Raw genomic sequence first — 72,089 nt, forward strand, 5'->3', positions numbered from 1 at the left:
ATCTCAGCTTCTTACTGAGGCTGACCAGGGAGCTCCTCCACTCATGGGATTTTACTCTCTTTTTCAACAGTTTCTTCCTTCTGTTGTAGAGTTTGTTTATGGCAGGGGACAACCAGATTGGCTTCCTTTTTTTGAAGGATAACGTCTTGGTTCTGTTAGGGATAGCACCATCCATGCACTCATGTAAGTGCTTGTAGAGTCTATTTGTGTAGGATTCAGCAGTCGTAACTGTATTGTCCATCTGCATGGGTGTCATGAAGTTCACCACTTCTCTCTTAAGAAGCATGAAGTTGGCATTGGAGAAATTTTTTACAGTGGTTTCCTTAATGGGGGGGCAGGATGTGGATATCTAGGATGATTAGCTTATGGTCGGATCTGACCAATGACCGGTTGACTTCAGGTGTGGAACACTGGTCACTCATGTTGGTAATGACTAGGTCTAGGATATTGTTGTCCCTGGTGGGGGTGTGGATAAGTTGATCTAGGGCATTGGAATTTATGAATTCCAGAAAGCATTGAGTGATGGAGTTGGTACAAGTAGTTTTCCAAGTTAATGGTAGGGTAGTTGAAATCATCCATTATTAGGGTTTTTGGTTGAACCCTAATATTTTCCAGTATATCAAGAAAAGAGGAGTGGGAATCCTGGGGCATGGTGGGGGATCTGTAAAAAACTACAATTTGGATTGCAGTTTTGGTCAGAGATAGTTGCACTTGGATAATCTCAGATACATTACGCTGAGCAACTAGCCTGGAGGTGTGGATATCCTTAATGAATATGGACACACCTCCGCCTTTAGTGTTCTGGTCCAGGTTAGATGGCAAAAGGTGTGGTATGAATTATAGCCTGGTAATGCATGGGTGCTCTCTGGAGCCTTGAACCAGTCTCAGTCACTGCATAGAAAATACATTTGTCTGTTTCTCCTAATTATTCAGTAGACTTTGTAAAACAGTGTGTATGTAGTCCACTATCCTGTTTTCATTATTAACTTTTCATTTTTTGGTTTCATCTCATCTCTCCTTAATCATTCTTGTATTAAACCTTGGTCAGTATGAGGTTGTTCTAGAATATCTCTATACTTGTCACTATATTATGAGGTTGTTCTAGAAGATCTCTATACTTGTCACTATATTAGTGGATATTCCTGTGTTCTTTCCTTCTCATCAGATCCTTTTCCTTAAATTCCACCTTTTGTTTTTTCGGCACTCTCAGTTGCTGTCTGATTTCTGTCTACATCTGGTTTGAGTAACATTCCCACTTTATTTTGAAATGTTGCTGCTAAACGAAGTAAATATATCACATTAAATCTCTTCTCCACATGCTTTAGAGCTTTCAGTATGTTTGAATCTGATGAGGTCAGCATACATGAATGGAGTCCTATGACTGCCAGTCTATACATCTATCAATTCTGAAGAGGTACATAAATAACTCCTTCAGAGCAAGAGATATATAATTGTGGTATACAAAAATGTTTTTAATATATAATTTAATAGGCATGAAACATTTTTCTTGTTTTTGTGTCCAACTGATTCAATACTTCTTGGACCAGTTAATCACACCAAAGCTGTAAGTTAGAACAGGAAGATCAAATTGACTTTATTCCAAGATGTCAAAGCAGATTTCAATATTAGCTTTACTCTTCTGAGGTATTCCTTAATAAACTTTATTCTCATTTGTTCAAATTTTATTTAAACACTCCTTCCTGTTCAAGTTCCTTTAATATTGCATTCCTTTCCTAGGTTGATATGTTCTTAGTGATGCAGCTTTCCTTTTCTAAATGTTGCCTGCGCACATGTATCAAGACCAAATATCATTCTTATATCATTTAAAAAACTTAACTATTTGTAGTTGTGATTTCAGATCCTTATCTGATAAACTATACAATGTTTAATCATCCACAAAAAGTATATATGATTTCTTTAAATAAGGTTGGTTTATGGGAGTTAAACTATAGTCATAGCCTAACGTATTAAGCAAACAGCTTAATGGGTTAAGGGCAAGACAAACCAGTAGAGACAACAGAGACTCACCCTGGAATAGCTCCCTTTGTATTGTTATCCCTGGGATATCAAATTGCCCTTTGTCATACCTTAGGTGCAGAGTTATTTGCCACTATTTTATAGTCTGTGATATAATCGATCAATGTAGAGCATATATTATACATCTGAAAGCATTCTAATAGTCATGAATGCGGCATGCTGTCAAATACTTTTTTTGTAATCTATCTATGCCATACTTGGACTCTTTTTACAGCTCGATGCTGTCGTTTTGTTTAGCATTAAATGATCTTCTGCTCTGCATGATTTTCTTTTATTACGTTTTGATTCTATTGTCATGACTGAATTTTTCTCTAAATGACTGTAAATTCTGCATCAGTTCCAATATGTAGCTCTCATAGTTTCAGAAGGCAAGTTACTGATCTATAATTCTTAGGATGACTTGCAAGTTCACTCTTAAGAAGTGTCTGTTTGAGATGTGCATATAAATAATTCTTACTCATGGCTAAATCTTTGTGTAAAGATGCTAATACCTTTGGGCAGAAGTTAGGTACTGTTTCCCAGTTCTGGATTTTCCATTTATGAGATTCTCCTAATTTTGTATCAATTTCTCTGGCTGTTACTTCATCCAATATCATATCCTCTGCATTAGAGCTCTTTCCTGTTTCTTTTAATTCCTCTATCCATTTGGCATCTTCGTTTTGATGAACAGGGTCTTAATAAGTATTTCTCCAAAATGTATCTTTTGTTTCTCCTTTTTCTTTGGTGGTGGTTCTATTCCTTTTACTTTGTTTCTCAATTCTCTTATAAAACTTTTTTGGGTCATCAGTGAATGTACTTTTCCTTTATATTTATCTGCATACCTTCTACGTTTTTCGGCTTGTGCTGAAACATTTAGTTGATTATAGGAAACAGTGTATGACAAGTCCTGGTCTGTTTTGATACTATGTGTTGCTTTTACCACATCTGTCTTTTTAAGTATTCTAGTAATTCGTTCTCTTTTCGGTATTCTTATAACATTGATACTTCTTGTCTTAATTGTTTTACAGTTCATAAATACATTAAGTAGATAGTCCATGGGGTATTTGTATGTAATATATGAAGGGATAAACACATATATACATATTCTTTCATACATTTTGCATCAAAATCGTAATATGATTGAGTATTGTATTATTCAATTATTTCATGAATTATGAATTTGTCATAAATATTAATGTATTTTAAGTATTTTATTTTTTATTATCACTGTGGTTGTTATTGATACATGTATAGTATAAGTTAGGATTTATACAATAGGAATTTATATTTATTTAATTGCAGCTTTATTATGATTGATATAACTGTTAATTAGTTCATTTAATAAGGTTGTTCAATTAATTAATTACTTTATTGAGTATTTAAGGGGGAGGTAATCTATGATTAGATCATTCTGAAGAAGTTCGTCTTGGCGGACGAAACCCGGGTAAACTGTTGGATTACTTTCTTGGCGTTTTGTTGGCTGTATTAATTGTCTGTTTCATGATTAAATTCCATTAATAATTCCATTATTGCTGTGGATTCAACTTGGTAAACATCTTTCAGCGTGGATTTTTGAAAACAGTGTGAACATTTTTATCTAACGAGGAAGTACGTGCTCTTGCTGCAGTATACTCGGTCTGTGGAACTTCCTAGTTGTAAGTTACAAGTTTTTACAGTTTTCTCCAGTCAGTGTTTCCAATGTGCCATTCGACCTGTTTCCTTCCGTTCCTTTGTTGCTCTACATTTTTGTAGTAACACTTTATCCATTCTTAGTTTACTGTAGCTGCATGTTAGAATACATGAATTTTTCTTAAGAGTCCTGATACTGTGTTCATCTGTTTTATGAGTCTTCTAACATTTTGGAAATTGTTTCTTTCTGTAATCTGTTTCTTTCATCTATCTTAATATGTCTATCCATTTCAATTAAGTCAAGTAGGTCTTCCCTTAGATCAGTTTCTTCTAGACTGAGCACATCTTATCTGCTCTCTATTTCCTGTAAGTCTTCTAAAGAAGGTTCCAAAACATTATCCTGTACATATCCTCTTCAGATACATCCTACTTCATCTGTTGCTCCTCCATTATGTGGACCCATTGGCCCACCATGCCGTAACATTACCTGCATCTGGTTTACCATTGCTTCCTGCTCCTTCCCTTACTGGACAAATTCAACTGACTGTTCTGTGGGTCTCCTACAGAAAGCTCCAGAACACTGCCCTGTGGCATATCCTCATCAGATGCATCCCACTCTACCTTGTGCACTTCCATCTGGGGGCCCATTGTACCATCATGTTGTAACATTACCCATGTTGGCATTTCCACGATAAACCCTTCAATTTGCCAATAGTCCCCCACCTCAATTTCTATTTAACTTAATCTTCTTTTATACATTCCCCTTTATAATGTTAGTTTTTATATTATGAAAGTTTCTATATTCAGGTGCCTTTGCTTGAATTTATCTTCAAATATCTTTGGAGCTGCATGTTTGTACTGATTAGTTTGGCTTTCACTTTTGTATATAGATAGATAGATAGATAGATAGATAGATAGATAGATAGATAGATAGATAGACAGATAGATATAGATAGATACATAGACAGATAGATAGATAGTTATTAGATAGATAGATAGATAGATAGATAGATAGATAGATAGATAGATAGATAGACAGATAGATAGATAGACAGATAGATATAGATAGATACATAGACAGATAGATAGATAGTTATTAGATAGATAGATAGATAGATAGATAGATAGATAGATAGATACATAGATAGATAGATAGATAGACTGCACCATATCAGAGCTCTTTTTCTTTCCCATGTCCATGTTTCTTTCATGTACCTTTCAAAAAATTCTGATTTTTTTTCTTTATATTTTCTACTTTCTCTGTTGCTTTCTTTTCCAGGTGACCCAGTGTTTCTTTGTTTACATAATATTTTTCATTGATTTGTTGTATTAAGGAATATAAATTTTTGTCTGCAGCTTCGGAAAGTTTTTAATGTGCAAGTATTTTCTTTCCTCTACCTTCTCTCTTACTCTTGCTAAATATCCTCTTTCTGGAAATTCCGGGCTTCTTGCATAATAGCAACAATACATAATTTCTTCTACCTGTTCAACAGTCTACTTTGTCATTTCTATGGCTCTTAGCCTGTCGGATTTTGTTGTTTTTGTGGACTACTTCATTATTCTATCACAGGAGATTCACCCTCCCCCTGTGCGCTTATTATAGGAATGTTTCCATGTCCTGAGAATTCTATGCGGCTGTTTTTCAGTCCTGGCACCATGTGTACACCAGAATTAGGCACTTTTTATTCTGAAACTTTTGTAGATATATAAAATAGAGTCTATATATCAAAATTATCGTTGTGAGATTTTGTAAAACAGAGTTTACCATGTGAAGGTACTCACCAAGACTTGAGGATGAATTAAATTCTAGCAATATAGCAATAGTACTCTCCTTCACTCGCTGATTTCATCTCTTCATTTGGATCCCATGTTTGTTGATTTCATCTCTTCATTCAGATTTGTGTAATAGATACAGACCAATATGGTAGTGCCATGTTTTACATTCATAGTCTGCATGACGTATGCGCTCATTTAAGACACACATTACAGATAAAGTAGTGCCATGTGTTACATGCTTAATCTACATGCATATATGTCCTGGTGTAATGTGTGGGACAGATACAGTACTACCACGCATTACATTATCAGTTGCATTTACACACAAGCTCTAATGTAATGTGTGTGACAGACAGAGTTGTGTCATATATTACATTTTTAGTACACATGTACATCTGTTCTACTGTAAAATTTAAGACTTCACATTACTAAGAATCTGACACGTTGCACTACTCTGTCAATGACACAATATCAGGACATGTGTACATGTAGAATAAGACTACCACACATGTCACTACTGTATCTATCATGCACAGTACACCAGAACACATGCATCCATTCAGACTATGAAACTAACACATGACACAAGTGTATCTGTCACACACATTATACCAGTATACTTGTACATGCACACTAGGAATTTAGCACATTGGGCACATGGTGGGTGCTGAGAAGAGCACTCTTGGCTGTCATCAAAGACTAAAACAATATTAATTTCATGAATTCTAACCATACCCTGACTTAGGAATGGGGTCCATTCCAGTCACAGTATTAGAAACCCAAAATATTTGGAGAAATGAAACTAGGAGAGGCAGTATGACAGATAAGTTAGAATAAAATACATATACAGTGTTATGTAGTTACTGGCTTAAGTGTATTAGCCGTGGTGGTGCAGTGGTTAGCGTTGTCGCCTCACAGCAAGAGGTTCTCCCGTTCGATTCTCGGCTGGAGTGCCTTCTGTGTAGAGTCTGCATGTCCTCCCCATGGTCGAGTGATGCTAAAGACATGCAGGTAGGTGCGAGTGTGAATGGGCGTGCCTTCTTTGAAGGTTGGGCATCGGGCTGGCAACTCAGCACTGTAAAAATCCACTGCCAATCATAAGCAGACCAGAGTTCTGTTGTGGTGACCCCTAACCAGGAAAAACCGAAAGACTTTGTTTGTTATACAGGATTAAGTATGGTATTCTAATAAATGGTAAAATTTTGAATTATTGCATAACAAAGTATTGTATTCAATCAATAAATGATTGCAATGTCACTGAAAAGTCTTGTATAGTTTGTTGGGAAAGCATGGATGAGAACAAGTTATCAAACTGCTGCAAAACACTCTTATTGGTTACTTACAATTCACATTCAGTTACTTTCATTTACAAAGTCTCACAAAGGAAAACAAGACTTTCTTACAGTCCACAGACCTGATACTCCAGTTTAGGTCAAGCTGTCCAATAATTCCTGGTATGTCTACAAGTGACCCTAGTGTTCTCTAAGTATCCACATTTAGGCTTCTTGCATTTCATGGCTTCTTCTGGTTAAGGTTTCTAGCCATGGTTCTCCAAGTCCCTCCACTCCAGTCACAAAACACTTTCCCTATGCGAGACAAATATCTCTGTTATTTTGGGTTGCAGACCTTGTTTTTATCAGCACTCACTTCACAGGTGATTTACATTAAACTCTCTGGTTGTAGATTTTACTATTATATTATGTGGTGTTCACACACCACCAGTTTGTACCATAATATAAGGTAAATGCACATCAAAACAGCTTGTTGCCTTGTAGACAAGGATAAGATTACCTCTAATGTATACCAGGATAGACAGAATAGATCACTATTCTTTAGTCTATTTTCATAAGAAGTGTTCTACATGCTTTGAAATAGCGAACATCCTTCGGACACCATAGATCAATATATGTACATATAACTTTAAGAAACTATCCAAGGGCTTGCACAAGTGTATAAATAATGAGCACGTGCATGCCTGACTGCCATTTTGTAGTTAGCTGTTGGGATGTAAGCATGTATGTATGTAAGGTCTGTCTGTTAACTAGTTCGTTCATATGTAATGATGCTGCTATCAATCCTGATGTGTTTGTATGTATTAAAGCATCTGAGTGAAACCCCAGGCCTTCTTATTTTATGCATTAGAGATGAATGAGTGACAGATACTTTCAAATCTGGTGATCTAAGATTTTTAATGAGGAACCAGAGACATTGTCCAAATTCTATTCTGAGTCTAAGTAAGTAAGGTAACATAAATGGTTTCATCACCTCCAAACTCACTAGTTTAATATGTTTTTGACATAGCCTATTAACATGTTGTAGTATTTTACAATTTACTCTACATGATATTCAAAATCAAGAGTAATCCGTGATGTCGAGTGCATCCCCACACCCTCCCAATCACCATAATGCCATCAGTGCCATTATAGCACTTTATGAATAATCACTGGTGCTAGTGGTCCATCCATCCCCCTCAAAGTTTGTGGCAGATGGTTAAACACAAAGCCTTTTTGGCTCTTTTCAACACAGCAACATGGTGGGGATGGCCATGTAAATCCCTTCCTGGAGGCGGTTCCAGAGACAGCATATGGCTAATTAGCTGATGCCTCTTCCCCTGGAGCGCTGTATTAGCATTCAGCATGACTTTTAGGCCAGCTCTTTCTGGTGCTGCATGTCTTCATATCACAGGACCATGTAGCACCATGTCAGAATAGTTGTTAAACCAGGGAAAGGTACTGTGATGTATACATGGAGGTGTACATGTTGCAGTACCTTCTTAAATCCCCTCCCAGTTTTAATGATGTTTCAATTTCATTACAGTATCATTCTTCAGAGTCTGTAGCCATTGCTGTCATCTAGTTTTTCAAAATCCCATCTCTGTAACTATCCAAGAATTTTATCCTTGGAAAAGAATACTTTCTTACCTTTTAGAGCATTGGTACCCACTTGAAATTTAGATGGACTGTGGCCATACATATCCACAAAGAAGTCAGTAAAACAACAGAGATCTAATTTCCTTTCTTATAAGTCATACCACTATGCTTAAAAGAGGTCATCTGTGACCTAGCCCATTTTCTTCTGCTAACATATTTTAGAAATGGTTTCTTTATACCATTAGCATTTTAGTAAGATTTTCACCATATTGCATCTGGTCTCTTTTGGCTCTAGTTTTACAGGTTTTTTTAATGCAAATAATAAACTCTAGCCTGAATGATCCTCTTTCCTCCTATCCTGGTTTTCCATAGTTTATTTCTAACTTGTTAATAACTGCATCCATTCTTTTTTTATATAAATCACCACAGTGACATACATTAGCCATGTTATTCTCAAACAATGAGCTATTGACACAAATCACATTCTCTTCCATTTCACCAATACATATCTCCTTATCCAAGACCACACTGAACTTTTTTTCTTCCCAGTGTGGTATATTTTTTCCCTTTCTCTTCTGAACATTTAATGTTAAAATTGTAATACTTCCTTTCTATTTTATATCACTTAAATTACATAATGGACAATGAGTATTCCCTACACTGTTATCAGTCTTTGAGAGGTATTTAGAGGTAGATTGACAAGGCCAGCTGGAGACTGGTTAAATTTGCTGGTACCAGTTCTATTAGAAATACCCCTCACTAGGGCTTTAGCTCTTAAATCATATTCTTGATTCCATTCCATAACAGAAGTCACATCAGTGTCTGTGTGGTAGATACCAAACAGTTGCAGTGTAACTCATCATGTGCAAGTCAAACAACATTGACAAAAAAGACAGGTGCTTTCATTCAAACCTGTGTAACAGTCAGTATTACCCCGTAAGAAAACCAAGATTTATCAACTCACTAAAGGCATACATGCTCAATTTGTCCATGCTGATGAATAATTTGAGGATATGGAAGAAGGTGAAATAACCCGTTTTGTACATAAAGCATGAGTGCTTTTTTTGTGGGGTGGAAAGAAATGAGAGTAATTTAAAAAACTTTTCCAGGAAAATAAGAAATAACACATGCATAGGTTGTTGTAACTCTTCAAAATGGTTTACTTTAAAGTTATGTTTTATCGCTCCACTGGAACTATTAACTGTGAGCAAAACAAAAACCACAAATGTTGACTTAATAAAATAAATAAAATGGAACAGGTGAACTGCCCCACAAATGACTTTATTTACTAAAAAGTAAAATAAACATTAAGCAATTTCATCCACCATATGGACTTCATCAGAATAAAAGTTAAAGAGCAAAAGTGCATTATAAAGCACCTTCCTAGGAGCCTTATTGGATGGTCAGTTAGTGACAAAGAATTAAATAATTAGTTAAAGACCACCCACAGACTGGAGAAGAAACAGCATACTCAAACATCATTAAAAACTATGCCATGCACTCTATAAATTCAACATTTTAAAACAACAGATTATTGTGAAAATTGTAGTATTTCCAAGCAGAAAAAATAAAATAATAGTGCTGAGTAAAAATTTAATAATAAAAGTAAATATAATAAATGTAATACATTAGAGTCATTCACATATACAAAGATGCTTCTAATGCAGAACACTACCAATGAACACCATAATGTTCACACTGTGCCCAATTGTTGAATTAATCAGTAGAGGTCACTGGCCCTGTTTTAACATCAATATTTTAAAATGTTACTTCTTAGTGGATGTCTATATAGCAGAACACAAGTGATTTGAAATCTCATCATTTTGTCTATGTAATATTGCAGCAGGGCAGAAGAACAGTGAAACTATACCCGTGTTGTGGTGCATGGACAGACAGAACATAATAAAAATGAATAGAATGGATAGCCACTAATAGCTACACAGACACACCATGCATAACATGTAACCCTACTGCACTAAAGTCAGAGACCTTAAAAACAGGATTAATATGGTTATAAAGGAGTTTAGAAAGATGTGTGGATTAGAGGCCATTTTCAAGATGTTTCAGGCCAGAAATCAGTGTTTATTGACGCTCTTTACATTTATTCTAAGCCTGCCTAATTTCCTTTTTAGAAGTGAAAATCAAACCTTGCACCTTGTGTCTGTGAGGCATGTTATGTAGCTAGACATGATGAATTTAATGCACTGCAAACTAGTGAATTTTTAATTAGTGCATTTCAGTTAATTTGCTGTCTATTTTCTTGTCTCCTTGTTTGGGGAGGTTGAGGGGTCAGGGTCGGTATAATGGTTAAGGTGCTTGCCTCACAGACACAAGGTGCAAGGTTTGATTTTCACTTCTAAAAAGGAAATTAGGCAGGCTTAAAATGACCCACAGAGGCAACTAGCCTAGTACTTACCCATGAACATATGGACCTATATAACAAGGTATTTCTGAAAAATGACAAAGAAATTTATGCTAAGTTCTAGACCTTCTGACATGTATTTAAAACAAGGAATGCCTGAATAGATATTAATATGGATGTCAGGTCAGCCACAGTCAGTATAAGAGTGTTTCATTTTTGTACTGTGCTTTGAGTCTGGGTATCCTGCAACAACGTTATACCCCCTGTCATCCATACTAGTGTGTATTTTATATTGGTATATTAAGTGTTAGGGATGCACAGATTATGCTCTGGCAGTTAGTGCAGAGGATTAACAACATGAACTGTTTGCAAGCTACTTTTTATAATCCTGAGTTTGATTCTCTTTCATACTGTGTGACTCTGAGCAAGTTACTCAATGAGACAGTACTTTGGGAAATTAGAATAGGCTTCTCAATGGTGTCTGGGACTGCATGTGTAGTTACTACCTTATAAACCTATAACAGAACTGAGTTTCTACTATTAAAGCTGAGATTATCCAATAATTACCATTGCATTATCATATGCAAAGTAATCTATCAAATTTTATTATGGATCAGCATACAATCTGCGAAACAGTTTTAAGAAATATGTTGCATATTATTTATCAATGACATGGTAGATATGTTTATTACATAAGATGGTGCTATTGAAAGATACTGGCCTGTTTTGAGCTAAATTGTTCCAGGTAATGGTATAGAAGGTAGAGCCCTGGCTGTGTGAGCTGGCAGATGGACAACTGAAATCACTTTTCTCCACTAGTCAAAGGGTCTTATGCAAACATTTATTGAACGGTTTTCAGGACTGATATCATCTTTGATAGTGCTTTCAACTATGTATAAAAATAAACTTATTGTCATGAAATGTATGTTACTAGCCCTATAATATATGCATGATACAGCACTTGAATAAACAGCTATAATATATAACATGCCTTGTTATTTGTGGATGGGTGTGTAACACTTTGTGTCAACTCAGTCCTGAAATATAAACCAAACATACAAAAACAGATTGTTGAAAACCTGGATATATCAAGCAGGTATATTCCTAATGGATAGGGGAAGCCTATGAATGCTTGATGTGTACAAGCCTATATCATGGCATGTCAGCACCCTGTGTGGTGTATTCAATGGACTGAGTTATTTTGCCTTAGCTAATGCTCTTTGGGGGCGGGGAGGTGCATGACGTAAGGACTGTGAGACAGGAAGGATGTTGATTGTATTGTACGCTGGCTTGTCAATAAAGTTTGGAGTTGGTAGCAACAGCACACAGTTGTCCCGCGTCTTCCTTTCTTAAGTAAAAGAACACGACATGGTGTCAGAAGTGCTGTGTGGCTGTGCCTGGGACTGCTGAACACTTGCTGAAGACCGTATGAGTGGCCTAGTGACGTGGGGAGCGGACATGTCGGACGAAGAGAATGGTCGGCAGCCGCGAGCTAGAATTAACATGGCGGCTAGCGCTCCTAATGCTACGTTTAGCATTCAGCCGCCTGAGCCCTTTGATTTCTCCAAACCTCATGAATGGACACGATGGATACGCCGCTTTGAACGGTTCCGTCAGGCCAGCAATTTATCTTCGAACCCAGAAGGGAACCAGGTGAACACCCTGATATACTGCATGGGTGATGAGGCAGACGATGTCCTGAGAGGCCTCAAGCTAACCGATGCAGAGCATCAGGAGTATGCCAAAGTGAAAGACGGCTTCGAAAGATTTTTTATTGTCAAAAAGAACATTGTTTATGAACGTGCACGATTTAACATGCGGAAACAAGAACTGAATGAGACTGTTGATGCTTTTGTTACTGCTTTGCATGCTTTAGCTGAGCACTGCAATTATGGGACGCTGCACGATGAGCTCATAAGAGATAGAATTGTTGTGGGCTTGGCTGACACCAGACTGTCCGAGCGGATGCAGATGGAGAAAGAGTTGGACTTGGAGAGAGCTGTAAACATGGCCAGACAGTCGGAGGAGGTAAAGAAGCAGCAGACGGCTTTGAGGTGCAACAGTAGTGCCCTGCAGTATAACGTGAACGCTGTGCAGACACCACTCTACACCAAACGCCGGCTGGAGACCTCGAAAGGTTGGGGCAAGGCCTTGACGCCGATTTTTCAGCGACAGACGCAAAAGGGTAAAGACGCTCCGATTTCGCAGTGTTACAGGTGTGGGGGCCCATTTCATCATAAACTCCTATGCCCGGCGACTGCTGCAAGATGTCGCTCGTGTGGGAAGAAGGGCCACTACCAGCGAGTCTGCAGGCAGATTAAGGCGGTGCAGTGTATTGAGGAGGACGAGGAGCTTGGCGAGCGTGAAGAACAGGGCTTTTTCCTTGGTTCTGTCTCCTCCGGGAACCATTCCTGGATTGTGGAGGTTCAAATAGAGGGCACATCTATGACTTTCAAGCTTGACACGGGGGCGGATGTTACTGTTATTTCCAAGTCAGACCTGGACAACTTGTTCAGTGGGAAGGATGCTCCTGTGCTCCAGCAGCCGGAGAGACCCTTGTTGGGGCCTGGAGGGACGCCACTGGAGGTCACAGGATCCTTGGAGCTTCAGCTTGGTTATGGACAAAGACAGACATGCGAGAAGGTGTATGTTGTTAAAGGCCTCCGCACGCCGCTTTTAGGTCTTCCTGCTATTTTGGGGCTGGGTCTCCTGAAGCGGGTTGACACTATCACCATGGAGTCTTTGAAGGCCTCATACCCTGAACTGTGCTCTGGGCTGGGGGTAGTGCAGCGGAAATACCACATAAAGCTTCAGCCAAATGCGGTGCCATACTCTTTGAAGACCCCCAGGAGGATACCCCTACCTTTGATGGGGAAAGTGAAGGAGGAGTTAATGAGGATGGAGACGCTGGGTGTTGTTACCAGAATGGAGGAACCTACTGACTGGTGTGCAGGCATGGTTGTCGTCCCAAAGAAAGACAGTAACAGACTGAGACTATGTGTAGATTACACTAAGTTAAATGAATACGTATGCAGGGAGAGGTTCGTGCTGCCCTCGGTTGAGCAGAGTCTTGGGATGCTTGCCGGGGCGAAGGTGTTTAGTAAACTGGATGCCAATATGGGATTTTGGCATATTCCTTTGTCAGAGGAGTCGGCTGCGCTTACCACATTCATAACCGCCTTTGGGCGGTTTTGCTTCAATCGCCTTCCCTTTGGCATTAACTCTGCACCCGAACACTTTCAACGCATGATGGCAGAGGTCATTGAAGGACTAGAGGGTGTGATTTGCCACATGGACGACGTGCTGGTCTGGGGTCGTTGCCAGGAGGAACACGATGCCCGGCTTCATGCGGCATTAAAGAGACTGGAAGAGGCAGGCATCACGCTGAATGTGGGGAAATGTGACCTGTCAAGGAGCAAAGTGACCTTCTTGGGCCATGTCATCACAGATTCTGGCATAAGCCCAGACCCAAGGAGGACCGCGTCCATCACGGAGATGGAAGCACCTGCAACAGTAGGAGAACTCAGGAGTTTCCTGGGCATGGTGAATCAGGTGGGAAAGTTCATCCCTCATTTGGCTGAGAGGGATAGAGCTCTGAGAGACTTACTATCAAAGAAGAATAGCTGGTACTGGGGGGGGGACCAGGAAAAGGCATTCAATGACTTAAAAGATGCGATCACCTCACCTCCAGTTTTGGCTGTATACGACCCGAATAGGGATACGAAGGTTTCTGCGGATGCATCATCCTTTGGGTTAGGGAGCGTGCTGCAGCAACAATGGGAGGACGGCTGGAGACCTGTGGCCTACGCATCAAGGTCACTCTCACCTACAGAGCAACGATATGCCCAGGTTGAGAAAGAGGCTCTAGCGTCTACCTGGGCATGTGAACGCTTCAGAGATTACCTATTAGGTAAATCGCTTTGTCTAGAAACTGATCACAAACCCTGGTTTCATTGCTTGGAGGTCAGGCGCTGGATCTTCTACCGCCTAGAATCCAACGCTTCAGGATGAGACTGATGCAGTTCTCATACACAGTGCAGTACGCTCCAGGAAATCACTGTGGGTGGCAGATGCCTTGTCACGTTCTCCACTTAAAACCAGGCTAACACTGGAGGAAACAAAGTTGATGGAGGACACGGATATCTATGTGAACAGTATTGTGGAAAACATGCAGGTGAAGCCTTCCTTCCTCCAGACACTACGGGAGCAGCTGAAAGCAGACAGTGTGTGTGTGCGGGTTATGGAATTGTGCAGTCAGGGGTGGCCGCTGTATGCGAACCAGGAACCCTTGCTGAAGAGCTACTGGCCAGATCGTTCTACACTAACAGTGAAAGATGGGTTGCTGTTAAAAGATTCACGCCTTGTTATCCCCTCTGCCATGTGTAATGAGGTGTTGTTGAAATTACATGAGGGACATCAAGGTATTGTGAAGTGCAAAGCCAGAGCCTGTCAGACTGTCTGGTGGCCTGGGCTCAGCCAACAGATAAACGACATGGTTTTGGGATGCAGGACGTGCATCTCAGAGAGGAGGAATCATCCTGAGCCCCTCATCCCAACTGAATGTCCGGACAGACCATGGCAAAGAGTGGGCACGGATTTATTTGAACTAAAAGGACATACTTACCTTCTTGCTGTGGATTACTTATCCAGGTTTCTTGAGATCGCTTTGTTGAAACATAGCAAATCCAACGAGGTCATCACCCACCTAAAGTCCTTCTTCGCTCGCCATGGTATCCCAGAGGTCCTCGTGTCCGATAATGGCCCTCAGTTTTCAGGCCAATCTTTTGCGGACTTCGCACTCAAACATAGCTTCGAGCATGTTACAAGCAGCCCCAGGTTCCCGCAGAGTAACGGGGAGGCGGAACGTGCGGTTCAGACTGTGAAGAACCTGCTTAAGAAAAGTGTCGATCCGTACATGGCTCTTCTGGTGTACAGGACAACGCCACTGCAGAATGGCTATAGCCCTGCGGAACTTCTCATGGGACGTCGGTTGCGGACTTCTCTTCCGATTCATCCTTCGCAGTTGGACCCAGTGCTGCCCGACTGGAGAAGGCTTGTGGGGAAAGAGGAGGAGAAGAGGGTGTATAATGCGGCAAACTACAACAGACGTCATCGGGCAAGGCCGCTGGGTGATGTGTTGCCCGGTGACCAGGTGTGGGTGACAGATATGAAGACCCCAGTTACTGTAGACCAAAAGCATTACTCGCCGAGGTCATTTAAGGTAGACGTGCCCCAAGGGACTGTGCGGAGAAACCATGTGCATCTGATTCCCTTGCCAGAGCTTGAGTGCAAATCAAACCCTGTGGGTCAGGAGAGTGAGTTAAGTAAGACCGTTGAGGCCTTGCCACCTTGCAATGGCCTTTCCCCGGAAACCCGGGTACATAGTGATGTTGTGAGGACCAGATCAGGAAGAATTATTAACAAGCCGGACCGATTGGATTTGTAGAGATCAGTCTGTAAATAGCAATGTCATTTGTGTTATAGTAATCTGAACATGGCTAAGTGAGCAGTTTGTGGCCATGCACCAAGTTCGTAGTGAAGACGAAGAAATTGAATAGATCTGGGTTTTGTAATAAGGGAAAAGGGGCCTTATAGAAAAGGAGATGTGGTGTATTCAATGGACTGAGTTGTTTTGCCTTAGCTAATGCTCTTTGGGGGCGGGGAGGTGCATGACGTAAGGACTGTGAGACAGGAAGGATGTTGATTGTATTGTACGCTGGCATGTCAATAAAGTTTGGAGTTGGTAGCAACAGCACACAGTTGTCCCGCGTCTTCCTTTCTTAAGTAAAAGAACACGACACCCTGCAGGGTGAGGAAAGTAAACCTATATTTTTTGTCTGTGACTGATGGAGCTGTTTTCTGTTTTTGTTTTCTGTCTTAAGAAACCTGATTGGCTGGTGTTTTTGTTCTATGCGAGGGAAAAACACTTAAATTATCTAGGCTGCACATTTCACATGCTATTTCATTGGTTAATTGTCTCTTGAGTGATGCTTAAATACACAGTGAATTTCTTGGCCTTTGTCTTTTGCTTAAAAGATTTCAAGCCTGCATAAACTAAAGTGCTGCTGGTGATTCCCTGCTAGTTTTTTGCTCCCACACTCCCCTTTGTTGACCTGATTTTTAAACCTGCTGATTTTCAGTTGCCCACCTCTACTGTAAACTGAAATTAATAAGCACCTCCTTTTCTACACTGCTGTTGATATATTGGATTATTTATTTGCCTTTCCTTGTGTTTACATGGAAAAAGTGCATTTTACCTCTCATTGTTTGTTCTACTGATTTACTTGATCTGAATTCATTGTATAGCTAGCTGTTGGATTAAGTAGTGTATTTTTACACTGTAGCAAAGATTTGTTTTTACAACAAGATTTTAGTGGATTTTCCATCTAGTGCACTGGGAGGTAGCCTTGTCTGTTTAGGTTGGTGAAACACTTGAGATTTCTGCATGTAGTTTTATTGGCTGCAGGGCTTATTAATCAGCTTATCTGTCTTTAGTACCTTTATAAATTCTGTACAAGTGAGTGTCTGTTGGCTCATTTATGCAAGCAGAAGTATGTTTATTTAATATTCACACTTTTATAAGCTGTTTAAAATATACTGCTGTAGCCATAGCTTTAAGTTTTTCTTTTTGGTAGTATTTCATATCTTTTAAAATTGTTTGTGGTAGCATTTCACTCCGGACACTCCTTCCCTGTCCTTTTACATTAGGAAGACTGAGATTATTCATCTGGTGGCAGTAGGTGTTCACCTGGTCTGTCTGAGCTGGGAAACACACAAAAGGTCTATAAATATTTTTTGCACTTCTCTTATACACTGTGATTGTACTTCAGCAGTTTCAAAAATACTGCACTGTCTCACTGCACTTTCTAATGTTGCTTTAAGTAGTTATTTGCACTGTATTACATTGTATCTGCTAGTTGTGGGGCTTTTGTAGGTAGTGTGTGTGGTCTTGTTACACTTGGGCTCCAAACAAGTTATTCTACATTAAGAAGATGTTTTTCTGCACCCCTGTGGCAGCAGTGTGCTGATCCAATTTATCTGAGTTGGAGATTGCTGGTGGAAGGCTTATTGTGTGCTTTTCTGTTTGGTATTTAGCTTAAAACTTGCTTCTCTTTGCTTTTATTTAAGCTTTACATTTGCATGGTGCTGATCTTCAGTCAGTGGTGATTAGCAGTGACCTGTATATATGGAAAATCCTGGAAGCTTAGTTTTTCCCTAAATAGCTGTCAGTGAAACCCTTCCAAGCTATTCTTCTGCTCTAGGAGCAACTCAGTTGCATGTTGAGAAACATTGTTTTATTGATCAACCTTAGCCTACAAAAAGTATAGGTCCCTCTTCTAGCCTTTGCACTACCAACACAGTCCTGTCAAATTAACCCATAAAACATAAAACATACAGTAAGAGTCTGGAATCATGGCTGGGCAATTTCCCACCATCTCTCTGGACAGCCTGATAGACATGGGCATCCTGAGGCAATTTAGCAATTGTCTCATATGTACTGACAAACACTCCCAAAACAAACAAATACTTTATGTGAGGGGTGTAATTACCCTATGAAATTAGAGGCAGGACTCTCAGCTAAGGACAAATCAAATGCCAAGCAGGTTGTTAGCATACAAACTCTTCCCACACTAAATAAAGACATAATGCATAAACCCACATATGCAGAGGTACTCACTAGTAACTTATCAGAAGATTATATGCATCCCAAATAGAAACCACTTATACACATAACAATGCAAAAAAAACCACAACACATATTAACACACATACCAGTGTCTCAACAAATAAGCCCATTAAGCATAGCACCATAAAACCTAATGTATTGGTCATAGGTGACTCCATTGTAAGACACACATACATGGCTGGAGAAGGAGCAGGTTATGGTTACCTGCCTGTCAGGTGCCAGGATCCATCAAGTCACTCAACCACAACTAGCGGTATGACACTGTCATAGTCCATGTGGGGGTGAATGGTTTGAGACGTACATCAATGGACTATATGAAGAAAGACATGAATGAGCTTTCAGACTGTGTCACAGGCAGGTAAAAGCCTAGCCTTAAGCAGCATTCTACCTTCTCTAAGGATGATGCCACAATACAATCAAAAAATAATTGACTTTAACAATTGGCTTAGCATCTGGTTTCCGTCCAAGGGGATCCAATATCTGTCAGCCTGGGAAGACATGGTCGACATGCCATGCTGCTTTGCCAGAGATGGTCTACACCTGTCTTCTCTAGGCTTTAGGATACTGGTAAAACCATTAGCCACCCATATTGTGCCTTTTTTAGACAGTATCAAAATAACCAACCTCCCAACATAACAAAATCCTCTCTAAATAAACTCAAGTTACTGCTGCTTAATGCTAGCCTGCACTCATTGGAAGCACTCCTCACCTTGGAAGATGCTGATGTGTGTGCAGTCACCAAGACATGGCTCAAAGGCACAGAAAGCATCACAGCCTTGCAGGGCTACAATGCCTTCCATATGTTCAGACCACAAATTAAGTGTGAAAGAACCACAGGAGGAGTTGTACACATCTTCATTAAGGATAAGTACACCTCGAGACTGGTCAAACAGCATGACTGTCTTGATCTACTCCATGCCCAATTAACGATAGGCAAAGCTCCCTACTACATCATAGCTTGCTATAGGTCCCCCACCATGAAACAGGAAAAGCATACCGCATACCAGGACTTAATAGAGTAATTTGCCATACAGCCCAACACCTTACTCATGAGTAATTTTAATTATCGTACTATCAGCTGGGAAACATACCCAACCACAAACATGCTGGCTCAGAGGTTCTTGGACTTTGTCAATGCAAATGTTCTGGAACAGCTAATCACCTCACCCACAAGAAGCTGAAATGTCCTGGACATAGTACGCATTAACATGAGAGAGCATTGTACCCCTCCCTGGTAAGATTGGACCATAAATTAGTCTTGTTTGATGTCAGTATAAGACAAAACTAACTCCTACTAAGTGATAGTATAAGAAGTTTTAAAGCCCTCTCAAACACAGATGACATGGACTCTTATGCAGAGGTGTACACCAATGCCCTGTATAACCACTTAAGCAGTTGTATGGAACTGACTGTGCCTGACTGGATTAAATCAAGGTCTTGCCAAAAAAATAAGCCACCCTGGTGGACCCCCAGTATAAACAGGCTATACAACAAGAGAAAGATATTAATGTCCAAGAACAAGAGGGAACTGGCTCAGCAGAGGAAGAAATCCCTCTCTATCTTAAACAAACAAATCAGAGATCTTGTCAAGCCTTCCAAAGCTAATTACAAAACAAAAATAGCCTCCCTAGCTAAGGATAATCACAAGGCAGTCTTTATTTACATCCAAAATCTAAAATGGAATACCCAGCTATGCACTGAACTGGTTGTGGATGGTGCCATCTAAACTTAATTGGAGGTAATAGCCAACCTGCTAGCTGACAGATTTGGAGCAAACTTCACCCCTGTCCCCTCCAGTCATCCCCAAAGTATACCTGTCACCATTTATCAGCCTGTTATCTCAAGAGAGCAGGTCATCTCAGTGCTCTCCAAGACCAAAAAGACGGCATTAATGGGATCAGACAACATCCCAGGTTGCCTTTTAAACAACTTACACATGATTTAGCAGACTCTCTTGGATACTCTTGGATACCTGTTCAAACCACAACCTGTGAATGGTCTATGTTCTGGCAGAATGGACGACAGCAACAGTAATCCCTTTGCACAAAGGGAGACCCTGGGAACTATAGGCCCCTAAGCTTGACTAGCCACATCTGCAAGGTTATGGAATGAATCATTATGGACCTTATTAACAAGGATATAGGTAATCTCTAAACTTTGTACCCAACCCAGTTTGGATTTGTTAAAGGTAGATCATGCCTGTTAAACATGGTTGACTTCTTTGAGAAGGTTACTAAGGCCTTAGACGAGGGAAAGAGAGTGTATACCACCTATCTTGACCCAGCCAAGGCATTTGACACAATTCCACATTCAGATATTATAGAGGAACTCTCCTAACTGGGAATTAGCCCCTACATTACCAGATGGATAGCCAACCTGCTCACTGCCAGAATACATACTGCCAAAGTGGGTGACTTCACCTCTAGCAAAAGACCAGTCACCAGTGGCATACCACATGGTTCTGTGCTGGACCCCTTACTGTTCTGAATTTATTTCTCAGAAGTCCAGGCAAAATTGGATGGCCTGTGGCCGACCAAGTTCACTGACAATTCAAATTGGGAGCAATTATTGAGCCCCTAATGATGTTAATATACTGCACACAGGGCTAACGCAGGGAAAAGACTGGTGCCAAAGCCTTGGATTAAAGCTAAACGCAAAACAAAAAATGCATTATTATTATTACCTTTGGGAAAGCTGACATCCCTGCTAATTACATTATAGACAGCACCCCCTAAGTGTAGACCTAGTAATACATGATCTGGATACTCAGGTTGATATCAACCTGAAGTTTGACCACCACATATCTACAGCAGTAAGGAACTCCTTCTATGTGACACATCTTATAAGCAAAGGCATCACATCTAGATGTAAGGATGTTATAATTCCATTATACTTGGCCCTCATCAGACCAATAGCTGAGTTCAATGCTGCCTTTTGCATGTACTTCACCAGACACCTGCAACAACTGCAGAGTCCACAGATGTTTCTCACCAAGAAATTACAGGGTACACAAAACAAGTCTTAAAAGGAAAGACTGAAAGTCATGTCACTGTATTCTGTCTCCTACAGGTTGCTAAGGGGTGATCTGTGCCTGGCTTGCAGAGCAGTCTCTGACCTAGCCCTGACGGAAATGCTACACATTCATAAATCAAACTGCATGAGGGTCACTCGCTCCGGAGAACTTAACCTAGCCTCTGACATGAATGGAGGATTCTGGAGAGACAGATGCATCTCCCAGAGACTGTCAGTTCTCTGGCAAGTTTCCAGTTCATGTGAAACAGAGTGCTTCCCTGACCTTATTCAAACACAACCTAGATCAATTGATGGGTGACTGCAAATTCATTGCTGGGGTGACACCCATGTCCCTCCTGGACAGAGGAAGTCAGTATTAACTCCCATAGACCCTCACCTCTATGAAGTTCACTCACCTAACCAACAACAATTGAGGCAACTTGAGATAAATATGGCAAGGTTTGTAAGGGCTCTAGAGCTGTTAGCCTACTAATCTTCTATGAACCTATGAACAAATCAGTCATGCTATATGAACAATCAAACTATGATTCAAACTGCCATAACACTAGAACAATATACTGGGAAATTTGGGGTAAGCTTGTCTAGGCTTAAAATGGCTATTGGACTGGTAGCTTAATTAACACCTATGAACAAGAAAAGGCCAGGCTATCACAAAGAATATGGATCCTCAAGTGACTATCTCTGTCTCATTGGGAATTCTGCTCTCACTCTCTCTAAACATTGGCTACAAGGCACTGAGCACATTTTAATAGGTGTTGTTCATAAATGCCATTAAAACTGAATCAGATAAGTTAAATTGTTGTCATGGGTGGTGTTCTTTACCACATCACTGGCAAAATAGGTAGGATAAACTGGCCCAGGTAATCAAGGACTGGTCACAATGATGAGAATGAGCAATCAAAAGTCTGCCCATTTATTTGCAAGAAAAAGTGAAGAGTAGTGAGCTGGTACATAATGGAACCATGCCGTCTAGGACTGATCAAAGGAATTTCATTATTATGACTTGTGAACATCTACAGCAGCATCTGAATGCGAGTGTATACATGCATGGAACCCTGGCTGATATCACTACATGCATGAATATATGCTTTTTCAGTATTATTAGTTCAGAGAAGAACTGAGTGTTACTTATGGAATTCATGATATAGCTGAAGAAAGCTTTACAGCTGTTTTGTCACAAATAGCAATTTTAATTTATCTGTAGTCCTACATATTTTAAAAGAGTGCTTGAGATTTTTGCTATCCAACAAAACACCTTTTTGTGGTGTGAGGAAGATATTTTTTTCATTTTCTTGTGCAATTTATTTATGTGAGAATTCCCCCATAAAGGTTTATTCCAAAATGTTCCACTGTATTTGTGGCATATGGGAAAAGATGCCTCAATATTATTTAGATGGAAGTAGAGTCTGGAAATGAATGCTGAATGATTACCTTTCATATGCACTCAACTTTTCCGACCATTGCAGGCTTATGTATCTGTCTGCCTGGGATGACATGATCGACAAACCCACCTCCATAGGTATCACAAGGGATAAGAAACTAAGAGTAATGCTACTCAATGCCAGAAGTCTAAACCTCAAGATGCATGCACTCGAAACTCTCCTTAGCATGGAGAACATCGATATCTGTGCAGTAACAGAAACCTGGTTCAAGGCTCCTGGGAGCACCCCAGCACTACCAGGTTATACCTCATACCATGTTTTTCGGCCCCAAAACTTGGACCAAACCACAAAAGGAGGGGGAGTATCAATATTCGTCAAAGATACCCACACCTCCAGGTTGGTGGCACAGCATGAAGAATCAGAGACTATCCATGTGCAACTAACAGTGGGTAAAACTACCTTCCAGTTTATAGCCTGCTACAGACCACCCTCCCAAATCCAGGAACCCCACTCGGCCTTCCTGAGAACACTGGAAAATATGAAGGTCTCTCCAAACACCATTATATTGGGCGACTTCAACTACCCTAACATAGACTGGGAGCATTACTCTAGCTCCAACACCCTACACCCTAGCCCAAAGGTTCCTAGAATTTATAAATTCAAATGCTATGGAACAACTTGTTGCCACTCCCACAAGAGGGGAAAACATACTTGACCTGATCATCACCAACATGGGGACTATATGCTCCAGACCAGAAGTGTATCCCTCACTGGTAAGATCAGACCATAAACTAATCTCACTAGATAGTCACATCCCGACCCCAGCCCCTGCCCAGAAAACCACAGTGAAAAACTTCTCTAAAGCAAATTTCACAGCCCTCAAAACCGAGGTGGAATCCTTCAAAGCCCCCGGGCCTGTGGAAAATACGGCCCAGACCGCAGAATCCTTTATAAATGCATTCTATGAACACATTCAGGAATACATGGATCATGCAATCCCAAATAAAACCAAGACCCAATCCTCCAAAGTTAGGCATCCTGTCTGGTGGACCCCAGCCATAAACAAACTATACAATAGAAGGAGGAAGCTACTACATGATAGAGCAAAATCCCAAAAAGGGAAGGCAACTCTGATCAGTATTAACAAAAAACTATGGGCACTCATAAAATTATCTAAGGCCAGCTTTGAGAGAAAAATTGCACAGGACACTAAGGATAATCACAAGGCTTTCTTTAGTTATGTTAGGAACCTGGGTGGGAATTCCCAGATATGCTCAGAATTAGTCCAAAATGACAAAAAATACACAGAACCCACAGACATTGCCAACATCCTAGCTGACAGGTTCAGCGCAAACTTCTCCCCCCCTTCCCCACCAAAAGGGCAAATATCTATCCCAGCAGAGTGTTGCCCCCCTGCCATCTCAGATGCTCAGGTAAGATCCGCCCTCTCCAAAGCAAAAAACACAGCATCAATGGGACCAGACGGTGTCCCGGGCTGCGTCCTACATGAACTCTAAACCCAAACATAAAACTACTGTTCAATCTCAGCCTTACTACAGGATATATACCCAAAGAGTGGTGTACAGCAACAGTGGTCCCTCTCCACAAAGGTGGTGCCTCAACGGATCCTGGAAACTATCGCCCCATAAGCCTGACTAGCTTGGTCTGCAAAGCTATGGAAAGGATCATCGTAGACCTCATAAATAAAGATATATGGGACCTACAGACACTGGATCCTACCCAGTTCGGCTTTGTTAAGGGCAGATCCTGCCTCTTAAACCTGGTCGATTTCTTTGAAACAGTCACCAAGGCCATTGACGAGGGGAAGATGGTCCACACAGCCTACCTGGACCTTGCAAAAGCCTTCGATACAATACCCCACTCGGGCATTATAGATAAGCTCACCAGCTTAAATATAAACCCCTATGTCACTAGATGGGTTGCAAACTGGCTCAAGGACAGAACCCATATGGTTAGAATTGCTGGAGCCATGTCAGACTCCAAACCAGTTACAAGTGGCATCCCACAAGGATCAGTCCTGGGACCTCTCTTGTTCGGTATATATTTCTCGGAGGTACAGGCTAACACGGAAGGACTGTGGCTGACCAAGTTCACAGATGACTGCAAACTGGGCACCATAATCGACTCTCCTGCCGACACAAGCATCCTACAAAAGGGCCTCATCAAAACAGACAACTGGTGCCAGAGCCATGGCCTCAAGCTAAACACCAAAAAGTGTATAGTCATCCCCCTTGGCAAAAACAAAGTGCCCACAAATTACCACATAGGTGGTAATCCATTAAGTATGGAAGAAGTAATTAGGGACCTGAGGACCCAAGTTGATAGCAATCTCTCATTTGACAACCACGTGGCCAAAGTGGTTAGAAAAACATTTTATATAGCCCACCTAATCATGAAGGGATTCACATCTAGATCAGAGGAGGTCATCGTGCCTCTTTACTCATCTCTCATCAGGCCCATAATTGAGTACAATGCCCCTTTTGGGATGTACCTTACCAGACACCTGCAGCAACTGGAAAAACCCCAAAAGTACCTCACCAAGAGGATCATATGCCATATACTGCCCGGTTAAAGAAACTCCAGCTCTACTCAGTGGCATACCGCCTGCTCAGAGGCGGTCTGTGCCTGACGTATAAAGCCATGTCCAACCCGGAATTAATGGACATGCTGCACCTTAGAAAATCCAAATCCCATCGAGCTACGCGCTCGAGAGACTTGAACCTCAGCACTGAAATAAATAGGACATGCTGGAGGGACAGATTCATAACCCAGAGACTCCCTTCACTCTGGAATAAAATCCCAGTCCAGGTTAGGCAGAGTCCCTCACTGACTCTCTTCAAGAGGAATCTTGATGAGTGGATGGGAGATAGTAGGTTTACCCCGGGTATCACTTCTGTGTCACTGTTAGACAGAGGCACAGTATACTAACCTCGAAAAAGGGCATAGCAAAATTCATTTAAAATGGGTGGCGAAAGCCAAACACACTCTGGCTAGGTTTATAAATGCCCTAGGACAGATAGCCTAGTATGACCTTATGAACCTATGAACCATGAACCTATGACAAACCACGATGCTTTGCCAGAGGTGGCCTGCACCTGTCGCCCTTGGGATTCCGGATACTGGCTAAGGATCATGCAACCCCTATAGTGCCTTTTTTAGGCAAGATTCAAATGACAAATTCACCACCATAACAGGTACAAGCAAGCAAAATCTGAGGGTAATGCTACTCAATGCTAGAAGTCTAAACCTCAAAATGCAATCAGTCGAGGCACTCCTTAAAATGGACAACATCGACATCTGTGCAGTGACAGAGACCTGGTTCAAGGCTCCAGAGAGCACCACTGCATTACCAGGCTATAATTCATACAACACCTTTCGGCCACCTAACTTGGACCGAAGCACTAAAGGTGGAGGTGTGTCCATATTCATTAAGGATATCCACACCTCCAGGCTAGTTGCTCGGCATAATGCATCTGAGATTATCCAAGTGCAACTAACTCTGGGCAAGACCACAATGCAAATTGTAGCTTGCTACAGATCCCCCACCATGCCCCAGGATTCCCACTCCTCATTTCTTGATACACTGGAAAATATTAGGGTACAACCTAACACCCTAATAATGGGTGATTTCAACTACCCCACCATTAACTGGGAAAACTACTCATGTACCAACTCTTGTGCTCAACGTTTTCTGGAATTCATAAATTCCAATGCCTTGGATCAACTTATCCACACCTCCACCAGGGGCAGCAATATCCTAGACCTGGTCATTACCAACATGAGCAACCAGTGTTCCACACCAGAGGTCAATTCCTCGTTGGTCAGATCCAACCACAAGCAAATCACCCTAGACATCCACATCCTAGCCCCACCCCCCACCCCCATTATGGAAACCACCGTAAAAAAATTCTCCAAAGCCAACTTCACACTTTTTAAGACAGAAGTGGCAAATTTCACGACACCCATGCTGATGGACAATAGAGATACGACTGCTGAATCCTATACAATTGCACTTTATAAGCACTTACACAAGTGATGGATCATGCAATCCCTAACAGAACCAAGATGCCTATCCTCCAAAAAAGGAAGCCCATCTGATGGTCCCCTGCTATAAACAAACTCTACAACAGAAGAAAGAAACTGTTGCAAAAACGAGTAAAATCCCATGATTGGAGGAGCTCCGTGGTCAGCCTCAGTAAGAAGCTGAGATCCCTCATAAAATCCTCCAAAGCTAGTTACAAAAACAAAATCACCACTGATTCTAAAGACAACCACAAAGCATTCTATAGCTATGTCAAGAATCTCAATGGCAACACTCAGATATGCTCTGAGTTACAGCACAATGGCACTAAATATACAGAACTAACTGATATTGCCAACATCCTGGCAGATAGGGTCAGTGCTAACTTTACCCCTCTCTCATCCCCTAAAGGACCCATCTCTATACTGGAAAAATGCAAAGTACCTGTAATCATGGCTGCACAGGTAAAAAACACACTCTCCAATGCCAAGAACACAGCATCAATGGGACCTGACAACATCCCAGGCTGCGTTCTACATGAACTACAGAACGAACTGGCACCCCACCTAAGTACCATGTTCAATCATAGCCTCACCTCAGGCTTTGTGCCCACTGAATGGTGCACAGCAACAGTTATCCCACTCCACAAAGGGGAAGCCACCGTGGACCCCGGGAACTACCGCCCCATTAGCCTGACGAGCCTGGTTTGCAAGGCTATGGAGTGTAGAGTATATCATCATGGAACTTGTTTAAACAATGACATTGGTAATTTCCAAACTCTGGACCCTACCCAGTTCGGGTTTGTAAAAGGCAGATCATGTCTCCTAAACCTGACAGACTTCTTTGAAGTGGTCACCAAAGCTGTAGATGAGGGTAAGGTGGTACACACAGCCTATCTAGATCTCGCCAAGGCTTTCAACACCATCCCCCACTCTGGAATTATAGACAAATTCACTAAACTAGGTATAAATCCCTATGTCACAAGATGGGTTGCCAACTGGCTCACTGACCGAACCCACACTGTGAAAGTAGCAGACTCTAAATCCAACTTCAGACCAGTGACAAGTGGAATGCCACAGGGTTCAGTCCTAGGTCCTCTCCTGTTTGGTATCTACTTCTCTGAAGTACAGGCTAACACAGAAGGTCTTTGGCTAACAAAGTTCGCAGATGACTGCAAACTAGGAACCATAATCAAATCTCCTAACGATGTGGATGTCCTACAAAAGGGCCTCACTGAGACAGATGTCTGGTGTCAAAGCCACGGCCTCAAGCTCAATGCCGAAAAGTGCATTGTCATCCCTTTTGGTAAAAACTCTGTACCCATGAACTACCCCATAGGCAGTAGTCTACTTAACACCGAAAGTGTGATAAGAGACCTTGACACAGGTGGACAGTAGTCTCTCCTTTGATAATCACATCGCCACAGTAGTCAGGAAATCCTTCTACATGGCACACCTCATCACAAAAGGTTTCTCATCCAGGAAAAAAGAGGTCATTGTTCCCCTCTACTCATCACTCATTAGACCCATTATAGAGTACAACGCCCCTTTTGGTATGTACCTCACAAGACATCTACAACAACTGGAAAGGCCACAGAAATACCTCACAAAGAGGATTACCAGCCTCAAACAGATGCCCTACGCAGACCATCTCAAAAAACTCCAGCTTTTCTCTGTCACATATCGCCTACTCAGAGGTGATCTCTGCCTAACATACAAAGCTATGTCAAACCCAGAGCTGTTGGACATGCTCCACGTAAAGAAATCCCAATCCCTCCAAGCTACACGCTCTAGGGACCTAAACCTTGTCAACACAATAAACAGAACATGCTGGAGGGATAGATTCCTATCTCAGAGACTTCCCATACTCTGGAACAAACTACCTATCTATATCAAACAAAGCTCCTCATCAGCACTCTTCAAGAAAAATCTTGATGACTGGATGGGAGATAGGAAATTCACCCCGAGGATCACTTCTGTGGCTCTGCTTGACAGGGGCACAGGAAAATAATTTTCTTGGGTGGCAAAAGCCAGGGTACCATTTGGCTAGGCTTATATAGGGCCTAGGGCCAATAGCCTAGTACCTACCTATGAACCTATGAACCTATGCTACTCAGCACTACTTGAAGTATTTGGGCCACTTGTACAGGTTCAAAGAAGAAGGTTACATGTTATAGGCTTGGAGAAGTGGCAAACAAATCAATATGGATATTCAAATAAAGGGCATGTCATATTAAAATGGAACATAGCAAGATCCACTGATAGGAGCAACTAGAAATAATTGTTCATGGTGACTTTTGTGAGCAAGTAAATGGAATAAAATGCAACGACACAAATTTTCCACTTTTTCAAAGAGTGTATATGGTACTTTATGCTTCCAAGGAGAGGACAGGAGCTGATAGGAGGGGAGAGGAGAGGAAATAGGAGGGGAGGTATAGGGAGAGCAGATGAGAGCAGAAGATGGGAAGACAGAGGAGAGGTGATGAGGTAAGTAGAGAAAAAGTGGAAAAAGGAGAGGATAGGAGAGGACAAGACAGGAGAAGACAATAGAGGAAGGAGGAGAGAAGAGGGTAGGAGAGAAGTAAAGAGGAGAGGAGAGGTGAAGGGAAGGACAGTGGAGAGGAGAGAATAGGATGACAAAAGGAGAGGAGATGGGGAGGGGAGAGGATGGAAGAAGAGAAGGTAGGAGAAAGTAGGAGAGGGAGGAGAAGAGAAGAGAGTAGGAGGGCAGAGAACAGCAGAGTAGAGGAGAGAAGAGGTGAACTGGAAGGGGAGAGGAGAAGAGAGGTATCCCATTCTTTTCATCTTCACATGCTCTGAATTTACCCAAATACACATTGGTTCATACAAATTGTTAAAAGAAAATCTTTTTACAGCAGGAATTACACTGTAACCTCTTAAACTGGAAAAGTCATAATAATGCAACAAACACATCCTCTTAACAGCTTAAATGGCAGAAATGTTGTCAATCCAAATGCTTGTTATTGCACATAACGCTGAAACAGCTGTTGTCTATAATTTGATATTCCTATTGCACAGAGTGCAAAACTGATTAGATAATCAAGTATGAAATCAATTAAATGGGAGAAATACTTTCCAGGTGCAGACATGTTATTGCATGAAGAATGTACCACCGGGAAAAGCAAATACAATATTTTATGAATGCCAGTCCTTACTTTCTGGAAATTAAGGACACAGCTGTATGAACCTGAAATTATATAAGTTTCAGTGGAAAGAAGAGAATATGCCTGTTATTAAGCACAATACAGATATCTGACAATGATTATAAAGAAGATAAAGAACTATATATTAGGAAATTATCACTTTCTTTTTCATTATTTTTTCTAGCTACCCTTTTGTTTAAATATTGTTTTACATAATAGAATATGAAAAATGCATGTGAGGTAAGACATGCAATGGCATGATCTCTTAAAATATGAATATGTTAGCATAACATTTAATGAAAACAAAGCTAACAAGAGTACGTTGGCTGCAAGAAGGGTGATTATGCTTGCAGGTACTTTTTTTTAAATAGAATGTCAAGAAAGAAGGAGCCCTCCCTTGTGTTGTAAATATTAATTTTCAGTATTACTTCAGATTTTGAAGTAATGAGGCTGGAGTCATGACATACTCTGGGTTTATTTTGCACAGAAATAATAACAATTAACCCACAATGCAATGCCAAAGGATAGAAAACAGTTGATGGGCTATTTAACTATAGCACAAGTAGCACTGATGTGTCATCTCAGTGGAAGCTGTACCTTGGCTATAGTCACTGGGATGCTAGAACAATGATGTCAGACAGGGCAGCTAAATCACTCCTGAGGTGTAACATGGAGTAGGAAGTAGGATTATCCTGGTGCACCAGGAAACCTGTATTTCTGGCAAACACTGTTTGCCTGAATGACAACATATAACAGTTTTATCGCTGAAAGCCACGTCAGCAAACAGATGGTGTTAGCATTTCCCACTATTATGCAACTGTTGAGGTGGTATGTATAAGTTGAGGGTGTGGAGGTCTCCCCCATATGGGGCTGCAAGGGGAGGGCTTGCCACCCCTGCAAAAAAAGCTTTACTTCATGTCTTTTAGCAATTTTTGTTTTCATCATTTTGTCCATTGGACAAACAGCATTCATTAAATAATTATGCATCCAAGCAGTGATAGCAATGGCTGAAGCAGGAGATCTGGTACCAGTCAGAACTGAAATGGATGGCAGTCTATGCTGGGAATTTAGCCAAAGGCATCTGTGGCGAAACACATCTGAACTGCTGTGCATAAAACAGCAATTTGTAGGGGATATGCTGCTCATTAGCATTTGTAAGAATGCAAAAAGCTGTTTAGAAATTCATCTAGTGGCTTACCTTGTGCAAGTATAGTGTACAGTGAGGAGAGCAATTTTCTCTTGAGTGAAGGAAAAGTTATACATGACATATATAGTATGGTAACAAATGCTGGGCATGGCAAGTAACTAATATGGTTGATAAGCTAGGAGGGATCCTCTAATACTAAGATGTATAGTCCCTGAACGGGTGCTCCATTTGTTGAAGGACAGTGAGCAGGTTTGGCTCTAGACTCTGGTTATTGTTTGGTTGGTTGAGGAGATCAGTTCACTGCAGGAAGAGTGAAGGGTGCAGGGTCCTGATAACTGACAGGCTAGAAAAGAGAGGTTGATAGGGAAGTCTGAGACCTGAGAAAATGACTGAGGGTGAAGGGATACACCAATAAGCAGGAGGGTGATGCGGTGGTTGTTTAGTCTCCGATCTGAGCGTCTTGAAGGTGGAAGGGTGATTGCTGCTTTCTAATCACATCTACTGAGGATGGAATTGAGAAAAAAACTGTTATCACTGATACTGATTCGTCCACCACAATAGGTTCAGAGTCAGTATATTTTTTTTTGTTTTTTGGCTTACAAATTTTACTTAACACTGGAAGTATATTAAAATCACAAGCCACTGCTACTGCATATTCATAATTGTGATTTGTTTGCTCTTAATTCTGCAGTCTGGATATCTTTGAAAGCCTGGACTGTGCAACCTCGTGAGTGTAGATTTTTATAATAGCATTTATGCCTGATGTGAGGTCAGGGCAAGTGTCCTGTGCTTGGTATAACAAAACCTTTAGAAACCACTGCATGTGTTTCATATGGTATACTTTTCTTTAACCACTAGTTTAATAACTAACACCTTTCAACACCAGAAGTATACCCCTCACTGGTGAGATCAGATCATAAACTAATCTCGCTGGAGGTCCTCATCCCGCCCCCACCTGAAATAAAAAAGACCACAGTGAAAAACTTCTCAAAAGCTGACTTCACACTTCTAAAAACTAGTGTGGTCTCCTTTAAGGCCCTTGAGCCAGTGGTAAACATTACTCAAACCGCTGAATCACTTACAAATGCCTTCTACCAGCACCTACAGGACTGCATGGATCAGGCAATCCCAAACAAAACTAAGACTCTTTGTACCAAAGGCAAGCGTCCAGTCTGGTGGACCCCAGCCATAAACAAGCTCTACAACAAAAGGAGGAAGCTACTACACGATAGAGCAAAATCCTTGAAAGGTAAGACACCTTTGATCATTATAAGTAAAAAACTAAGAGCTCTCATAAAATCATCCAAGGCAAATTTTGAGAGAAAAATCACCAAGGACTCAAAAGACAATCATAAGGCATTCTTTAGCTATGTTAGAAACCTGGGAGGAAACTCCCAGATATGCTCAGAATTAGTTCAAAATGATGTGAAGATTACTGAACCTACACACATTGCCAACATACTGGCTGACAGGTTCAGTGCAAACTTCTCCCCCCCCCCCCAAAAGGAGAGATATCTATACCAGAGGATTGTAGCCCCCCAAACATCTCCAACGCCCAGGTGAGAACTGCTCTATCCAAGGCAAAAAACACAGCATCCATGGGACTGGATGGTGTCCCCGGCTGTGTGCTCCACAAACTCAATGAGGAATTAAACCCGCAGTTAGGACAGCTGTTTAATCTTAGCCTCACCTCAGGATACGTACCCAAGGAGTGGCGCACGGTGACTGTGGTCCCACTTCACAAGGGCGGTGCCTCCACCGACCCTGGAAATTACCGTCCCATTAGCTTGACAAGCCTTATCTGCAAAGCCATGGAGAGGATCATAATGGAACTCATAAATAAAGACATAGGGAACTTGCAGACTTTGGATCCAACCCAGTTTGGCTTTGTCAAAGGCAGATCATGCCTTTTAAACTTGGTTGACTTTTTCGAGACAGTCACCAAGGCCATTGATGAGGGAAAGGCAGTCCATACAGCCTACCTCGACCTGGCAAAGGCCTTCGACACAATACCCCACTCAGGTATCATCGATCAGCTTGAATGTAAACCCATACATCACAAGATGGGTTGCAAACTGGCTAAGTGACAGAACCCACAGGGTCAGAGTTGCTGGAGCCATGTCAGACTCAAAGCCTGTCACAAGTGGTGTCCCACAGGGCTCAGTCCTGGGTCCACTCTTGTTCGGCATCTACTTTTCTGAAGTACAAGCAAACACAGGAGGGTTATGGCTGACAAAGTTTGCAGATGACTGCAAACTGGGCCATAGTCGAAAACACATCTGACACAGATATCCTTCAGAAGGGCCTCACAGAAACGGATAACTGGTGCCAGAGCCATGGCCTAAAGTTAAATGCCAAGAAATGCATAGTCATACCCTTCGGGAAAAACAAGGTTACCCCTAGCTACCATATAGGTGGCAATCCACTGAGCACAGAAGAAGTCATCAGGGATCTGGGGACCCAGGTTGACAGTAGCCTTTCGTTTGACACTCATGTTGCTAAAGTAGTTAGGAAAACCTTCTACATTGCCCACCTGATCATGAAGGGATTCACATCTAGATCAAGGGAGGTCATCGTCCCCCTGTACTCATCACTCATTAGACATATGACTGAGTACAATGCCCCATTCGGAATGTATCTGACCCGACACCTGCAGCAGCTGGAAAGGCCCCAAAAGTTCCTCACCAAAAGGATAAAGGGTCTCAAAAATATGTCTTATGCTGCCCGACTGAAAGAACTCCAGCTCTATTCAGTCTCATACCGCTTGCTCAGAGGTGACCTGTGCCTGACATATAAGGCCATGTCAAACCCAGATTTGATGAATATGCTTCACCTCAAAAAATCTAGATCCCTCAGAACCACAAGGGCGGGAGACTTAAACCTTGACACGGTTATTAATAGAACGTGCTGGAGGGACAGATTCATCACCCAGAGACTCCCTATGCTGTGGAACAAAATCCTGGTACATGTGAGGCAGAGCACTTCGCTGGCCTTGTTCAAGAGGAATCTTGACCAATGGATGGGAGATCACAGATATACCCCAGGGATTACTTCAGTGTCACTGCTTGACAGAGGCACAGCAAAATAATAGGCATAGTTTTATTCAAACTAAAGGGGTGGCGAAAGCCACATAACTATGGGCTAGGCTTATAAATGCCCTTGGGCAGATAGCCTAGTATGAACCTATGAACCTATGAACCTAAAAAATATCATCTGCTTATAACATGCTGCAGTTTCACATGGCCCTCTTTACTTGCTGACTGTTGGGTATTCAAGAAAGAAAATAAAAATAAATTAGATAAAGCTAGCACTACTAACCACAGCAAGAAATCATTAAGTAGAACAAAGTGTGCAGTCTACAATGTCAGAAGATGAAGGCTTAATATATAATCATATAGAAGAATGGCATTTTCCAGTATATTGAAATTTAAAGAAAAAAAACATCTCAAAGGTGTACTCCTTACCTAACTTTTATATGCAAGTAATATTTTGGTAAGAAAAAAACAAAAAACAGTGTACAGAAATTTTTATGCAAGGCGTATTCTTTTTGTGGGACCAATACAGTTGTCAAACACTTTGTTCTGAGAAATAATATTTTTAAACAGCTTTATCTAACTACCACTTGTTTTTTTTTTTTTTTTTTCAAAGTCAGCTTTGCTTACAAAGCTTCTGCAACAGCAAAATCATTATTGTGTGTGTGTGTGTGTGTGTGTGTGTGTGTGTGTGTGTGTGTGTGTGTGTGTGTGTGTGTGTGTGTGTGAGGGAGATTTTAGTTAATACTTCTTCAGAAAGAGTAGCTCTGAGGATTCAGTCTTTATGTAAAGCATTATGCTTTATGCAATGCATCAGAAAAGTCTATGCCATGCATTTTGTCTGCAAGGTTTCTAAATATTCACTAATTTCCAAATGTTTTCTATTATGTTATTTTCAGGTTCAACTTAGCATATTATTTTATTTAGCAAATATCCTATTTAAATAGTACGAAATAGTATTACAGAAGAAAAAAATGACATATTGTGCTTCCTACGAGGTTTTGAACTACTGTTTTGAAACACTGTATTTCATTATAACAAGCACAGCATGTCTTTGGTTCATCTCCTGAGTCTTCTTTTATGTTCACCTCTACAGTTTGTACAGTCATTAACAAACCAACATTCACACTGACATACAGACAGAAGCAAACCATAATGCAATGCACCGTAATTAACATTTAATGTAAAGCCTACTGAAGGCTTACTGTTTCTGATTGTGGCCTATACTGAGGCCGGCCAGGTCATACTGAAACTGCTCATCATAAACCATGTAATGTTCTGTAAAGTCCCCTCATAGAACAGGAAGTATGTGGTCAGATGTCCACAGTGTCTGTTTTCATTGTACTGTTACCTTAGGTAAAGCTGTCATCCTTATAATACAAATTATGTCCATACTTCCATTTGTGTGAAGGTCTGGGATTACCACTAGAATGCAGGGAAGATAATGTGAACAGGACTTCATTTTCATGTATTTAAAGTTAGTTATTGGGATTTTATACAGAAAACAAAATATTGTTCAGGTTAATGTGACTTTATGCAGCCATAAGACAATGCTTAATGATACTTTCTGTCATCTGCAGTACTTAAGGTTCAGTTCTGGCCTCACTTTGTTGTCTGGTTGGAATTGCATGTTCTCCCTGTGTTCACCTGACTTTCTTATGGACACTCCATTCTCTTCACTTTCCTATAAAAATATTCTATTTAGGCTGACTGGGGTTCCCTAAGTGTACTGTGGAGCTTTTCTGCTTAGATCATGCATGAAAAGCTTAGGGATCAACTGGATTTACGTGGTTAACAAAAACTGAAAAAATAAATAAATACATAAACATGTAGAAGGAAACTTAGCATATGCTTAGTTGGCATGTTTTTTTAGGAAAACAGAAATAATTTTGGTCCTCAGGCACCAAAAAATGAGTTATTCATCACATCAGAAGTATGCTGATGAAATCAAACCAATAGCAAGCACCATTATAGGTTCAAAGGTACATAGGTAAGTATTAGGCTAGCTTGCATTGTGGGCCATTCCAACTTACCTTTTGCTGCTTGAATTAGCTTATCCCATTTGATGTTAGATTGGCCTTAACCATCCCTAGGTCAATAATTAAATGTTACCCTAATAAGAATAAATGGGATCATACCACAGATAATTTGAGGGGGGACCCATGGATGGAATAAAGCATTTAGGAAGTAAATACCAAACATGAGAGGTCCTAACACAGAAGCCTGGGAGACTCCACTGGTGACTGATCTCTTTGTAGGGGTAACTTACCCTATTTTATGCGTTGTGTCGTATCTGTGAGCCATTTGCAATTTAGTGGGTGATATAGGGCTTTATTTCCAGTTTATTTAGCTTTTCTACTATACCTGAGTGGGGGATTGTGTCAAAAGCTTTAGCTATGATGACCTATGCAGTGTGTACCATTTTGCCTTCATCCACTGCTTTGCTGAGCTTTTCAAAAAAGTCCACCAGGATGAATAAGCATCACCTGCCCTTCACAAATCCAAACTAAGATGGGCCCAGTGTTTGGAGGTTTTGTTTATCCTTATTGATTACTTCTATGATAAGTCTTTTCATTGCTTTGCACATGAGGAATCAAACTTATAGATCTGTAACTGCCTGGTTCTGTGGAAGGTCCTCCCTTATGCAGGGGAATGACTATATTATTTATGCATCAAATATAATTGGTATTTTAGATTCACCAACCTGCATTTCGGGCCATCTTCTGTTACTTGCTCAGCTTCATGTCCACCCAGAAAAGTGGTAGGTAAAATGGAGAGTAAGGAACCAACATTCACCTTAACAATCTTGGGCCTGTAACTAGAAACATTTGAATTTCAGCTTTTGTGGAATCAAAATCAGTGATGAGATCAGAGGCCTACTAAAATCATTCGATCAACATGTCCTTTAAGATCTGTGGAATATACCTTTATCTTTGTTTCATCAGTGATCTACAACAGCACTCCGGCCCCAAAAGGTATTGGATCAGTTGGACAGGAAAACAAGAAAAATGCTTCACACTTATCAAATGATTTATAAAAGTCACCATATACCAAGATTATATATTCTCTGTTGTGAAGGAGGTATGGGCTTCCTCAAAACTTATTACATGTATAGATGTGCAATCATAGGACTGCATACATATCTGCTGACCTCACAAGACCCAAACATAGTGAAAACGTTAAAACATGAGGAGAGCAAGTCTAAGTGACTTCCCTGCTTAGTTTGGCAAAAAGAATATCAGTGTCATGCAGGAGTGGAAATCAAACCAGAAGTAGATAAAAATCAGGCAGCAACTGAATATGCCAAAAAAGAAAGAATATAAGGTGAAGGATGAGATGAGAAGGCAAGAAATGTGGAAAAAACAAACATATAGTTGTAAGTACAGAAAACTCCTGGAAGAACTTCATGTTGATCAGGATCTGACACAGGAATGGTTATGGAGAAGTTTATTTGAACAACCTCATGTTGATCAGGATCGGACTCTGGAATGGTTAAAGAGAAGTGAATTTAAACTAAAAAATGCAAGGTTAATATTAGCAGCCCAGGAGAGTGACCTACAAACACATTGGTTTACAAAATTCATTGAACATGCCAGAAAAACAGACACATGCAGGTTTTGTAAAACAGTTAAAAACAGTCACATATCATGTTAATGGGTGTGATACACTAATGGCAGAGGGCTTGTATACTTAAAGGCATAATACTGTGACAAGACTTGCATTTGAGATTCTGCAAACATTACAGTAGTGAAGTAGCTGAGAAGTATTAGAAACATGAGTCATAAAGCATTTTAGACAATGATGAAGTTTATATACATGGGATCACCCATTACCAATAGTTCAGCCAAGAGATGCAAGAAAATCATATGTAGTAATCCATGAAAACAAGACAAAAGTAACATTGATCATTGAAATTGCTACACTCAGTGATTACAGTGTCTTCATACAGAGAGCTACAACATCATAAAATTCCAAGATTTTCAGGCAGGAACACATGGGCAATGTGCAAGAAGGATACCCAGAAAGTTCCAATAGTAGCAGAGCAATGAGTCTCATAAAAAAGAATTTGCAGTCGTATTTAGATAAGTAATCACTACATGTAACTCCATATGAATTGCAGAAGAAGTCAGTCCTGGACACATTGCTGGTGCTGTGAAGAGCACTTCTGGCTGACATCAAAGATTAAAACAATACTAATTTCATGAACTTTCATCATACTTTGACCTAGGAATGGGGTCCATTCCTGTCACGATATTAGAAACCAAAAAGACTTGGAGAAATTAAACAGCACAGGCATATATTATCTTCTTTTAGTCTACAACTGAAACCAAAACTACCCTTTGTTCAGCTCCTAAGTGTTGTTCTGCCTTTACAGCAACAGAATATCAGCAGAAAAGTACTAGAATTTCCCTGACGAGTACCGTCTATCCCAGATGCAGTCTTACTCAGTCATAACCCTAAAGCTGTCTGCTTTCCAATCTGCAGTTAATCTACAGCTGCCTTTGGGCCTTCCTGTCATCTCCTTACTAACAGATTTATCTCTCATTTCTCCACATCCTATCACCGTCTAAGAATCTTTATTCATTGACAGAAGGAAGCTCACCATAGTGACTGATTGATCTTCAAGTGAAGCAACTAATTCACTGATCTCTCCTTTTAAGATCAACTTTACCTCTCCAGCTTGACTGATCCTCTCAACCTCATTATAGATTATAAGTTTCAGCTGTCAAGTCTACCAAATGGCAGGAAGTAGAAAACAAAACAAAATGGCAATTACATGTATAGTTGCTAACTTCTACAGTGAGTTGCATTGCATGTGATACTATTTCTTATTAAAGAAAACTAAATCTTATCAACAGTAATTTATAAGAATGGTTTGACAAGGTTACAAAGGCAGTGCTCTGATCTCCTACACTGGTTTGTGTACATTACTTTCATGTGTATTATACTTGAAGCATTGAAACAGAAATTGCTTAAACCTTATTCTGAAATGTAATGCAATTATGTCTTTAATATTTTGCACGTAATTCATCATCAAAGGCCTTGAACCTGCTGTGCAGAATGTATTAATATCTGTACTCTATAAAGAAATAGTAGTTGGCATAAACCTTGAATCTCTTTTGCACAATATTTTGATAGCACCTGCTTGTAGTGAGTCAGTAATTCCTGAACAGAGCCTCTCAAATGCCATGTTTCATTTTTCTTCACTTTATTGCCTGACATTAAACTGACATCCACAGCCACACCTAACTCTATGCACTGTGTTATGTGAATGCAGAAGCTTCTGGAACACTTCCAACATTTCATTGCATTTGCAGATGTGAGTGACGTGTACTCGGTAAGGCTAATTGCACCCAAAACACCTAATGAGTACAATAGACATGTACAGCAGAAGAACAGTTAGGAATCAAAATAAGCACACCAACTCCTGAGTAGGATCTTTGCTCCACTCCTGCTACATGATTCTCATCCCTTGAAGTGAAAATGGGCATTAGAGCACTTACTTACTGGGCCAGTGGGGCAAACAGGGTGTGGCTTAATGGTCAATGGGGATAAAAAAAGAAAAAGAAAAGAAACAAAAACCCCTCTACCACTGGGAGGTGCACTCCGATTATTATCACCATGCTCAGTGGAGGTAACAACCTAATTGTGGAGGCACTCTATCAGACATCAGATATCTAAACCCTAATAATACCTTCCTCATTGGACATCTTAACATTCGTAGTATAAACAACAAAGTTTCTTACCTTCATGCCCTCCTTGACACACACTCTTTTGACATTCTCTGCCTCTCAGAAACCTGGCTAAAACCAGTCACAAAAGATACCGAGATCATACCCCAAGGCTATAACATAGTAAGACTTGACCGTTCTAAACGTAAAGGTGGTGGAGTAGCAATTCTGTTTAAGAATCAACTCAATATCTCTACCCTCCCAGCCTGTCCTACCCAGGATAGCAAAGTAGAAGCCATTATTACTAAATTCCAATTAAATGTCAAAAAATCCCTTTATATCATCTGCGTATACGTGCCTCCGGGTAACAATATACCTATCGTAGAAGACTTTCTCAGTTGGGTTTCTGCCACTTACCCCCAAGAAACTATAATTTTAGGTGACTTTAACATAGACTGGAATTCTATTAATGCGGATAATCCCTCCACTCATATTAACCTCAATGGTTTTACCCAATCCATTACCTCTACTATAAGATTTAATAAGTCCAGCAAGAAGGAGAGTATCTTAGACTGGATACTCATAAACAAACTCAACATTACATACAACGTAGGAACTATGCCAGATGACATCAGTGACCATTGTTTAACTTATATTACAAGAGAAAAGACTGATTGTTTAAACCTCCCTAATATAAGAAAAATACGCTCAACCAAACACTTTAAAATAGACTTATTTCAAGCCGAACTGAGCGCATGTAACTGGAACCCCTTGAAATCACTTCCTCTTGAAGATGCAGTATTATTCTTTAATTCTACCTTTCTATCCATTCTTGACAAACATGCTCCAGAGCGTACCATCAGAATGAAATCTAAGACAGCCCCATGGCTCTCTAGCGAAACTAAAAAACTAATCCTCTCTAGAAATAAAATTTGGGCCAAATGGAGATGCTATAGAAACAACCCTGATTTTCTTGACTTCTGCCAGCTCAGAAATCTGACCAAAAAAGCAATAATCACAGACAAAAGAAAATTGTACTGTGAACTTCAAGATACTCATTTTAATAATTCAAAACAATTCTGGTCATCGGTAAATAGACTCCTTTCCCCAGGAACAACCAAAACTCCTTCCCCACTTAATACTGACCCAGACACCCCTTACCTAACTGCTAATGCTTTTAACTCTTTCTTTTCCAAAACTATTCTATCTCTTGCTAGACAACTGAACACCAACAACTTCTATCCTCCTAGTAACTTAGTAGACTCTACTTATAACTTCTCTCTACAACCTATCTCCACCTCTTTTATCTACAGACTTATTCACAAACTAAAACCATGTACCCCCTCTGCTGACAAACTCCCTTCTCTTTATCTCCAAAAGGCGGCTAAAGTAATTGCTTACCCTATATCCATACTAATAAACAGGACAATCCAAGAGGGAATCATCCCTGATATCTGGAAAGTCTCTCATATTATTCCACTACACAAAGGTGGTAACTCTCTTGACTTCTCTAACTTTAGACCTATTGCTCTCCTCTCCCCCCCTAGCAAAAATTATGGAGAAATGTATTCACCAGCAACTTGTACAATATCTCTCTTTACATAACATAATAACAAATTGCCAGCATGGCTTTAGACCTCATCATAGCACCACCACTGCCCTCCTCTCCTTTGTGGATACTATCAACAGGAATCACAACAATAACCTTCTCTCTTCAGCTCTATTTATTGATCTCTCTAAAGCTTTCGACATGGTCAACCATTCTTCTCTAATTAATATCCTTAAATCCCTCTCATTTGATAACTTAGTTATTAAATGGTTCAGTTCGTATCTGAGCAACAGACAACAAGCTGTTCTATAGGATAACCACATCTCTTCATTATTGCCAATTTCCATTGGAGTCCCTCAGGGCTCTATTCTTGGTCCACTACTCTTCTCCCTCTTCATAAATGATCTGCACTCAGTAATCCCTCAAGCAACTTGCATTCAATACGCAGACGACTCAACCATTATTTGCTCAGCATCTTCTCCTGTAGATCTAATCTCTCTAACTCAAAATATATTCAACACTGTAGAAACATGGTTTAATAGACGGTACCTCCTTCTTAATGCCAAAAAAACTAAACTTCTTCTCTTCACCCCCACCTCTCGGACCCCCCCCCTTTAAACTTCACTATCTCCTCAAACAACGCCACTGTCATCTCTCCTGACACAACTACTAAACTGTTAGGAGTAACCATTGTTAACAATCTCACTTTTGATCAACACATCAACAACACCATCAAATCAGTTAACAGAAAAATAGGATCCTTATATCGTATTAAACTATTTTTAACCCCATCTACTAGAGCTAAAATTGCCCTCTCCAATCTTATATCAACTCTCTTTTACGCCTCTCTGATTTTCACCAACCTCAAGAAAGCTAACCTAAACAAACTAGCTGATTGTTATAATAACATTGCCCGCTTTGCCACTGGTAACCCCTACAGACCCCATCATTGTCTAAATTTGAAACTTCTAGGCTGGCTAGAACTTCAAAACTATCTTGTAATCTCACAACTTACCATTACTTACAAAATACTGTACCAACCTGAAAACACCCCTATACTCTCTCAACTTTTAATCCCTTACAACAATCTTAACTCCCTCCGTTCCTCTGGTAGACTCCTGACTAGATCAATAAAGTCTAACAACTATGCCGGCGACTCTTTATTCACTAATACTGTTGGTAGAAGATGGAATCTGCTACCTAGTGATATAACACTGATTACATCATTTCCTCTCTTCAAACAAAAACTCAAGCTTTACTTCCAAAATCACTGGCTCTGTTCCTGTAGTACTCCAGACTGACATTCTCCTCCACCCATTATTAGTTCACCTCTTCTTTTTCCACTCCTCCTACTTTTGGCTTGCCTTTTAAGCTTCCTCCTAGGCTATCTTTTGCCCATGCGTGGCTTCTATGCTCTACCTCCTTCTCTTAGCTTTTCCCTCTCTTCCCCTTGCCACTTCTTTTTCTCCTAACTTTCTTCTCTCTTTACTGCTTCTTCTCTTCCTTTTTTTTCTTTTTTCCTAGATTTCTCCATAACTCCCTTAACTTTACCTGTTCTTTCTTTCTGATAACTTGTATCATTAGCCTTTAGCTTATAATTTGAATGCTCTGTAACTGACTATGTATTTTTCTTTGCCAACTGTAGTTTCTGTCTAGCCTGTCCTTTTTGGTCATTTTCTATTTTAGTTATTTTTCACTAATATGTTTTTACTAAGATGTTATTGTTTTTGTATTTTTTTGTGGAGCTTTTCTCCCCGGGCCTCTACTGAAAATGGAAATATATCCAGCTAGACTAGCCCAGTCAACAAATGTAAAATAAATCAAATAAATAAATCAGCACTTACATAAGATTCATATAATTTTCACTTGACTGGGGTCTGTACAGCTACAAAGTTTATACTCTAATGGTTAAAGATGTTAAATGAAAATGAATTTCCATCAAGTCATTTGGTAATTTTTAATGGTAACATCAAGTAATACCCGTACCTGTCAGATCTAGTCCCAGATTAAAAAAACATATCTTGTGGGAATGAATTTGGGTTATCTGGACCTATCCTCAAAAAAGGCATCATGCCTGATAACCTAAGTAATCACCTGTCCATATCTACCATTTGGAGGAATTTATCCACAAAACCTTTACCTATGCATTTCACTTCTAGACATAGGTTCATAGGTTCATAGGTTGGTACTAGGCTATCGGCCCTAGGGCCTATACAAGCCTAGCCATAACAATTCCCTGGATATTTCTTCCCACAATATTTACTTGTCCCATTGCCAACTGGAAGTCACAGGTTTGTATGAATTTGAAATACCAAGCATCATTCTGTTGAGTTCAATATGCCAAAGGTAAGTCCAGTGGTTGGTTTACTGAACTAGCATGGAACACCATGGTTTCTAGAAAATGTATATTTATTTGTATGAGTAATAACAGTCACAGAAATAATTATTTTAAGTGGTGAGAGCACAGCTCTCCTTACCCACATAAGGATTTTGAGTTCCTTGCCCTCCTTTTTTGAAGAAAATAACTTTTCTGCACCCTTTTTTTTTCATACACAAAGCCATTAATGTGTCATCAATGGTTTCTCAATACTTGAATGATGCTGATTTGATCAGTACGATAGACATGTAAAATAACTTTTAAACACTAAATTAGCAAAGACACCAGAGCACTTTCTGAAATTGTCTACTTTTTAAGGAACCCTTCAATTTAACAGGGTACATGTTAGATCCCTTAATAACAAAATGTCTCACTCATTATATAAAAGCAGTTTTGCCAGTCAAATATTGTAGAAAATGGATCCATAACTATCATATTCACATGCATTATTGTACAAGCACAGCTACCTTAGAAACAAGTGCAAACCAGCAGTTCATAAATAAAAGCATCACATTGTGTTTTATTTATTTATTTATTTTTATTTTTATTTTACATTTGTTAACCGGGCTAGTCCAACTGGATATATTTCCATTTTCAGTAGAGGCCCGGGGAGAAAAGCTTCAGTAGCAACAACTAAAAATTGAAATTAAAAAATTAAAAATCAATATTATTACATAGTAAATGAAAGGATTTCAAGAAAAAGGATTACTAAAAATACAGGAAGTAATAAGAATACTAAAAATACAGGAATTAATAATAAAATAAAGTAGGTATTTACAATAGTAAAGGTGACAATATGTACAGGATAATTTATTATACATTGTGATTCATGTGGACTATCAGAGCATCAAACAGGATAGAGACTTTCAGAGCATCAAGCAGGATAGATTACACCAGTATGTTGAATTTTGTTCAGCAGTTACAGTCCTGCTTCCAAGGAATGTGAATTAAAGTTGTGGTTCAAGAGGAGAAATATCAGTAGTGAAGCAGAAGGTTAATCAGGGTTGCTGCAGGGGCATAACCAGTGTGTTTTGAGGTGTCTTTTGAGGTTTTGTTTAAAGAGAGGCAGTGAAGAAAGTAAAGTTACTTCATCAGGCAGTAGGTTCCAGTTTTTTCCCACAGAGTTGGAAAACAGAGAAACTCCAGTCATGTTGTTAGACTTACTTATGCTAGCAAGAAGTTTGCTGGAAGAGCACAGAGAATTTAGATTTTTGTAGGGGATTATGAGACTGGAGAGTATAGGAGTGCTGTTAGGTTGATAAAATATCCTGTGGGCAATGGTGAGTTGGGAGACTTTCAGTTGGTTTTGAAATTCAAGCCAGCCTAGCTGCATTAGATTCAAACAGTGGTGAGTTCTAAAGGGATTGCCGGTCGCAATTCTGGTGATGTTATTATGGGAATTAGTTAGTTTGATAATATTATTTTTCTTTAGGTTAGTATATATGGGTGAGGTGTACAGAAGAGTTAAAATTAAATGGGAGTGTGCAATCTTAGTTCTGGCTATTGGAGTTAGGAAAGGTTTAATTCTATATAAGGAGCCTATTTTTCTGTTGACAGTTTTTATGGTGTTATTTATGTGGCTGACAAATGTAAGGTTATTGTCAATAGTAATTCCTAACAATTTAGTGGTAGAGTCGGGAATATAATTGTGCCATTATTGGAGATGACAGAGAAATCTATGGGGGAGTACTTACTGGTGGGTGTAAAGAGAAGGAGCTTAGTTTTTTTAGCATTGAGAAGGAGGCAACGTTTTGTGAACCATGTTTCAACTATGTTAAATACATTCTGAGTTAGAGAATGTAGATCTGATGGGGAGTTTGCTGAGCATACTAGTGTAGAATCATCTGCATATTGAATGCAGGTGGCTTATGGAATAGCTACATGGAGGTCATTGATAAACAGTGAGAAAAGAAGTGGACCTAGAATAGGGCCTTGAGGGACTCCGAGAGTGACTGGCAGAAGGGATGATATATTATTTTCCCAGAGAGCTGCCTGTTGCCTGTTGGTAAGGTAGGATTTGAACCATTTAACTGCCAGACAGTCAAGAGAAAGGGATTCAAGAATGTTGATAAGAAGGGCATGGTTTACCATGTCAAAAGCTTTTGAGAGGTCAATAAAGAGTGCAGAGGAGAGGTTATTATTATGATTTATATTAATGGCTTCTGTAAAGGATAATAGGGCAGTTGTGGTGCTATGGGATGGCCTAAAGCCATGATGGCAGCTTGCTATTATGTTATGTTGAGATAAATGGTTTAATAATTGTTGGTGAATGCATTTTTCCATAATTTTTGCTAAGAGTGATAAAAGAGCTATTGGCTGGTAGTTAGAGTAATCATTTGAGCTACCCCCTTTGGGTAGGGGGATAATATGGTAGATTTTCCAGATGTCTGGAATGATTCCTTCTTTAATTGTTCTATTTATGAGGATGGATATGGGATAAGAAATTACTTTGGCTGCTTTTTGCAGGTGTTCAGATGGTAGCTGGTCAGCAGAAGAAGTACAAGGTTTAAGTTTTTGAATGAATTTGTAGATGAGAGTGGTTGAGCTGGGTTGCAGATGAAATGTTGGTAGAGTGCCAGGTATGGTGGTGGGAAGGCCTGAGTTGTCAGGGATTAGTTGACTGGCTAGAGATTGTATGGTCTCTGTGAAGACGGTATTGAAGGTATTGGCAGTTTGGTGGAGGGTATTTGGTTTGGCCTGAGATGGGGTAGGTGTATTCGAGTGGCCTGGGAACATGGGATTGTTTTGGTGATGTTGCTGTAGTTTACATTAGTAGTTCTTTTTGTCTGTAAGTATTGCCTTTTTTGTACTATTTCTCAACTACCTAAAAATTTGTTGATCTGAGATATTTTTGTTAGCTCTCCATTTAGCCCAAGACTTGTTCCTAAGTAAAATTTTCTGTCTGGTTTCTTTAGAAAGCCAGGGGGCTGGTTTGGATTTCATTCTAAAGGACCATTTGGGTGCATGCTTATCAAGGATAGATAAGAATTTAGAGTTTAGGTATTTGACAGCTTCTTCAAGTGGTAGAGTTTTTAAAGGGTTCCAGTCACAGGCTCTATTTTGGAATAATACTGGGTTAAAGTGTTTCTTGGTACGTGCAATGCTATATGTGGGGGGGTTAGAGATATCATTTTTTTGCCTTAGGATGTAGGTCAAAGTATGATAACATCATCTGGCAGATTTCCTACCTTGTAAGCTTGTTTCTGTTTATTTATAAGTATCCAGTCTAAGGTGCTCTCTTTCTTGTTTGGTTTATTGATTCTAGTTGTGAAAGTGATAGTTTGACTAAAGCCGTGAAGGTTGATATGGGAGGTAGGATTATCAGCATTAACGACTTTCCAGTCAGTATTAAAATCACCAAGTATTATTGTTTCTTGGGGGTAAGTTGAGGACACCCAGCTTAGAATATCCTCTATAATGTTGATATTATTACCAGGGGGTAGGTAGATACAGATGATATATAAAGATTTATTTTGGATAATTTGAAATCTGGTGATAAGGACTTCTGCCTTACTATGCTGAGGTGGGTTATATGGTAAAGTGGAGATTTGAAGTCCATCTTTGAATAGAACTGCTACTCCCCCACCTTTGCTTTTTATTTGGTCTTGTCTTAGTATATTATATCCTTGGGAATGATTTCATTGTCTTAGGTGTTTGGTTTTAACCACGTTTCTGTCAGGCAGAACATGTCAAAGCAGTGAATATCTAGAAGGGCGTGGAGATGGGCTACTTTGTTATTAATACTGCGGATATTTAGGTGTCCTATTAGGAAAGAGTTAGGGAGTTTAGGGTGGGTTATTAGGGTAGCAGGATTGGTAGGGCCAGGGTTAGTTATTAGGGTAGCAGGATTGGAAGGGCCAGGGTTAGGGTGGATGTCACCGTCTTTTAAGGAGGGATTATTTAGTTTGATTGTAGAAGCATTTATAAAGTTGGTTTGATATTTTACTTTATTTACTGTGGGTTTATTGTTACTTTTCACTATTCTGCTTTAGACAAATGTCTTCTCTTCAGCAGGGGCATTAAGCACATTCTACTAGGTAGTGCCAAGTTTTACAGATGTTGATGATGCGCTCCTTTTCCGTATCTCACTAGTGTCAAAAACAGTTTTCTACGTCTTTCCCAGTAAAGATTTCAGATAACTCGGCATTTCCTTTGTAGTACATAACTAAGTATCACAGGTCCATTCTGTTAAATTTCCCTTTTAGCTTTTCTGCCATCTCAGTATCAGAAACACTTACTGGAAACCAAACACAAAAATAGTCCTCTACATCTGAGCAGGTTCTTGACATTCTTAAAAGACTTTTGTGATCCTTACTGTTAGACCAAATCTGTTACAGTCCATGTACGCAAAGTAAGGTCAACTAACAAAACACATTCTCTAACTACTTATCCACATCCCTCCTCTCCTCCCAGTCAGACTATCAGAGAAGGTTGCTCATTGGCAGAGTCCCTTTCTGGACTACCAGTGTTACATCCGTGCAGTATAAACTCCTTTATGAATTTCATAGGCCATGTCCCTCATTACATACATAAGGAAAAGACTGGGAGAATTGCCACTTGGGTTCAGGCTTGGACCACATCTTTTCACAGTGTGCATTTAGAATGTGTGGAGGAACTGTGGTAATGCAAATATAAGCCAGCATGAACACAAACACCTGATTTGCTGCACAAGAACAAATCCTTCTATCATCTGAATCAGTCTATGGGCAAGACCTAGAAAGGTGAAATAATGTTTTCAGTCTAGGAACCTATAATCTATTCACCACCAAAGTCATGGTCTTTAGTTCCAAAATGGGGTGGGTGAAACATTATTACTCTGTACCCCTCCAACAGAAAGGCAGTTCAGGAGATTAGGTTTGTTGCATTCCTACATAGATGATACTGACCATCATCAGGAAAACAATTCAAAGATTTCATGCAGTCTATGAAATCAGGCAGTTCCCCTTCTAGCCAACCAAGCTCTAGGGAGGTAGTGTACATCTCCTGCCTCTGTTTTACTTTTCCAGCTTTGTCCTTTCCATACTCCCTATAAATGGAGAACAAACGTTCTCCAGCAGGGTATTAATGTACAAGCAATGCCCACTGACAATCAAGTCTGCTGCTTTATGGCAGCATATCAAGCAGCCGTGGAGCTCGGACTGCAAAAAAAACTAACAGCCATTGTTATTGTTTTACTCGCTAAGCAGCAGTTCTGCTGTTTAGTAAGCATAAAATGCAAAACAAAACAAAAAAGAGAGAGAGAGACTATTTGCTTTTGTGTGTGTGTGTGTGTGTGTGTGTGTGTGTGTGTGTGTGTGTGTGTGTGTGTGTGTGTGTGTGTGTGTGTTTGTGAGAGTGTGAGATTTAGAGAGTGAGAGAGAAAGCAAGAGTGATGCTGTGTGACTGAAAGCGTGTATGAAAGCAGAGAAGACTGTGTGTGAGAGCGAGAGAAAGTGAGAGCAATCTTGTCTGAATCAATGCGTATATGAAAGCAGCAGAGACTCAGTTTGTGAGAGATTGAGAAAGAGGGTGAGACTGATCTTGTGTGAGTAAATGTGTGTATGAAAGCAGAGGAGACTGTGTGTGTGTTTGTGCGTGTGTATATTTATGTGTGTGAAAGCAGAAGAGACTGTGTATGTGTGTATGGGAGAGAGAATGGGCTGTATGTAAAATTGTTGTGTTTTACTTGCTTATTATTTTTAAGCACTATATTATTTTTTTATATATGTTTGATGTAAAGTGCTTTCTCCAACACCAGTAACATATACTACAGCAAGTTTGAAACATTAGGTGGAGGAACTATTTTACATTAAAAATATATAAAAAATAATATAGTACTTACAAAAATAAATAAGCAAGTAAAACACAATAACTTTACATAGAGACCATTCTCTAAGTGAAATAATCCCCTCCAGGGTGTGTATTAATATGTAATTAATGCCCTTCCAGGGGTGTAGAGGCCCCCAGCCTGCAGCATCAGGCCTCATAATACCCCTCAGCAGGCATTAATTGCACATTAGCACACATCCTGTCAGGCATTATTGCTTGCTTGCTTAGAGCCTCTGCTATCATAAGCTGATAAGTTCATCTCAAGATCTCACCACTGCAATTACCATTGTTTGATTGCAATAGATGCCTTTATAAGTTTCAAAATTAGCAATGGTGCTTTCTGGGCTAAGAAAAGAATTAGTAGTTTAAAGACAAAACCTTAAAAGTAATGGAAGGAGTAGTTTCAGTGGGGATTCCAAAGCAGTCCAAGTCTGTTGGAACTGGTGACCAGCTAAAAACAACCATTCCCAGCAGTAACACTATATTCAGAAGTGTAGTAGGTGATACTGGTTCCCACCATGAGTACCTTGCTAGAAAAAGGATGGCATGATGTATGATCATTCAAGCCTGGTGGATCGACATCTGATGTTGTTGTTGTGTCTTTCGTTTTTTCCCGGTTAGGGGTCACCACAGAGGAACTCCGGTCCTCTAATGATTGGTAGTTGATTTTTATGTGCCAAGTTACCAGCCCTGATGCACAACCTTCAACGAAGGTACGCCCATTCACGCATGTCTCCACGCAGAAGACGCTCTAACTGAGAATCGAACCAGACATCGTCTTACTGTGAGGCGACAACATGGATCGACATATGATGTTGCTGTAAAATGTTCAAGACAGTTTGTAAAGAACCTGTCCAGCAGTACATGCTGAGTAGATAGAGAACTAGGTCTAGTGGACCCAGTTAAAATCTCAGGTGATGAGGGGTGTCTATTACTTGTTTATCTAAACTGGAATTACACTTTCCTTATATAGCTACTTTTATTTATTTATTTATTTATGTTTCTTAACCAGCTAGCATACATCTCAACCACTTACAGCAAGAAATCTGGAGAAAGACATAAGTAAAAGTGAGACAAGGGCCCAAAAATAAAGACAATTTTTAAATATTGCCCTTGCAAACTTAGAAAGTTGATAGAATAACAGGTTTTGCATTAGCATTAATTTTCTGAAGGATATGAAGTTTGAAACTCAAATGTCTGTCATTATTTTCAAACTTCAGTCTTTAACAATTTATCACTAATTTGTCAGAAACCACATTTTTTTTGAAAACCCGACAAAAAATATGAGGCCAAAATCTGGGCATTGTGCGAAAATCTATATAGTTGAGAGATATGCCATGTAGGTGGGTTGGTCCAAGGACCCTTTTCAACCATGATTTGTGTGCTGAAGTGGGTCTACTTCATTTGCCCTAACTTCCATTTGCCCGACACCCATTTGCCCGAGACCAAATGACCAAAATTTCATTTGACCGACACTTCATTCGACCAACACTTCATTTGACTGACAAGTATTATTGGCAAGAAAATAGAATATGCCCCCTTCCCCACTGCAGTGCGACCCTAGAGTTAGAATATATAGTTGGGGGGTGTGGGGGGCACAGTCCCCACAATTGGGGGTGTGGGGGGTGAAGCCCCCCACTTAATTTCATATTATAATGTTTAGTTTTGCTTTAATATTGCTTAGTAACACAAAAGTAAGTGGGGGACTTCGCCCCCCACACCCCCCATTGTGGGGGCTGTGCCTCCCACACCCCCCTAACTATATATTCTAACTCCAGGGTCGCACTGCAGTGGGGAAGGGGGCATATCCCATTTTCTTGCCAATAATACTTGTCAGTCAAATGAAGTGTCGGTCAAATTAAATTTCGGTCAAATGGGGTCGGGCAAATGGGTGTCGGGCAAATGGAAGTTCGGGCAAATGAAGTAGACCCGCTGAAGCACAAAGCAATTTTGATATATATGATGCAAATCACATGAAATGCATTTGGAAAAATTGTTAGGTGTCTTGATGAATGTTGAATGAAGCTATCTGCTTTCAAAAGACATTGCTTCTATTTTTCCACAATATCTCACTTGTTGGTGTTTAGGCAGACTCCAAGTAAGCTATGCTACCTGGAATACATGTTACAAGTTTAGGCCCTTTGGATTTCTCCACAGATATTGAAGGGTTCCAGAATTTAGTGAAGTACCACCTGAATACAGTAGTTGTGCTATTAGTATAGCTATGGTAAACAAAAAAGGGTGGCATCCCTCTTACCACATTAGGAAGGGAATGGAGCTTCGCGAAATATCCTAAGTATAATTTTTTTCTTTCTTTTTTTTTTTTTTTTTGGTATTACAGAGAGCTAAATATGATGAAGGCTTCCATCAGGGAAATTATATACAAAGAGGTGCCAGAAAGAAAACAGTAATGAGTAATGCAACAGACAGAAAAAGCTCAATAATGTAGTGCCAGTGGTGCAGCAGACAGCATAATTACCTTTGGTGTTAGAAGTACAGAAGGCTGTGGGTTCTATCCCCGGGTGATTAGATTTCTTATATTCCAGTGCATATAAGTGTATGCTGCACTCCTGAGCATATCATTCTTCAGGTGAGATGTTAAATTTTGGTTCTATTTGTTTGAGTTGGAGAGATCTCAGAGGAATATAAAGGATCTCATGGTACCTATAAAAAAGAGTAGAGAAAGTTCCTTGATGTCCTGGCCAAATTTTCCCTAGTAGTATATATACCACCTCAGGTCTCCCTAAAAAGAGACTATTAGCCTAGTGGGATTAATCTGCTTAATAAACAATAAATAAACAAAAAAGAAATGATTACACTGAACATGTCAGGGTTACAAAAGTGCCTGGAATTCTTCCAACTCAGTAAAACCTACAGCTTGCTCTGGTAAAGTTAAAGTCACCAGCAGTAGCTGATGAGCTACAGGATGCTGCCATGTTGGATTTTTTCATGTCAGAGGAGTCAGAAGTGACCATTCTAATTTTGGATGGAAAGGAACAGCAATGCCATTCCTTGGCTACATAAAATATAGTATGATTGCATATAATTAGACTTTAGAGTCTGTTTAGGACAACATGTAAATAGAGGGGACTGTATCTTAGTTTTACTGAGCTAAGCAGTTCAACAATTGGTAATAGTAAAAGAGAAAGAATGAGAGGAAAGAGGATAAATATTGTATATGTGGTATGTTTTTGTTTGTCGCTGCACTAGTCTAATGTAGGACAGTGTTGTGGTACTATTACAGTGAGTGCATAATAATGTTTAAGCTACACTGATTGTTGCAGCAAGAGCTTTGTTTTAACAGCAACAACAATAACAGTAATAATGATAATAACAGTAATAATAATAACAATAATAATAAAATATATACGTATATAGATAGATATGATTATGGTTCATGTGATCTAAAAAAACAGTGGCACATTTTATCAAAGCTACAAAACATTAACATCACAAAACATTGAAGCTCATTAAACAAAAAATGTCACAGACTAAATATATCTCAAAACATTTTTTTGCAGGTGACAAGCCCTACCCCCACCTCCCACACCTCCCACCTTGAATATTCTAACTCCACAATCGCACACCTGTGGAGAAAAGAGAATACTCCTGACACACGGAGTCACTGCTGGTGTGCATAAACAAATGTCTAGACATGGAGGTACAACATAAAAGTGGGTATTAGCAAGGAACTAATACTCATTAACACTAATCTGCATTATAATTACTTTGCTTCAAAACCAACAGTCATTTTCCAGAGGCTAACAAAGTTTTCAGTCAAATCTAATTCAGTCATTTGTGGTTTAGTTCAAATGAACTTTTGATCAAATGAAACACTATTTTTGTTTTTAAGTCAAATGAACCATAACTATATATATATATATATATGTGGATTCACTTCAGAATGTCGAATTTCAAAAACTTCAAATTTCATATGGTCGAGACCATATGATCAAAGTTTTGAAATCTTGAAACTCTGAAATTAATCCAAAAAATAAAAAGCAAGTATCTGAACGTTTTTGCAATGTGGGAGGGTGCAGTGGGGCCCCCCGCAAGCCCCACTGCATCCTCCCACACCCCCGCTACTTAAATATACCAACTCCGAGATCGCACTACAGCAAGGAAAAGTGAAGTCTCCTGTTCTGCACTGTATGCAGATCTCCGTTCAGAATTTCGAGATTTCAAAACTTCATTCATATGGTCTCAACCAAATGAAATTCAAAGTTTTGGAAATTCGACATTCTGAAGGGAACCCATATATGAATGTATCTATAATTTCCTTATGTATAATCAAACTTACTTAATGTTGAATACAACACACAGACAAAAATAAGATCAAACATACATAAGGTCAAATTACTTAAACATCAAAAGATTGAAACATGGAAAAAGGAAAACAAGTTCCTTTCCTGATCTTTACACTAAACCATTCCCATAACACTAACCTCCAACAGGTCTGACTGGTGACAGTGTTACAGGAAGGGTTTTTAAGGTACAGTGTAGGGTTGAAGAGGAGACAGAGATATGGTTTGCATGCATTACTGAGGTGGGCAGGGCCATGCACCTCTGCAGCACTTGTGGTGGCTGTCAATGGGATAGAGGGTCAGTGTGTTGTTTGTGTAACTGAGACTTATGTGCCACATATGGGAATTCAACTCAGATATGACAGTGTTGATAATGTAGCAGAAAGATGTTGGAAAGTATGTATTTGTGAAGGCACCTAGATGCCCACACATGCCTTATGCAGGGCCAACACTGACACAGCACAGTTGTATATAACTGTGAAGGTGCAAATATCCATAGGATGATTCATGAGGTATTGTGACAAATGTAGGCTGAGGGATTGCCATGGCCCAAAGTACTGCATGGTACAGCACCATATACATGGACCAAAACGGGTAACTGCAGGAGATACCCCGGTGGATAGAGTAGGAAATGCCACAGACACTAGTACATGCATGATGCAGGTGCATATACCCACTAAATCACATGTTTTGTCTGCAGTTGCACAGAATCAAATAAGGACACTTGGACGAGGCAATATCTAAAGCAGTTCACAGACCAGAAGAATGATGTGCTATCAGTGGTTCACCACCTGTATGAAATTCACCAACTGGCTAAAGGTGGTGCAGACCAGCAGGACATAATGTGGGATGTGAATGCTTTGGAATACCATGACAGGTCCTCAAAACAGGCATGAAGGAGGATTAGAGATATACTCTTCTAAGCAAAACAGAAGTTTTGGGATATTGCTGTGAACATTACCATTACAAGACATGGACCAGAAATGGTGTAGCTAACAGTAATTGCAGAGGTCTTGGTATCAATCACTGGGCAGAAGGACCGACACTTCATACCAGGAGGTGGCTTAGATATGGGTGCAGGCCTAGCACCAATTACCCTTGTATCTACAGGCAATATACCCAGTTTGTAGTGACCATACTGCAATCTTTCCTAAATGTACTCTATTTGCTCTTTGCATAACATTATTTATCTCATCAGTCCAGTCATTAATTTATGTAACAACAGTTCTCCAAGCCGTGCCAATTGCACAATTGCAATTATCATTGTCAAGTCTAGATTTATTTCTAATAATGGTAAGCAAATCATCCAACTTTTGACTTGAGGAACACAGATCACCAGTGTTATGATTTGTCACCTTTAAATATGCATAGCATTAATTACACTGTACAAGATATTTGTGCTTTGGCAAATGGCATACTCATTTAAGGAATCCATATTCAGCTTCAAACAAATCAAAAAATTATAAAAGAAAAAAATAATCAAAATCAGTAACAAGAGAATTCAAAGAGAACTTAAATCAACTTCTATAAGAAAAATCACACAAACAATATACAATTAAATGCTAAATTAAGTATAGTGAAGTTGTTGTTCTGACTGTATAAGTTCTGAAAGTGAGACAAAAGCTGTAATTCCTTTACGTCGAGGATGAATGCTCACAGTAGCTTCTGCTCACTATTGCTCAGTTGCACTTACTTTTAACAATAAAGATCAATAAATCACAAACCACGATTGTCCTCTCTGCAGTATGTGTGAATTTATAGCTGTATAGGGCACTTGGGATGGTTAGAGCCTAACTTTCTGAAACCTATCCCTTTCTAACAGCCAACAGTGAAAATTAAAGGTAAAACAACAAAATATAAATACAAGTAAATCTTTTCTACAAGCTATCCCTTCCTTCCTACATACAGTGAAAAACAGTGGTAAAAAATAAAATATAAATTCAAATAAAACATTTCTTACTAGCCAACTCCACAGTAAATCACAAACCAACATTGGGTTGTTTAGATAAATTCTGGAAGTTTGACTTCCTCAGCAACAACAAAAGTGGAACGCTACTAAATAAAAATTAAACATGTTTATCTCTGGTATCTGCACATATATTTAAGTTTTTATTCAATGTATTATTCTGTTTGTAAATAAAATGCTTCCTGAAAAGAAGATCACAAGAGTATGGTAACCACACCAATCAGTCTTTATATTCTAATAAGGAAGTTTCCTGTTTTCCAGTCTAGCGCACATTTTTCTAATCAATTAGATTTCCCATCCCGTCAACCAATCATGCCAGGTAGCCTGACTCATTCCTTCCATCTGAAGAGGATTTAAACCAATGCAAACTGTTTTATTATCTGATTAAGTCTTTTTACAATGAAAGCAGTCATAAAGATTTAAACCAGATGATTTAAACCTATAGAATGATCTCCATGAATGTTTATTATTTCTGTTGTTTTTTTTTTTGTTTTTTACTTTACTAATAGTAATCAAGAATACCTTAGTTTTTAAGTTGAAACTAGAAGTATAGCTTACAAGCCAGTTGTATTTTAGTTAGCACTGTTGGCACCACTGAGGATGACAGAACCTTAAAGGCTCACCTTTCTCTGCTTTTAACTTGGTAGGTAGATAAATCTGGACCACTAGAGTCCCTTGTCATTCATGAACTAGTTACGGAATTAAAGCAAAATGATAACATATACAACATGTAGAAATAAAATATCAGATAATGTTAGCAGGAGAATACAATAAACAAGTAATTAATGGTGAACAGCTAGACAGTAGAATCCTTGTGCAAAGAGCTAGACAAAGGCAAGTCTAGTGGCATTAGTGGATGACAGTATTAGTACAATTATTAGGTGGTTACTAGACCTGGAAGGCAGAAAGTTAAAGTATAAAATAAAAAATATTTAGTTTTACAGTAACTTGCCTGAAATTGACACAAATGGGTATATATTAGTAGGGCTTTGTGCACAACTTATTGTATAACAAGCTCTAAAAGGCAGATACATCACACACTGTTTTCATGCATTTATTACTGTTGAGTGCAAATGTATTAGATGAGACTTTTCAGAGAGTAAAATAAGAACAGAGCTGCAGTTTGAGAAAGGAAAGATATGTATAGCAGGGACAAATAAACAATGAATACAACTAATCTGCATATAGATTGATATAGCATGTAGGATTTGAGTGCCACTCAGAAAACAAGCATTTAACTGTGCTGCTTCCATCTAATGCTTTTATTTCTCTCTGGAGCTGCTCTCATATTTCCATTCTGAACTGTCTTTCCTTCTTTTATTAGTGCTGTACTTAACACATGTAACTGGATCTCTCCAGCCTATCCTATTACTGCCTCTCCTAGTTCTCCCATGCCTCTATATTAAAGTACTTCTCTCTTTTTTTCAGTTCGCTTGGGTATTTTTCTCTCGGGTTTCCCCCTTCTACAGCTCCATTTAGACTGAGGAACATACCTACCCAAAGAAGAAATCCAGGGACATTCTGACAATTAACCCCTTTCATCTGCATATATGTGCAATACTCTTTGTTAAAGCTTATTTTTAAGGTATTTGTATTGCTAACCCATGACGTGCACAATAGCAGTTCTGTAGCAGTCCCTTTTCCCAACTCTCTCCCCTCCAGCCATTTTCACTCCCTGCAATAAATAGATTCTACATTTTACTTTTCCCAGGAACGTCACTTGTTTGTGTCTTTCAGCTTTTCCCGGTTAGGGGTCTCATTGTATTAGGTAGCTTTCAATACTTTTTCCCTGCTCCATGAAGCTGTAAGGCCTGTTGTCCTTTTCCATTGTTTTTTGCACAATTGTCACACCTGTTCATTTCTCCTTGTATAAGACCAAACCTTAACTCATAAGTAACATACCTCTGATCTTGTCAGTACCTTTGAGTGCTCGAGAGTGCCTTTATTACTGATTGCTTTTGTTGGTCTCTTTTGCTCCTTCCTCCTTCTCAGCTCTGCCTGCTCCATTCGCCATTCAGGCTCACTCCACTCACCTACCCTGCCCCCAATCCCACCCCCCCAGTTCTTCTACACTTATAACTTCAAAACCACAGCCCTCTAGCATTCAGCCTATCTGAATAATCCCCACCCACCTACTCATCCATCAACCTCTCCTGTTTCCGCTACCCAGTACCCTCCCATTACCTATTCTCACCTTCCCTCATTCTTACTACCAAGGACCACATACCACTTTTCCTTCTCCCCTCTGCACATCCTCACTGCGTACTATAATCTTACACTATCACGCAAATCAAACCTACACATACTCTGCCATTAATATGTCTACCTTTCCTCCTCTACTGCCTACTCTATCTTACCAGACTACCTGATTTTTCTTACTCCCCTCTCTATCACACAACTTCAATATATGCCTGAAAAGAATCTCAGCTCTCAACTTATATCTCTCATCTCTCTTATCATAATGACTCTCTCCTCTTTACTAGAAAGATTCTTCCTAAGATCTGTAATACAGTCCCAATCCCTCACAATCTATATCTCTCCAGCTACCCTGCTCTCAACTCCAACCCCAAAGAATCTAATGACCTTGCCTCCCTCCTACTCCTACTAATCTCCATCTTCCTCTCTGGCAACATACATCCTAATCCTGGACCCATAGTCAACCATGCTTCTAACCCTAACTTGTTTTACTCACCCCCTCACCATAAATCTCTCCTTTTTGCTACTATTAATACCAAAGGTTTATGTAATAAACTTCCTACCCTTCATGCTTGACTATCCCATTACCACCCTGACATTCTCTCTATCACCAAAACATGGCCAAAACCCCACATAAAAGATTCCAAAATTACCCCTCCCAACTACAAGATCATAAGAAATGGCAGAACTCTAAAGAAAGGTGGTGGAGTAGCTCTACTTTTCTCCTCCTCCCTAACAGTGACGCCCTTTACCAAGCCTATACCCCAATTTGCAACAGTTGAACTAACCCTAGCCTTCCTGAAAATTAAAAACCATAAAAACATACGTATAGCTGTTCTTTATATTCCACCAGGAAATAACATCTGCATTCTTGATGATAGCCTCTTTTGGTTCTCATCCAACATAAACAATGAAACTATACTCCTAGGTGATGTAAATATAAACTGGACTTCTATTCAATCACCTACATCATCTCAGAATATAAACCTATACAACTACACCCAAATAATTACCTCTCCTACCAGATTTAATAAAGATAACTCTGGTAGCATTCTGGACTGGATATTAGTTTCTCACCCAAGTCCATTTCTGACAACGACACCCTGCCCAATTCCCTAGCGATCATCTCCCTGCCTTTGCTTGTCGCTCACCATCCTCCATCCATCTTCACCACAACTACATCACAACTCATACCCTAAAAAACTTCAACCATCTAGCTTTCTCTGACACACTAAAACATATGAACTGGAACCCTGTAAAAACCCTCCCTCTTGATGACGCTATTACTTATTCAATACTACATTCCATAACCTACTAGATAGCTTCACTCCCACCAGAACTAAAAGAATCAAAACCAAATCTACCCCTTGGCTAACTAAAGCAACTATTACACTCATGCATCTCTGAGATAAATCTTGGAAGCATTACCATAAATCTAAAACACCTAACACCCTTACGGAGTATAAGCAACTCTGTAATAAAGTGAAAAAAACAAATTGCTTTAGACAGAAAGTCCTACTACTGCAAGTTTCAAAACAATTATAGATCCAGCCCCAAAAATTTTGGAACAGTATATCTGTTCTTCTCTCTCCTGGCAGAAAAGACAATCCCTCACCTGACCCTAACTCTCGATATCATATCTTAGCTACCCAATTCAACTCTTTCGTTATTGATTCAATAGCCAAGCTCACCACATCATTCTCCAATAACACTTCTACTCCACTCTCATCCCACACCCTCAACTCTAGTCCCACTGACATCAACATTACTCATCTCCCCCCTTTACCATACAACCCGTCTCTCTGCACACCATAAAAAAACTTCTACTAAAACTAAAACCATGCTCTCATGCCCCAGACAACCTTCCATCTAACTTTCTCAAGCTAGCTGTCAATGGCATAGCCCTTCCTATCACCGTACTTATCAACCGTTTAATCCAAGAATCCTATGTACCCCTCCTCTGGAGGAAAGTGTTCATCATTCCCCTCCACAAAGGAGACAACAATACTGAAATTTTCAACTTCTGTCCTATAGCCATCCTGTCCCCATCTCAAAAGTCCTTGAAAAATGCATACACTTGCAACTCCTTCCCTACCTCCTAGACAATCAACTTCTTTCTCCAACTCAACATGGATTTAGACCTGACTATAGTACTACCACTGCCCTTCTCTCATTCCTTGACATCATCAACCATGCCCGAGACTCTGGCAACATTGTATCTACCCTTCTCCTAGACTTATCAAAGGCCTTTGATACTGTTTCCCACAACCTTCTCTTGTCCAAACTCTCTCTTCTCAATCTCTCCCACTCCTCTTTTAACTGGTTTTCCAGTTACCTTTCTAATAGACAGCAAGCCGTCAAGTGGAACAATAGTACCTCTTCCTTCCTTCACACTCCAACAGGAGTTCCACAAGGCTCAATACTGGGTCCCTTACTTTTTAACAGCTTCTTTAATAATTTTCATCAGTGCATTGCTAATACCAAACTTGTCCAATACGCAGATGATTCCACCATCATTTGCTATGCTTAGTCTCTCCCCAGACTCATGCAACTAACACAAGATGCATTCTCTTGTACCAAGTCTTGGATGCTGAAAAATCACCTTGCTCTCAGTGCATCCAAAACCAAAATCATGATCTTTACCTCATCTAAAAGCACCTCTATTTATAAAAATTCCTTCATCAGTCAGTCAGAATACAATTCCCATTAAAATAGTCTCCCATACAAAACTTCTAGTTGTTATCACTGATGAAAGTTTGACATTCATATACAAACTAGTATTAAGAAAACACACCAAAAGCTCAGAATGCTGTATCATCACAGCCGTTATCTCACTCCCTCTTCCAAATGTATACTGTCTATGTCCTACCTCATCTCCTGTCTCTTGTATGGAGCCCCTCTCTTCACCAACCTTCAATCCTCCTTAAAGTCAAAGATGTCATCCAGCTGCAATAAAATCTCTAAGTTTGTTACTGGAACCAAATCCTCCTCCCACCACTGTGATGCACTCCACTCCTTGAACTGGCTGGAACTCCCCCACTATCTCTCTTACATTCAACTGTTAACTGCTCACAAACTAATTTTCAAACCCTCTAACTGCCCTTCGCTTGCCTCCATACTCACCTCGCATCATCCTGACAGACTACTTAGGTCCAGTAACCAGAACCTCCTCGAAGTGTGCAAACCCTTACATGCACATGGGCAATTTATCCTGTCTTTCTCCCTCGCTTGCCTATGGAATCCCCCCCCCCCACATTCAAATCACCAAAAACCACTCCACCTTCAAGAGCATGCTCCATTCCCATCTCTCTTCTCACTGGGAATGCTCATGCTCTCACCCCATTGACTCCCTCTGTATCATTTCCACTCCCTCTACCTTTTTCCTTTCTCATAACTCAGCCTAGTCACCTTTCCCTGTTCTACTCTCTTGCTCAAATTCTTCCTACCCCTCACCTCATGAAACTTTGAGTACATAAGGGCCTGCACTCTAAATTATACTTGTGTACTCCAAAATACTTATGTTTTAATTTCATTCAGTGCTTTGTTACAACACCTTGCTCAAATGTTATTATTCTGTCTTCTAGAGTACTGTCTTTTTAGTAGTTTTGAAAATTGTATTGTACTTAACTTTGTTGACATTACCTTTGTAATAGTTGTATATGGAGCTTTTCTCCCTGGGCTTCCATTAAAACTGGCTCATTTTGACCCAATGGACTTTCCTGGTTAACAAACTGTAAATAAATAAATAAATAAAAATAAATAAAAGTAGGGAAAAGATAAATTATGTTTTTCAGGGACTTCATGATGGGTGGTTCTAGAACAGAGAAAGTCCTCTCAGCACAAACCTGTGAGTTTACAGGAGAAACAGGAAATATGGCAATTCAATCAGAAAATCTAAGTGACCTGGAGAATTATTTAAGAGTGAGTAAGTGACATGATACCTTGCAGTGATCCATGTAGAGGACTTATAAATTAATTTTCTGCCATGTAAAATGATTCTAATGGGAATCAGTAACCAACTAGCCTGTTTAATTGCAAGACAGTGGTATAGCTTTTTCCTCCTCCAGTAACAAAATCATAAATCTGGTTCTGCTTGTAGTTTCAAAGTATTTTTGGCAGATGTAGAGCTGATAATGGGAATGGCATATTTAAGTAGAGGCAAAAGCACTCCTTTGCTAATAGGTACCCTATTCTGCTTATTTAGAAGAATGGAAATTCTATGGCATCTATCGGAAGGGTGAATATGCATGTAGAAGCTTAGTGTGGAGTCTATCCAGATGCCGTGATATTTCAGAGAGTCAGATATTTCAGGGGGCTTCCACTGAGACTAGCAAAGTTCTAGATTAACTTAAATGTGTTGCAACACTTACAAGTACCAACATTATTCAACTGGTATTATTGAGATTAATCTTAAAACCTTTCTGCTCATGGGCATGGCAGAAATTAGCCAAATGAATATTAAAGATGGTCTCAGGTGGGCTACTAGACTATCAGATGACAATGTCAACTGCATATTTTAGTTGTATATGTGATGATGAGAGAATTGGGTGTGGGCAGCAAATAATAGTGATCTGAAGAGTGAGCCCTAGGGAATACAGAAAACATAGGGCAGAGTGGGCACCGAGCATGAGGAAGAATCATTTTAAACAGCCCGCCATTGAAGTATTCATACAACCATTTTAATGAAATAAAAGTTCAGACTGAAGAGGAAGAATTAATTGATGACAACTGAATGCTCTATCAGGCCAAAGGCTTTGAAGAGGTCTAGAAAACAGCTACAGCAAGGTTCCTAACATCCCTCAAGTAGTGAATTGTATCTGTCAGAGTGAAGATTGCAGTTCTTGTGCCATGTCCTTTTCTAATTCTATACTGATAATAAGAGAGGAGACCTTAAGCTTCAATGTACCCTAGCAGTTGGGAAAATGTTGCCTTGTCTAGAATTTTGTAAAGGGGGGTGGGGGCAAAAGTGTAATATATCTGAATTAGCCAGGACTACAGTTAGAGCACTGTTTGAGAAGCAGAACAAAATTTGCTATTTTCCAGAGTTCTAGGAAAATATTAGTAGGTAGAGGCTTATTAATGGTATGCTGAAATCAAATGCCAATGAAGTATTGCAAGCTTTGATAAGGTTTGGAAGGAAACTATGAGATACAGCTGGGACCATTTTTCATCCACTTGTTGTTAGCAGATAAGATAACTTGTTGAAAATGAAAATGAGTTACAAAGTTGAGAATGTCCTTGGCTGAAATATTAGTTACAGACCAGACATGATTAGTTGTTGACATGGCAGAGAACTGGGATAAGAAATGATCTGCAAATGGTTTAACCATTAGGTTTACATTTTACGCTGGTTGCCTTTTCGCTGTAAGTGGTTTGATAGCTGTACTAGAAATGCCATTCATGTTCTTTACAGAAAGTTTTGATATATCTGAGTAGAGGTTCCTAACAGTTTATAACTTTTGTCTTATTCACTAGGTGTTTGCATTCATTCTGTATAATTTTAAGGGAGCAGAGTACATTAGCAAGCTTTCTAGGCTGCCTTCTGAGTAGAGTACATTTTTTTCATCTATAGAGACAGCCAATATAATGGGTTTCCTTTGACCCGTCTGGTTTCGATTAAGTAGTACTTTTTCTGCAATGATAGGAGAACATATACAAAATACTGCATGACAGTGTTACAGTCTTCTTGTTGTAATACCGGGGACTGGTTAAGATTAGCATATTCAGTCCACAGTAGGGGTTCTTGCCCTTGCTTTAATGCACAATAAGTTATGTTCTTATGGGACATATGATCTATTTTTTTTTTCAGAGCAAAACTGGTCTAAAGTAAGCGGTGGCTTCCAAATTGTGTGTGTGTGTGTGTGTGTGTGTGTGTGTGTGTGTGTGTGTGTGTGTGTGTGTGTGTGTGTGTGTGTGTGTGTGTGTGTGTGGAGAGGGGGGGGGTCTATCCAAGGAGTGAACAATCTGATAAGATACTTAGCGTGAAACCATTCTAAGAAGGTATGCTGACTGGAATGATGATTTGGGTATGTAGGACTTTGGACATTTTTTTAGAAGCCATGCCTTTAGAGGGTGGACAATAAGAAGATAGTACCTTTAGATCCCAATTGTGATTGAAAATCACCAATGGGTGGTGATGTGCCATTCTGCCCACTGTATTTACCCTGTGCTGTCATGAGAACATCTCTCACACATTGCTATGAGGTAGGAAAAGGATGGTATACAATCCTTATCATGAGTCTAAGAGAACTTCCTAAGTGGCATTCAAGGATAATCCAGTTGGGTTCTTGGTCAGAGACATTAAGCAAATAAGCAATTTCAGATATACTGATGGAATTACTGACAATGAAGATAACTCTGTCACTGGTTTGAATATCAGGTTTCTGTCACTGATGTAGGGTATATTTTAATAAACTGAAATTAGAAATGCATCTTCAGATTTCAGATAATTTTCAGTCATCCCACACTACATAATGTCTGTTTGTGTTGAACCATATTTCACAATTGGCAAATTTGTTTTGAATACTACACATACTGGTATAGGAAATCTTGAAGTCTTTCATGGACGGCGCAGTAGTGCAGCAGTTACATTGTCACCTCACAGCAAGAGGGTCTCCAGTTTGATTCTCGGCTGGGGTGCCTTGTGTGTGGAGTCTGCATGTCCTCTCTGTACCCATGTGGGTTTCTTCTGGGTGCTCTGGTTTCCTTCCACATTACAAAGACATGCATCTGGAGCATTTCTCCCCGGGCCTCCACTGAAAGTTGGCTTCATTCCAAGTCAGACTTTCCCAGTAAACAAATGATGAATACAATAAATAAATGCCTGTAGTACTTGGGTAAAGTAAAACAAGGAAACAATAGTGGAATAATAAAATGATAAATCCACAGCTAGGAAACGTGAACCAGCAAGCTTCATAAATCCTTTATTAGGTGACCACAAACAATATAAAACGAGCGCTTTCACTCGGTAAATACCGAGCTTTATCAAGTTAACAGTATGGTGCAGTTTGCTTGAATAAATACAAATCGTAAAGTCACATGTTAAAATAATTAAGTAATTAACTCAATGACTGAACTAATTGTTTAAAATTATTAAAATACCTTTTCATACTGAAATGCTAAAAACACAAAAAGTGTATGTAATAACATATAAATATATAAATATAAATATTACATTAAAATATGTATAGTGCCGCTTACAGTAGTTATGCATCAGATTGTAATGTGGCCATATTACAATACTGCACACTTGTCTTTGTTTGTTCATATCGAGTTTTACAATGTAGGTGCATCATTACAGTGTACCACGCCTCTGGTGAATATTATATATTATATATTTTATATATACATAAATATTATATATATTGTTATTTATTTAAAAGTGGCACTATGTCTAGATTTCAGCATATTGCAGTTGTATTTTAATTTTGGCTTGGAATGGATTACTCAGTGTTTTACTATGAAATGGGACTATGTATTTGTCTTATTTTTACATTCATACATATATTTTTTATTTTTTTACCTTTGTCATTGTAGCATACATGGTTATATACATATTTTAATGTAATATTTATATTTATATATTTATATGTTATTACATACACTTTTTGTGTTTTTAGCATTTCAGTATGAAAAGGTATTTTAATAATTTTAAACAATTAGTTCAGTCATTGAGTTAATTACTTAATTAATTATTTTAACATGTGACTTTACGATTTGTATTTATTCAAGCAAACTGCACCACACTGTTAACTTGATAAAGCTCGGTATTTACCGAGTGAAAGCGCTCGTTTTATGTTGTTTGTGGTCACCTAATAAAGGATTTACGAAGCTTGCTGGTTCACGTTTCCTAGCTGTGGATTTATCATTTTATTGGTCCTGTTCTTTTTCTACTTTGGTAAACAATAGTGGAACAGGATTAATGGAAGAGATAGCCAAAATCAGTGAAATGAGTGCATAAAAAGAGAAGGAGAAAAGTCCTGCCAGGGAGACTACAAATATCAAAGAGTTATGCAGGAAAGTTTCTTCAGAAAGATTTAAAACTCTTTCCTTTCCAGTTATCAGCTTGGCTGCTGTGCATCCCAAACCAGGTGCTACACGGACACCCAGAGTAAGCTCTACCTTAGCTTGGCGTTTTAATGTTTTCAGTACATGATTTATTTTTGTAGCATAAATGTGCTTTTACTGTGTATCCACGCTACGTATTTTGAACACGAGCTAAAGATCATTTCAACTGTGTTGTTTTTCCTAACACTGTAGTTTGGAAGCCTGTATCTGTATAAGTCAATGTCCTGACCTTTTTTTTTGTATTTGAACGTTATGCATTTGTTAAAACTTGATAAGCAACGAACGTATTGTTGAAATCTATATGCTGTGTCAGAATTCTGTTACCTTTAGCTAAACCTTGATTACTTTTGTGCTGATTATATTGTAGTGTGATTCTTAGCTATATTGGAAGGGCGAGAAACGGTGCTTTAAATTAATCTGATGCATGATACTTATAAAGCCTAGCGTCATTTGATTTATGCATATAATTGTATTTTCTAGTGAGTATTGACTCCCCTCGTCACTAGATTATCGGATAGTCACTGGTGCCTTTGTAGGATTAACCATAGAAAATTGCAGCTGCTATCTCGCTTGGTATTTGATTCCACCTCCTGCAAGCTCTATGATTGTAGTAGCATCTGTATAAGCCTTTCTTCACATCACAACTTCTTCGCGCTTCCTACCTCTTTGCGCCTTTTAGTCCAGATAACACTGTAACCAACTTTTTATTGGGAAATGTCTGCTTTACTTGGTTAAAGTAGTATCGCCTGATAACTAGGCTGAGAAGTGCTTCTATTCCTTAGCGCTAACTCAACGCAGCTCCTTACATGTTGTTAATAGGGCGGATAACACTGTAACCAACTTTTTATTGGGAAATGTCTGCTTTACTTGGTTAAAGTAGTATCGCCTGATAACTAGGCTGAGAAGTGCTTCTATTCCTTAGCGCTAATTCAACACAGCTCCTTACATGTTGTTAATAGGGTGGATAACACTGTAACCAACTTTTTATTGGGAAATGTCTGCTTTACTTGGTTAAAGTAGTATCGCCAGATAACTAGGCTGAGAAGTGCTTCTATTCCTTAGCGCTAACTCAACGCAGCTCCTTACATGTTGTTAATAGGGTGGATTTATCTCTTGAACACCCCAAGTTGATATGATACGTAATTCCAATAGGTCTTCTCAAGCCGACCTTTAATGATAACTTTTCTGCTTAAAACTGAATTATATTATTAAAGCCTGATAGATATAAGACTAGCATGTCTTTTCTGTTGGCTATCAACCTACCCATTGTACCTTACATGTAATTATACATATTAGTTTGATCCTCCTACTACATTTCTTACCATTATATACAATATAGTTCATGTGTTATTTTTAGGTGCATTTCTCCACGTGGTCATGCACAGGAATAAGTCGCTTCTCCTGACCTAGCTCTAATTTGTGCGCTGTTTATGTGTTGGCGATGTAATTAAATAGTATCCTTTTTTACAAAAATAAATAAATGTATTTAAGGCATATAACGACCCTCTTGTAGCCCTGACCAGTAAATTAATACTACCACTATTTTTAATTGTAGTTGATTTGAATTTTAGGTGCCTACTTTAACTAATGTGATTTTCTATCTTTCTATATCCTTTGACTAATAATCTCTCCCCCCTACTTTAAGCCTCTCCTAGTGCCCAATTTCCTCTAAGCTAGCGTTACAGTCCTAAACCTAATAATGGCGTTCTGAATGTTATTGGCTGTTTTATCCTAACTACCTGACTTAAACTGCATAAACAGATGATACTATGCTTATATAGAATGTTCTTAGGATTTTAACTATATAAACTTACAAGCTGCCTTCTTGCTATTATTTTACACAATGAATGAAAATAATTAGTAGATAACTGCTTAAATATACTGTTGTTCTTTTGGTTTTAACAATATATATTTAGAAGCTACTTTCTTGCTATTATTTTACACCAGGAATGACATTGTTTGATAGACACCTGTTTAAATGTAATACTGCTAACTATTGACATTTGCTCTCTTATTTACACATTTGTACCTTATTATCTTCCTATCTCTCTGTTCTATCTTTATTAGTTTAACTAGGTGGATCTGAATGCACCTATACAATCTGACTTTGCCCTCCGGGAAGACCTGAACTTCTTTCTACCAAACTCCATCCCTCAACTTCGGAGAAAACTTTCAAATCAGACTGTGAAAGTATGTTATTACTACACAATTAATCCATTAACTCTGACCTGTGTATCCTAGCCTAGCTTCCTGCCCAGGACTGCCAGCAGCCAATAGCCCTTGTCTTTACCCTTATTCGACTCCTGTCTCTCATTTTACTTTCTCCTCAAATCTACCACTGGATTTTCTACCTTTTTTCCCTAAACACTTTTCCTCTATCACCTCTGTCTTACCTGTACAACTTAAATCTATTACCACGTTTGGCCACCAGGTGGCATCACACTTTTACCTGTTTTTTCTCCCTTTTGGCTTAGTTTGTTCTCTCAACTACCTTGTATTTTGTACCTGCATCCTCTCCCTTACTGCTTTACTTTTTTCTTTTCTTTTCTTTTGACCCTGACAATCCATCCTCCTTAGATCAGTTTACTGCTCTAAGCCTGCATATCCTTTTAAGTTAAAGATATTTACACTTCACATGCACATATACCTTGTACAAACTTACCTGCTGTTTCTCAAGCTTACAGATTGTTTTTTGCTGTGACTCTCCACTCTAGTGTGTCTTCCCGCTCCGTTCGCCCTTCGGGCTCACTCCACTCCCCTCCCTGCCCCCAAATCCCACCCGCCCCTAGCACCTCTACATTTATACCCACATAGAAACACCCCTCTCTTCATTCCACCTATCATACTTTACAACTGTCTCCACCCCTTCCATATTTGTCTCCTCCCAAACCCAGATATTTACCTACTACTCCTTCACATTACTCCCCGTATCTACATACTTAATCACTATTACAGTATCTCTTATTATGTCTAATAAATACCAACCTTTGATACTACTAGCTCTCCTAACTACTCTCACCTCTGCCTATCTTTCAACCTCCTATGAACAACCCCAACCCTTTACTTTTAATATCCTATGCAAACAAACCCTCACAACTCCCCTGCCTCTATCCATAAACAATCTGAATACCACCTATAACACCTCCTATCTTCTACCAAAATATCACCGTCTGCTTCACATTAAATACTTTACTCATAGCCTTAAAAGACATGGTTACAACCTCTGTAAAACTCCTCAATTTCACAACCCAGTACTTTTTACCTTATTAATTGATGGAGACATCCACCCCAATCCTGGCCCTAACCCACCCACACAATCCTCTAATTGCTACATATTCAAACCAAATCCAACACCTTCGACCAAACTCCCAAAATCTTTGTCAATTGCCCATCTTAATATTCGCAGTATTTGTAACAAATTACCTCTAATTCATGCTCTTCTAGATGTTCAACAGTTTGATATTCTCTGCCTAACCGAAACATGGCTAAAACCTACAATAAAGGATAATGAAATTATACCCCCAGGCTACAACATCCTTAGACAAGACCGCTTAAACAAAAAAGGTGGCGGGGTTATAGTCCTCTATAAAACCGAACTGCAAATGAGTAAGACAAATCTTTACCCTATATCTGACAGCAATGTTGAAATAATTATTTCAAAACTTCAGCTCAACCCTCACAAAACAATTAATATTATCTGTACCTATCTTCCCCCTGGAAAGAATCCTACTGTATTAGAAAACCTACTTAATTGGCTTTCACTAAATCTCCTACAAGAAACAATACTTTTAGGAGACTTTAATATTGACTGGAACAAATGTAAAAATTCCAACCCAACTACCCTCATTAACCTACACGGCTTCTCACAAATCATTAACTCCCCAACAAGAATAAACAAACTTAATAACAAAGAAACTATACTTGACTGGATATTAATAAATAGTCCACAACAACAATACTCATCAGGAACTCTCCCTGATGACCTTAGTGACCACTCTCTAACATATATTATCAGGCACAAAACATATGTTACTATCCCTATCAAAGTCTCAACATCCCGCAGCAAAAAATCATTTGACCCCAATCAGTTTCAAAATGAACTTATGCAAGTTAATTGGTCACCTCTGAAATCACTCCCTATAGATGAAGCTGTTAGTTACTTTAATAATACCTTTCTAGATATCCTTGAACATCGTGCCCCAATGCGTTCTATACGCATGAAAACCAAAACTGCCCAATGGCTCTCAAATGATTCTAAAAAACTAATTCTTAGCAGGAACAAAGCCTGGGCTAAATGGAGTACCACAAAAAGCATAACTGATCACCTTACTTTTAGACAGCAAAGAAATGTAACAAAAAAAGCCATCCTACATGATAAAAAGACCTATTATACACAGCTTCAACAATCCTCCCTTCACCAGCCAAAAAAAGTTTGGCCTTCTATTAACAAGCTCTTATCCCCTGGCAAAGTTGCCACACCAAATCCACTAGGCTCTAACCCTGACGACCCACTACAAACAGCTAATGCCTTTAATACCTTCTTTACTTCAGCCATATTAAAACTAGCTAACCAACAAAACCCTGATACCTCAAAACTATTTACCCAAACCATCTCTCTCCCTCCATTTCACCTAAAACCTATTCCAACCTCCTATATATCGTCCTTACTTCAAAAACTAAAGCCCGCAACCCCCTCAGCGGACAAATTACCAGCTGAATACCTCCGTCTAGGTGCAAAAGCTCTTTCCTATCCCATCTCTATACTCATCAACAGAACTATAAAAGAAAGTACTATTCCATCACTCTGGAAAATCTCTTATATTATCCATCTATTCAAGGGAGGTGACTCTACTGAGTATTCAAACTTCTGTCCCATAGCATTACTTTCTCCTCTTGCAAAAATAATGGAGAAATGTATCCACAAACAATTACTTCACCACCTACTTACCCACAACCTCCTGGCTAATTGTCAACATGGGTTTTGACCATTCCATAGTACTAGCACAGCATTACTATCCTTTATTGACTCTATTAACAAAAACCGCAACAACAACACCCTTTCTTCTGCATTCTTTGTAGACCTGTCTAAAGCCTTTGACATGGTCAATCACCAACTTCTCCTCCATCGTTTAAGATCCCTCACTCTAGATAACCTTGCCTTAAACTGGTTCGCATCATATCTGGACAACCGTAAACAAGCAGTTCTCTGGGATAACCAGCTCTCTGATCTCCTCCCCACCACTATAGGGGTCCCCCAGGGCTCTATCTTAGGTCCACTCCTATTCTCTATCTTTATAAATGACCTTCATCTAGCCACTCCTCAATCAACTTGCATTCAATACGCTGACGACACAACCATTATTTCCTCAGCCTCCACTCAGAATGAGCTGCACACTCTCACACAAAATACCTTCACAACTATAGAGCAATGGTTCTCAAATCATTGTCTACTCCTCAATCCCAAAAAAAACAAACTCCTGCTCTTTGCACCCACTCACCTATCCCCCTCTATTAACTTCACACTTACATCCAATAATGGTACCCTCATCTCCCCAGACCAAACCACTAAACTCTTGGGTATTACCATTGACAACCAACTTAAATTTGACACTCATATCAACTCTACAATTAAGGCTACTAACAGAAAAATTGGTTCTCTCTATAGAATCAAAGCTTACCTAACCCCCAAAACCAGAACTACCATTGCTAGAACCCACTTAATCTCTACCCTTCTTTATGCTTCCACCATCTACACTAATCTTTCTAAGCACAATCTCAATAAACTAGCTTCTTCCTACAACAACATAGCCAGATTCGCTATAGCTTCTCCTTATAGGACTCATCATTGTCTAATTCTTAAAAAACTAGGCTGGCTTGAATTACCCAACCTAATACAATTCTACCAACTTACTATGGCCCACAAAGCCCTTTATCACCCTAACAACACTCCAATACTCTCCTCCCTCATACAACCCTACAATAATCTGAGGAACCTACGCTCTTCTTACAAA

This window comes from Protopterus annectens, chromosome 8.part0 (assembly GCF_019279795.1).
Source record: "Protopterus annectens isolate FY-2018-M chromosome 8.part0, PAN1.0, whole genome shotgun sequence".
In the NCBI taxonomy this organism is placed as follows: Eukaryota; Metazoa; Chordata; order Ceratodontiformes; family Protopteridae; genus Protopterus; species Protopterus annectens.